Source organism: Nicotiana tabacum, chromosome 19, assembly GCF_000715075.1.
Source record: "Nicotiana tabacum cultivar K326 chromosome 19, ASM71507v2, whole genome shotgun sequence".
NCBI lineage: Eukaryota > Viridiplantae > Streptophyta > Magnoliopsida > Solanales > Solanaceae > Nicotiana > Nicotiana tabacum.
The window spans coordinates 16,031,486-16,103,574 of record NC_134098.1 but is presented as its reverse complement, the minus strand read 5'-3'; the positions used below and the strand labels follow the sequence as shown (position 1 = coordinate 16,103,574).

Sequence of the window (72,089 nt, the reverse complement as noted above, 5' to 3'; positions counted from 1 at the left end):
CTAGGCGTGTCCCCACTCCACTATCATTTGTCCGCCATACTTGTCCCCCTCACACTTTGCTCCCTACTCTATTCTACTCTCCATTGTCCCACATGCTTTGTCCCCCATGCTTGTCCCCCACACACAATCCCCCACATATCCCCATTTTCTTTCTTCACGTGAAGGGGGAAAAAGATGACAAGATATACCATCTTCTTCCCTCTATTAATTCCAGCAAGAGAGACATCTGTCGGAGGAACCAAAAAGCTCTAAGAGTAGGAGAAAAACCAGCTACCTTCCACTTCTTCTTCTTCCTCAGCACATATTCACCTTCTCCCTAAACATTACCTCCATTAAACCACCCTCAACACCCTCCAAAGAGTCCATATTTCAGCCATGAAAGTCAGTCCATAAAGCTCCTTTAATCAATTGAAAATCAGTTGCAACATGTGCAAAAACGCAGGAGCAGTTCGGCTGTAAAACCAGTTCAAATTCCAGCCCGAAATCACCCCCAAAACAGCTACGAAAATAACCCCAAAACAGCCCATTTTCACACAAAAAACCGCAACAAAAGCGCAACAGCAATAGTAGCGAGAAACCACCAAAATTGCTGCCCGTTTTGACCCTCGAAATCAGCACTAAACAGTTCTGAGACCTCCATTGGAATCACCTTGAACCACCGTTTAAAACCCGGCAGGTGTTGACCTCGTCCGTTCATTGTTGGCTGAGTTCGAAGAGGTTGGGTTCAATGTTTGTTGTGAGGTCGAGGTCTGCGCCTTGTCCGACGAAGTTTCTAGTTCGTCAAGGTCCTGTTTGGAGTTATTATTTACTTTTGGACTCCCCTGCTGTAAACCTCTCAAAGTCAGATTCTTCTTAAGGTTCATCTCTTAATTGCATCACTATTTTTAATATATACACCATAAATGATCTTTATATATTTTAAGTTTTGAGCATCCTATTTTAGTTGGCTTTGAATCGTTCCTTGAAGAATATTAGCATGTTGGCTTCGTTTTAGTGTGATTAATTATCCATTTGATATAATAAACTAATTGATGGCTAGCGTGATAATTGAAATTCAAGTGAGTAAGAAGTAAAAATGCGTAGTACTTTAAAATTTTGGCATCTTCAAATTTTAAGTCTTAAGTATTTGCTTATTTGTTCTTAAATAGGGTAAATGTTGGTGGCTTCAATTATTTTGTTGCTTGCATATCTTATACTTTATTGAGATGTGAAGAGATAAGATCACATTATTACAAAAAAAAATAATTTGGAAAATAGAGGTTATTTTAATAAGAAATAAGCCACTGTGCAAATTGAAGTGGGTCATTAGCTAAGATATATAAGTTGTGCCATGGGGAGTTTGGGCTTAGTCGTTGGGTCGTGAAGAATTAGAATAAGTTGGCATAGTTTCTTTTACATCGATTAATACTCGAATACTCATAAATACGTTAGTTTTCTCTAAGCGCGATCTTAATCAAACCATCGTGATTATGTATACGTTCGCGTGACATAGTTACGATTTTCAAAAATAAAGGCAAGGTATGCGTCTGTGCAACTTTGACGAAACAATCTCAATATAATAAAATGCTATTAATTATGTACACGTACGCGTGACATGATTTTGGCACAATAAACAAAACGCATTCACACACGTGATTTGTTTCAAGATAATTTTTATAAATCTAATCAAGAAATAAAAGTGTACATAGAAAATACATGGAAACCAATAAATCAAAGTTTATCCAAAATTAATTCAAGCCAAGTTGTAGTCAATAAAGCGACCGTGCTAGAACCATGGGACTCGGGGAATGCCTTACACCTTCTCCCCGGTCAACAGAATTTCTTGCCTGGACTTTGTTTTGCAGACAAATAATAAAAGTGTCAAATCTTCCTCTGACTAGGGATTCAAACAAAAGGTGACTTGGAACACCCAAAAAATCAATTTCAAGTGGCGACTCTGTAAATAAAATAATCTCTATTCAAGTTTATCACTTTAATTGGAGAAACTCTTTAACCCACCATCCACAATCCATAACACAAACATATATCCTTTTGGGGGGGGGGAGGGGTAGTAAAAGGGGTGTGACAATATGTGTATCAGTAAAGATATGTGTCACATAATTATTGAGTTTGAATAAATTTCAAGTGCAGATAAATTTTTAACTTAAATAAACACGAAGGCTAGTTTTAATTTTACTCAAGATTGAGGTAACTTAAAAGTGTGACTTCACTATCGGTACGGGAGTTTAGATTTAATCTCACCAAAACTCAAGCTCTCTCTCTTTTTCTAGGGGTATTTTCACATATATCTAGAAAATTTATAAAACGAAAAAGGGTCAGTACATTCCCTGATGTTTCGGTATTGGTACAAAAATGCCTTATGTCCACCAATTTGAATAAAAATGCTCATATCGTTATTTTTTGGCTCAACATTACCCTTATTACTAACAGAAAATTTTGAATTTTTTTTTTAATTAATATCCACGTGTCACCGTCCCATTGGCCTAACGTAAACTCTAAGCCAAATTATTATTAAACCCACCCGTAACTGTCTGGATATTGACCCACCCTTATTTTAAAACACATCTCTCTCTTTCTCATCGGCATCTTCGCCATCTCGTTTTAATAAGCATTTTTGTACGAGTGTATATTACGATTGTGAGAACCTAATTTCTGCCCCAAACTTAAATCACTCATAAAAAAACCAAAAAAAAAAAGAATTTAAATCTTTTTAGTTATTTTTTGATTTTTGAAGAATTTCTAAAGATTTTTTCCTCGTTTGTTTGTTTGCATTTTTAGATTAATTGCATTATTAGGGGCATATTAAGTCGTAGAAACTACCAAAAATACTTTTATTTCCTTCATGGCATTCTAATTACACTTTAGGATTCTATTACATGTTGGGTGCTTTTGTCAAATAAAAGTCCTAAAAATACATTAATTGCGTTTTAGCATTTTAGGTTTAAATTAGTTAGTTTGTTTTTGGTGATTTAGTTAGTTGATCAATTATGAAATTGGGTTTAGGCTAATATTGCAAAGCGTAATTCTAATTAGGGTGGTTACTTTAGAATTTAAAAAAGGAAGAAAATGGTTGCCTGATATTCAATGGAATTGGGCCAAAAAGGCGGCACAATTGCTTAAACCCGTCTGCCCCAAGCCCCATACCCAGTCCAAAGGCTTTGCCCACTAGACAACCCAAACGATGTTGTTTTAACCCCATTTAATCTCCACCCTCCATTCCATCTAATCTAATGGCCCAGAAATGATCAACTACTTTCCTTTTAACTGTCCAAAACCCCCTTCTTAACCCTAGAGACCCCCTCACTCTTCATCTCTCTCACTATCTGCCTCGTCGCCACTGGGAATCGCCCTACGACGATGGTAAACCTCCAAACTCCCCCAAATTATCACGCTATAGCCTTCATCAACCCCTTAATCCAAGTCTACCATCAATTCTCCCAAAAGCCCCACCAAACTCAATGAATTTTAGATCTGAAATCTCAGAAAAATCAATGGAAAGCTCTTGACAAGAGCTATCAATTGATGTAAGCTTTGGTCCGTTTATTGGTGGCCGAGATTTGGTCAACCGACTGTTGACCAGCCAGAGTCGTCCCGAAATCCTTTCTGTCGCTTACTTTGAGCTTAATTAGGTAATCCCCTCTCCTTGGCTTTTTGATTAATAATTCCTATTCTCTTATACTGATCTTTTTTAGTTGTTCTTTCATATGTTTATTATGTTAGGACTTAATCACCATTAATTATGTGTTTGCATGATTTAGAGTAGTGTTTAATTGCATTTTAAATTAGTTCATTAACATTTTTTTTATGTTCAACTCATTTTCGTTTGGAATTTTTTCTTTTGGTTATGTTACTGTTACTTCCATTTGAGTTGTGTCACGACCACAAATTTTCTCCGTAGAATGTCGTGACGGCACCCCGTCTCTAAGACTAGGTAAGCCTAACAATATGTAAAAACATTAAATAAAACTTAGAATCTCAAAACTCCAACAATTTCATAAATAGAATCTATAAACACAATGCGTACAACTCCCCAAACCTGGTAAAATATAAGCCACAAGCTCTAGATACAATGTTGGACAACTCTATACATCACTGTCTATAAAAGTATAAAGAAATAAGGAAGAACATGATAGAAGGGGACTCCAAGACCTGCAGACGCGAGTAGGTGTACCTTGAAGTCTCTAATAGCAAGCTCAGCGCGCTAGTGCTGGGACTGATAAGATGTACCTGGATCTGCACAAAAACATGTGCAAAAGCGTAGTATGAGTACACTACAACGGTACCCAATAAGTGCGGAGCCTAACCTCGGTAGAGTAGTGACGAGGTCAGGTCAAGGCCCTACTTGAGATAATAAGAAACAAGACAACAAATATAACGATATAACAAAGGAAGTGAAACAATAAAGAATTTATGGAAAATTAACAGCACAGTATCAACATCTAGCATAATACCAACCCCACCCTCTAGATCGCTGTGCAGGTGGAGTGGCAACTGGTGCGGTAACCATGGACTGAGGATCCGGTGGACCCGGTGGAATATGCGGAGCCTGAGTAGTCTGTGGAGGTGCACCCCTCCTGAGTCTAGGGCAATCCCCCACCATGTGATGAGTGTGACCACTCTCTAAACAAGCTCTCAGAGGACATAGGTTGTTGTGGTTGGCTCGGGCCTGATCGAATGGGCTGACCGCTGAAAGCACCCCGTACATGAGGTGCATTAGACAATCGTGGTATGTAATAGGGAGCCTGAGGCCAAGGAGTGACCAGAATACTGTTGGAGGTTGGAAGTACTGAATGAACAGGGCAACTCACATAGCCCTTACGATGACGAGCTACAATTGGGGCACGGGTACCACTATATGTGCCAGAATCTCAAGGCCTCTTGGCTTCCCTCTCATCTCTCTCCCTGGTCCACATACCCTCCAATATCCTAGCGATCCCCACTGCCTGCTGGTATGCGATGTCCATCTCCAACTCTTGGGCCATGCTAAATATGATACCGGGGTTGAGCCCATTGATAAATCGACGGACTCGCTCTCTAACAGTAGCAACCAAGGCTGGTACATGCCTAGCCAAATCACTTAACCGGACCGCATACTCCGACACGATCATAGAACCCTGACGCAATTGCTCAAACTCTAAGCGACATGCATATATGAGACTCTAGGGAAAAATCCCTCAAGAACATATCAGAGAACTGAGTCCAAGAGAGTGAAGCTGCCTCGGCCGGATTACCCAACTCATATGCTCTCCACCATTGATAAGCTGCTCCCTTAAGGCGGAACGTAGTGAAAGCAACTCGACTAGACTCCATAATACCCATAGTACAGAGGATACGGTGGCACTCCTCAAGAAAACCTTGGGCATTCTCTTAAGCCAAGCCGCTGAAAGTAGGGGGTGGTACTTCTTGTACCTCTCGAGCCTGAGCTGCTCCCCATCAGAAGCTATTGCCCTAGACTCGGGCTGCACTGGTATGACCTCTGAGACATGGTCAACCTAGACCCGCTGCTCTGGGGTACAGGTGACGAGAATCTGTACTCCTCTCCCAGCCTGAGATGTGGCAGGAGCAAGTGATATCAACCCTGCCTGAGCTAAGGTGCCGAACATGCTCAGAAACTGGGCGAGGGTCTCCTGAAGTACTGGGGTAGTAACAGGCGTCTCAGGTGCCTGCTCTCCAGCTGGAGCTACTGGTGGCTCCGCTGTAGTTGTTCATGCAGGTGCTCTGGCTGCACCACATGGACATCCTCTGCCTCTACCCCGACCTCTCACGGCTCAAGTAGGGACCGTGTGCTTATGGTCATCTGATCCGGCTGTACGTGTCCTCACTATCTGTGAGAGAATAGAAAGATAGAAATTTAGAATTCCGAAGTCAACAATTTTGCATGATAAGGAATCAAAGAAGTGAAGCTTTTCCTGACAGTTCCATAGCCTCCCGAAGATAAGTACAAACGTCTCTGTACCGATCCGCGAGACTCTACTAAACGTGCTTGTGACTCATAACACCTATGAACCTAGAGCTCTGATACCAACTTGTCACGACCCCAAATTACCTCCATAGAATGTCGTGACAGCACCTAGTCTCTAAGACTAGGTAAGTTTAACAATAAGCGGAAACATTAAATAAAACTTAGAATCTCAAAACTCTAACAATTTCATAAATAGAATCTATAAATATAATGCGTACAACTCCCCAAGACCTAGTGAAATATAAGTCACAAGATCTAGATATAGTGCTGGACAACCATATACATCACTGTCTATAATAGTATAAAGAAATAAGGAAGAACATGATAGAAGGGGACTCAGAGGCCTGCGGACGCGGGCAGGTGTACCTTGAAATCTCCGATAGCAAGCTAAATGCGCTAGTGCTGGGACTGATAAGATGTACCTGGATCTGCATAAAAACATATGCAGAAGCATAGTTTTGAGTACACCACAATGGTACCCAGTAAGTGCCAAGCCTAACCTCGGTAGAGTAGTGACGAGGTCAGGTCAAGGCCCTACTGGAGATAATAAGAAACAAGACAACAAATATAATGATAATGATAAAGGAAGTGAAACAATAAAGAATTTACGAAAAATTAACAACACGGAATCAAGGCAGTTAATATAACACGAAAGGAAAACAAGGATTTTACATGTTAAGGAAACAATAACCAAACAAAAACAGCAAATAGAGAAGATCAACAGGGGGCCCTACCGAGGTACCGCCTCGTAGTCCCAAATCAGAAAAGTAACTTACAGTTTTTCCTTATATCACCGCGGGAGCCTTTACATTTAATTTTGAAAATTAATTTTCTCGAAATAGCACCCCGCGTTTTAGCCCACCTTATCACACCGCATGGCTTCTAGTAGTTCCCCTACTAGCCATGCTTATCAAGCTCACCTTATCTCACCGCACGCGTTTCAACACTCAGAGCTTATACCACTGCATACATATCAATAGTAACAACAACACAACAGAAACCTCGTGCAAATAGTAACAACAGCATGACAGAAACCTCGTGAAAACAACCAAACAATCCTCTCAACAATAACACAAATGCTAGAATATAACAACTCAATAAAATGATATTTCACAACTTACACTTTTCTTCAATAGGAACCACAGCCTTTGCAACTCAACAATAAGATATTTCAAGGGTAGCAAATTTCAAGTAAAGAATCCCACAGTTAAATAATGACTACGAAATTAAGAAAGCAAGTAACTCAACTAAACATGTAGTACAAGTTGCTAATTAGAGATAAGACAAGTTGACATGTGAAATTAGACTAAACATGGTGACTATAACATGCTAAAGTAACTCAATTAAAGCATGAAAAGAAAACTACATAGATAAAACCAGAATCTCAACATTTAGCCCGTATACGCACTTGTCACCTCGCGTACACGGCCTCCACATATCACAATTATCACAACAATACCAAATCTTAAGGAGAATTTTTTTCACACAAGGTTAGACAAATCACTTACCTCAAACCACGCTAAATCAATCAACTAGAAGGCCTTTCCCTCGAATTTTCAACTCCGAACGGTTCGAATCTAGCCAAAATAATTTCATACTATAAATATAACTATAACAAACTAATTTAAATAATGAAATTATGATCTTAACAATGAATTGAAAAATCACCCCGAAAAGTCAACCGGGGCTCACACGTCGGAACCCGACCAAAATTACAAAAATCGAACACCTATTCGATATTGAGTCAAACCATACAAGAATTATTCAAATCCGATCTCATTTTTCCTTTCAAACCCCAAAACCTTAGTCTAAGAACTTCTACACATTTCCCCCAATTTTTTCCTCTCAAATCCTTAATTACATGCTCATAATAATGATAGATTAGTATAATCTCACCAAAATCGAGTCAAGAACTCTCACCTCAACAATTCCTCTGAAAGTCCCTCAAAATTTCACCTCAAACCGAGCTCTCAAAGTCTCAAAATGAATTATGAAATTAAACCCTCGAATTCCCTTTTTCTGCCTAGCGACATCCGCTTCTGCGGCTGACGGGTCGCTTCTGCGACGCTGCACCCGCAGAAAAAACTATCACAGGTGCAGAAAACACTTAAATCCTAAAATTCCGCTTCTGCAGACCACGGCGAGCACCTACGAGTCCGCTTCTGCGACCATAGCCCAAGCCAACCCTTGTCCGTATCTACTATCTCCTCTCCACACTTGCGGACTCGCAGATGCGGATAACTCCTCGCACTTGTGCTCCCAGCTGGGCTTAGCCAAAATCGCTCATGCGATCACAAGCTCGATTTTGTGAGTCCGCACCTACGGTCAGTCCCTCCGCAGGTGCGATAACACCAGAAGCTGGAAACGTTCAGCAACTCAACAAGTCCAAAATTCGATCCGAATTCAAATCGAATTACGCCCGGGGCCCCCGGGACCTCGTCCGAATATACCAACTAGTTCCAAAACATATAACGGACCTACTCGAGGCCACAAATCACATAAAACAACACAAATTCTACGAATTGCAACCCAAATTCCGAAACCAACACCGATTCCTACCAGAACAACTCTGACTAATATCAAATTTTGTACCCAAGTAATAATTGACATTACATACATATTCCAACTTCTCAGAATCGGGATCCGACCCCGATATCAATAATGTCCACTCCCGGTCAAACTTCCTGAATTTCTCAAATTTTCAACTTTCGCCAAATCACGCCGAAAAGGCCAACGCACCTCCAAATCAACATCCAGACACGCTCCTAAGACCTGAATAACCATACAGAGCTATCAGAACCATCAAAACTCCATTCCAGAGTCATCTTCATACAAGTCAAATTATGATCAACTCCTACGACTTAACCTTCCAACTTAGGGACTATATATCCCATTTCACTCTGAAACTCACCCAAAACCAAAAAACTACGCCTGGCAAGTCACGTAACGACAATATAACACAAAGGATACAATAAATAGGGGATCAGGGCAATACACTTGAAACAACCGACCGGCTCATTACAATTTGGTATTGCTTTTGTTTGGTTGGGGTCATGTCTTGTTTGATAGACAGACCCATTAGGTTGAAGTTCAGTAGATGAGTTTGGGTATGGGACTGGTGGTCAAATGGCCCAAGTCTTTAGGTACTTGTAAGGTAAAAGAAGAGATAATAGTAAAGTGATAAAAAATAGAAAATAAGAGGTTAATTTAGGGAATTAACATGGAGAATCTTTTCTGATTAACAACTTAAATGTTCTAGAAGAGAGTAGTAGGGAGTAAAATGCAATAAGACAAAGGAAATTAGGTCAAATTTGGGGTTACTGAGAAAATACAGAAAGATAAGGGATTAAAAAGAAAGAGAAGAATATCTGAATGACACAGTTGTATCAAAATCTATTATTAGAAAGATGCCTTTCCCCTATTTTTAGGGCTGACACATTTCCAGATTATTCTTTCATTTTTGCAGACACACACACATATATTCTATATAACAGACCCTTTGCATTTCTAAATCAAAAACTCACTCTCACTCTATATTTTCTCACACACACACACACACAACACAATACTGATTTCTATCTACATTCATCCTCAATAATTCTCTCACAGAATACACTCTGAAATTCAAAATTATATATAGAAAAACCAAAGGAAAAGAGATTTTGAATTCATTTGCATTGTTTCATTAGTTTCTAAGTTCTCGTTGGATTTTTGGGAGTGTATTTAAAGTTGTTTTTGATGTTTCTACTGTTGCATTTGCTGCTTGTTAGCTTGGCTTCATCTTTAGCTTCTTTGGTCTTCACTGGGAGTAATACTGTTATTTTTTCCTGCAATTAGCTGTTTCGTCCTTCCAACTTGAGAGATTTTTTTTTATTTTGTTTGGTTCTGCTATAATCAAGTACTACTTGTGGTTTGAATAATGTAAACACTATATTTGATTGAATGAGAATTATGTGACTCTGCCTTTGTTTCAATTTGTTTCAAATTCCGCAAGTTGTGTAGACATTCATCTTGTTTAAATGTTGTAATGTTGTCCTAGTATGTATTAAAATCATCAATCAGATATGTTGTTCTCTCTTTTCTTCCTTGTCTAAAAAATAGAATTGAATATACACTCACCTTCTTTATGTGACCTGAGTTCAAATGATAGAATTTAGTTGAGAAGCATGTACGAGAAATTGAGCTTCAGGAATGCTCACAGGATGTTGCTAAGCTATTACGTGCCGATTTAAAATCTAAGGGAGATTTTCTATTTATATAAAAAAAGTACTGATGCCATTTCCTATTCTGGTTCAAGTTGTGTAAATTTTATCAAAGATTTGATTATTGTAAGTTTTGAGTTTATGTATTTATTAAATTGGTGATATGACCTTAATTATTGGATAATATGATTTTATGCTTAGACTAGTGTGAATGTCTTCCTTTTCTTTCAATTGTGTGTGAAAATCGTTAGCTTGGAATTGCCGTATTGCTGTCTTCAGAGGTCATTTGGCCTGAATAATCGGCCCAGCAAGTCTGATAATTAGAATGGAGTCATGAAGGCTTTTGACCTCTAATTCAATCCAATTGTGGGCTCATTCAAACAGCCTATGGCATTGTTTTGATTCTCAGAAAGTTTAGAGACAGTTTGGGCGTTAACTGAGGCCCATTTTCACACTCACAAGTGACTTGTTAGAGGTCCGTTTTGAGTATATTTAGGATCCGTTTGGCCATAGATTTTGCCAAAATAAATTTGAATTTTATTTGACAATAAGGTAAGTGGCTATGAGCTGCCAGAGGGTACTGAGGCTTGGTTCACACATATGGGTTCACTAACTAAAAATCAAATTGAGTGGACTTTCAGTTGGCTTTTGGTTAAAGAAGTTATCTACATGTCTGCCGACGTGTGCTTTCTGCTATTGATGGGTCTTTAGAATATTCAGCCTTACGCTCCACATCGGGTTCTACGCTAGTTGGGAAGGTATCAAACGGTCCCTCATGATGAGGATCTGAGTACGCAGGTTATTGAGCTACGCCTAGGGGATGCTTTTCCGGAAGAAAAAGGTCCACCAGATTTGGCATCAATGTAGGTTTTTGGAGCCACAAACTCAAGTGTGGGATTTATCATCCAAGGATGTAGAGTGTAACTATACGACATGGTATGGTATGAGAGCTTGGGTCAATCAAGAGCCGGAACAGCCCGCTAAAAGGCCCCATGTCCAACAATTTACAGATGGGGCACAAGAACAATGGTTTGGTTAGCCAAAGAGAAAGAATACCAAACCACCATCAGCAAATTAGAGAATCAGGTCAGAACCACTAAATTTGAAAGTGGTGTGCAAGCCGCTGAAGATGAGGGAGAGAAGAAAAGGTTAGATCGAGAAAATGAATTCCTCCTAGCTCAACTCTAGGAAATGAGAATAGCCGCTGAGATGCATGTAAGAAGTGAAAGGGATCAAACGATCATGTGCAACTTGAGGAAAAAAGTGCTCGACTATGTGACCGATCTAACAAAGGATGAAAATGATTTAGCAAAAGCTCGGGAAAGGATGGTCTAGTTGGGAAAAGATGCAGAAGAACAGACAAAGTTAGCCCGTTGGGTAAAGCAAAGTTACGACGAAGAAGTTGTGATTTTAAGGAATGAGTTGGCCACTCTCGAAAACAAAATGGGTCAGTAGGTAAAAGACTTCAAGATGGAGAGAGAGAGAGAGAGCACTGTCATGCATTAATTAATAAATTGGAAGAGAGTGTGTTGATTTCACAAAACCGAAATAACAAGGCCATGCAAGTAGGGGAAGTCCAGGAACAACATATTGGACGATTGCTCCAGGAGAAGGATGCTATTAAGCTTAGAATCAAAGAAATAGTTGACTATACTGCGATAAAATGCAATGAGTGTGAGAATATGACTAGATCTATGTTCTTTGCTTCAGTGTTGTCTTTCGCTCGTCGGGTCATGGCCGACCTAGAGTTCCTTTTGGATGAGCTTGCAAGCGGGCCCACGCCGAGACCGCCTGATGTCCCTCGGCCCTCTGGAATAACGTTTGAGAGTCATCTGTGTTCTTAATTGTCCAGTATCGAGTCTATTGTTTACGTTTTTTTGTCCTTCATCCATTTCGAGTCTGTTGTTATTTTGCTTCGAATCTGTATGTTTTATAGTTAGTTGTAAATATTTTCGAGTCCTTGTATTGAAAAACCCAAAAAGATTTTATTAATGAAATATTACAAACTCCAAATAATTTATTTTCTTTATTTTATTTCCCAGAACGACATTGGTCTGATTCATGCGGCGTCATGATACGTAGGCAATCTCCATCGGATGCGATCATAGCCATAATTAATATGAGAGGGAAAAAAGAGAAAAATTGAGAGAAAATAAATAAAAAGAAAGAAAGAAAGAGTGACAAAAACAAAAGTGAAAAACCAGGAGTGACAAATCAAAAGAGAAAAAGAGAGCTGGAAATGAAAGAAAAGAGTTACAACGTGGAAAAGAGATAATGAAAGCTGGGATGAAACATGCTACCGTTGCAAACACATGGTAGAGGCGTTCAACTGTTCAGGTGAATTGCATCCTGTTGACCCAAGTGAAGTTTGTTTTGATGATTTGACAAAGGAACTCAAACATGAACCAGGTCCATACATAGTGTACACAGACATGTGCAAATTCGAGCATAAGAGATGCACGTGAAGGAGATAAGCTTAAATTATTATATATGATATCTCCTGATCGAAAAGGTTGCATAAATAATAAGGAGAAGGACTCCTTACTCGAAGAGAACTTTATCTAAGATAAGGGAGGAGTTAAAAGTTGAAAATAACTAGAACTCTTCCACCAAGGAAGAGTATAGCATTAGAACTCTAGTTATTCTTATTATACTAACTCTATATATTACAGGATATTCTTATTCTATAGGGATGCACAAACGCTGAAGTTAAACCTGAGTTGAGAGAAAAAGAGCAAGGCATTTTGCAAACGCATTTTGCAAACAATTCTTGTGCGATTCAAGTGTGCGAACCTGAAGCTACATGAACCAGATAGAAGAACCAGTTCCAAGTGTATGTCATTTATTCTAGTTCAATTGTAGTAGGGTTTTTCAAATTGTACCTTTTAGCTTTATCTAGAGGTAATTGTATTAGGTACTCTGAGTATTCAAGTTAAGAGTTAACTTGAAGTTATCGAAACAGTTAGAGGCTGGTTGCCACAACTGGATTAGAGATAATCCTTAGGTTTACAAAGAGTATTGTAAATGCTGTTTTGGCTTAGTGATTTAGTGAAGTGTTGGGAAAATCCTACTGAGTAGTAGGTCGTGGTTTTTTCACGTTTGAAGCAGGGTATTTTCCACATAAAAATACTTGTGTTCTTTAATTTTTGCATTTACTATTTCCGTAACAGTAGTATAAGGAACACTTAGAAGAAGCAGGTCTTTCTATAATCAGTGCACGCAAAAATTGGACGCCAAACAAATCATCCCCCCTCTTGTGTGGCATTGAAGTATGAAACATCAATTGGTATCAGAGCTGGTTATCCTTAAAGAGGCTAACACCTTAGGAGAAGATCAAGATGAGTGCACCGCCTGAAAATTGGGAAGGGCAATTTACTGCTACGCCACCACTCTTTAATGGCCAGTACTACTCTTGGAGGAAAACCAGGATGATAGATCACATTATAGGAGAGGACTATGAGCTATGGGACATTGTCACTGATGGCCCACTGGCTACCTTGAAGATAAATGCTGAAGGAGTAGAGGCGCCAAAGACAAGAGCGGATTATACTGCTGAGGACTTGAAGAAATGGGAGAAGAATGCTAAAGCCAAGAAATAGCTTATTTGTGGACTTGGTCCAGATGAGTACAACAGAATCCAAAGTTGTACTACTGCTAAACAAATTTGGGACACATTTCAAGTGGCTCATGAAGGAACACCTCAGGTGAAGAGATCCATAGGAACTCTACTGTACTCTCACTATGAGAACTTTGCTATGAAGGAAGGAGAAACCACTCAAGAGATATACACAAGGTTCACTACACTGACAAATGAACTAAAGTCTCTTGGAATGATTATGCCTGAAGAAGATAGAGTCGAGAAGATAATGACTAGGGTTTTGCCTATCACTTGGGAGAGCAAAATCACTGCCATTTAGGAATCAAAGAATATTGCCACTCTCCCACTGGATGAATTAATTGGAAATCTCACTGCCTATGAACTTAGGAGACAAACCATGAAAAGGATGTACCTAAGAAGGAAATGAGCTTGGCACTCAGAATCACTGAAGGTTCTGATCTAGAAGATGATGAAATGGCTATGATCACCAAGGACTTCAAGAAGTACACGAGGAGAGGAAAAGGATCTTCAATAAGTGGAAACTATAGCAAGTCAAAATCTCTTGAGAAGCAAACCAATGATGGCTGCTACAAGTGTGGAAAGACTGATCACCACATCATGAACTGTCCTTTATGGAAAATTGAATGGAAGAAGGAAAGAGCTGAACAAAGGAACAGGAAGAAGAAACAGGTTCAACCCAAGAAAAGCAACAACAAAAGATCAACCAAGGATATGGTCGCTGCTTGGGGAGAAAGCTCAGATGATGATGAGGAGGAATAAGCACTTATGGCCATTGGAGAATCTGATGACGAAACTGAGGTAAGTGATTCATCTCAAAGCCAAGATTAAATTGTTGTCTAAATAAAGGTTATCTAAGTTACTTCTAGAACTAATTGATGGATCTGAGGATGTAAACAATGAAAAGAAACAGTTGTCTAAAGAATGTGTGATTTTGAAGGCTAAGTGCAAAAACCTGAAACTTAGAGTTAGTGAAACTGTAACTGAAAATACTATGTTGAAGAACCAGGTTCATGCACTTGATTCAACTTCCCTAGAGCTTAGATCTGAAAATCTAAAACTAAAATTAGGAATAGGTAAAAAGACAGCTGATCACACACAACTCACTCTAAAAGAAAATGTAGGATAAACAAAAGTTGAGTTGTATAAAAGGGATGAGCAGGTAAGAATCCTAAAGTAGAATCTAAGAAAGGTCAAGCATGAGCTAGACAGAACTTGTAAATGGAACAGGTCCTCCGATGCACTTTCATGGCTACAAGAACACCATAGTAGCAATAGAAGAGGACTTGGCTTTGGGAACCTAACACCTAAGTGGGATCCCAAAAGAAAGTACCTCACACTTCTCGAGAAGAAGATTTTCACACACTGTGGTAAAACATGACACTATAAAAGTGAATGCACTGCAAAAGAAAAGGCAAGTCAAAAGAACAAAGAATTTGTTCAAGGGAAGAATAGGCTACCAAGTTGGGCTAAAAAGAATTTGATTCATCCTTTTGCCTATAGAAAGGGACCAAAACTAGTTAGGGTTCCTAAGACTAACCCCTGATTTCCTTTTGCAGGTCCAAGTGAAGGGGAGCAACCAAATATGGTATATAGATAGTGGATGTTCAAAGCACATGACAGGAAGCAAGAACCAAGTCCTTTCAATTGAGGACCTTAAAGGAGGTAATGCCTCCTTTGGAAAGGGGAAAAAATGTGAGATCATTAGGGTTGGAAAAGTAGGTAAGACTGATTCTCACTCTATTGAGAACGTCTACTTGATAGATGAACTAAAATACAGTCTAATAAGTATATCACAATTGTGTGATAGAGGTAACATAGTAGCCTTCACCTTTATAAAATGCTTTGTGATTAATCTTACCACTGACAAGATAGTTTTGCAGGGAAAAAAGTGAACAATATATATGTTGTAGATCTGTCCACACTTTTAGAAAATGAACTCACATGCTTAAGTGTGTTGGATAATGATCCCCTCCTCTAGCAAAAGAGACTTGGACATGTCAGTCTAAGTCAACTCAACAAACTAGTCTCCAAGGACTTGGTGATAGGGTTGCCTAACATTAAGTTCAAGGAAGATAAAGTTTGTGAGGCCTGTGCAAGGGGGAGGCAGGTAAGATCCTCTTTCAAAAGCAATAAAGTGGTAAGCACCACCAGGACGATAGAACTGGTCCATATGGATCTTTGTGGACCAATGAGAATATTGAGCAGAGGTGGTAAGAGATATATGATGGTGCTTGTTGATAATTACTCTAGGTTTACTTGGACATTATTTTTAACATCTAAAGATGAAGCATTTGACATGTTCACTTCTTTTGTTAGAAAAACTCAGAAACAACTAGGTAATCAACTTGCAACAATTAGGTCTGATCATGGTACTAAATTTGAAAATGCTAAATCTGTTGAATTTTGTGATGATCATGGCATAAATTATAATTTCTCTGCTCCTAGGACTCCACAACAAAATGGAGTAGTTGAAAGAAAGAATAGGACAATAGAAGAAATGGCTAGGACTATGCTTCTTTCTAGTAAACTGTCCCATAGTTTCTGGGCAGAAGCTGCGAATACTGCATGTTATATCATAAATAGGTTCATGACTAGACCTCTTGTTGAGAAGACTCCTTATGAGTTACTTAAAGGGAGAAAGCCAAATATATCCCATCTTAGGGCATTTAGATACAAGTGCTTTGTGCACAATAATGGTAAGGACTCCCTAGGTAAGTTTGATCCCAGAAGTGATGAGGGAGTATTCTTGTGATATTCTTCACGTAGTAAAGCTTATAAGATTTATAACAAAAGAACAATGTGTGTAGACGAAAGTGTACATGTGGTTTTTGATGAAACTAATATTTTTTCTGAGAGACAGGAACATGATGATGAAGCAATTGGGCTGGTAAGAAACTCAAATGAAACCACGGCCTAGACTGAAGCTGCACCAGAGGAAGGAATAGGGGATGGAACAGGTCCTTCCACCCAGGGTAACTTGACAGGGGGAACTGAACAAAGAGGAACTGATCCTCAAATCTCAAGGGAACTTGTCCCTCAGCAACAAAACATTGAAGGGACATCTAGGGGAAATCAACTGGTTATGAAACCTTACAAGTATCAAAGTTCTCATCCCATTGAGAACATAATTACTAATCTAACCTTTGGAATCAAAACTAGATCTTCTTTGAAGAATCTTTGTGCTTTTGATGTCTTTTTATCTCTTATTGAACCTAAATATGTTTCTGAGGCTTTGCAGGATACAGACTGGGGTGAATGCAATGCAAGATAAACTCAACCAATTTGAGAGAAGTCAGGTTTGACATATGGTACTATGACCCAAGGACAGATCAGTAATTGGCATAAAATGGGTCTTCAAAAACAAACTTGACGAAAACGGAACAATTACAAAGAACAAGGCAAGATTGGAGGTTCAAGGATATACTCAAGAGGAGGGCATAGACTATGATGAGACTTTTGCTCCAGTTGCAAGATTGGAGGCAATTAGACTCCTTATAGCCTTTACTGCTTATATGTAATTCACTCTCCATCAGATGGATGTCAAAAGTGCTTTCCTCAATGGCTATCTAAAGGAAGAAGTGTTTGTCAAGTAACCTCCGGGCTTTGAAAGCAAGGAATATCCTGATCATGTGTACAAGCTTGACAAGGCACTTTATGGGCTCAAGCAGGCTCCGAGAGCATGGTATGAAATATTATCAAAATTCTTGCTTGAGCATGTCTGCAAGAGAGGTAAAATTGATAATAATTTATTCTTGAAAGAAAAAGGTAAAGATCTCTTGGTAGTTTAGATATATGCCAATGATATAATTTTTGGAGCAATTACTGATAAGTTAAGTAAAGAATTTGCTTAATCTGATGGGTGAGCTTAATTTCTTTTTAGGCTTAAGAATTAAACAAAATTCAAATGGAACTATGATCCATCAACAGAAGTATGTAAAAGAGTTGCTTAAAAGGTTTAAAATGGAAGACTTCAAAGAAATTGACACTCCTATAGAAGTAGCCACAAAATTGGATGTAGATGAACCTGGTTCATCTGTTGATCAAAAGTTGTATAGGGGAATGATTGTCTCTTTGTTATATCTCACTGCTAGCACACCCGACATTGTTTTCAGTGTAGGCCTTTGTGCTAGATTTCAGGAAAATCCAAAGGAGTCTCACTTGACTGTTGTCAAGAGAATCTTGAGGTACCTAAAAGGCACCACTAACCTTTGTCTATGGTATCCAAAAGGTAGTAATTTCAACTTAGTAGGATATGCTGATGCTGATTATACAGGTTTTCTTGTGGATAGAAAGAGCACCTCAGGTATGGCACATTTTCTTGGCTCATGTCTTGTGTCTTGGGCCACCAAAAAGAAAACTTTTGTGGCCTTATCTACTCCTGAAGCTGAGTATATTGTTGCTGCCTCATGGTGTGCTCAATTGTTATGGATCAAACAACAATTAATGGACTTTGGAATTGATGTAGGTTGTATACCCATCTTGTGTGATAACACCAGCGTAATTAGTATGACCAAGAACCTGATTCATCACAAAATAACTAATCACATAGATGTTAGGCATCACTTTTTGAGGGACATCTATGAAAAGATTGATCACTGTGGAATTTTGTGCTACTGACAAGCAAATAGTTGATATTTTCACAAAATCTCTAAGTAGATATCACTTTGAAAGGAACAAATTAGAATTAGCGATGATTAAGATCACCTAAAAGGAACCAGTTCTAACTCAAAACAACAAATTGGTTAGAAATCTGTGAATTTTTGTACATAATTAGATTAGATTTTGTTTAGTCTCATACTTTCATCAATATACTCTTGTGCCATGTGCTAAAATATCTCATTAATATCTAATGAAATTATCTTTATTTCCTTGGAGAATTCAGACTTACACAAGAGATTTCTCAGTGATGAACTCGGTTCATCAAGATTACATGGTACGTACTCTCCACTCAGCATATTTTGAAATAATTATATTTGGATTATGATCAAATAGAGAATCCCATTTAATCCTAACCTGCTTGAGCTTATCCATTACGAAATGAACCAGTTTCATTCAAAAAAAGTCCCAAAATACAATAAGTGCCTAGATTCTAGGGAGAGTCGTAAACGTTTTTTCAAACTGACTCCCATTTTGATTAGACCTCTAAACCTATGAAAAAGTAGTTGTTACCCAATTAAACTCTTCCTCTTTATATTGATTAGGCCTTAGTTATTTCTTCACTTCAAAGTTCTAAGTCATCAAACAATTCTCTCTATCTTCTCTCATCTTCCAAACACACATATACTCATTTTCTCTCATACCCAAACATAACAATGGAAAACACTTTTGAGAATTCCTCATCACCACCCAAAGAATCCATACCCACTCCTTCCACCACACCCTCAACCACACCTTTCTCCAAGAAAGGAAGATTCAGGATGCTTGCTTGAAAAGTAGTTGCTAGAGGAGAACAAATCAAGAAAATCAATGAGCAACTGAAGGCAGGGCAGGCAGATAAACCCCAAAAATCTGATGAATCATTCAAGTCTTCTACTGAGGGGGAAGAAATTATTTCTTCTAAAATAGAGCAGGTAACTTCTGGTTCGAAAATTACTTCTGAAATCATTTCTGAGGTTGCCGCTAATCCGAAAAATAGGTTTTTTGTGGTAGGAACTGTGGCTGGGGTAGAGACCACTGAGTCAGGAAAAATTGGTAGTAAAAATAAAAGAAGAAAGGAAAAGAAGAGTGAGGGTGCTCGGGGCAATGTGAGGGGAATGGGAAAAGGAGTGCCTGAATATTCACCCACTTGGTTGGTTTGACTGAAGAAACTGGATCTATGGTAGTATGGAGTGAGAAATCTGCTGGAGAAGAAGAAAGTGTGAGAGAAAAATGGGGAAGTGAGTCTGGCGAAGCCGCTGAGGGGTTGGTTAGGTTGAGGAAGAGGTTCCAAGAACCTGTTCCATCTGTGCAGGAACCCCTCGATGACCTATTGAGAAGAGTGTCTAACAGCTATAATCCTAAAAAGAAAAGGAGTTCAGCAGTTAACATTCTTGGCACTGCGAGGGCAAATAAGAAAAGAAAGGTTGCCTCTTCTATCCTTGTAGTGACTCCTCCTATAAGAGGAAGAGCTACAAGGAGTCAGAAGAAGCAGAGTGAGGCTGAACTAGAAAAGTCCCTAGAAGAAAGTAAGAGAAAAGCTGCTGCAAAGGGACAGAAGAAGGTGGTTGAGCCTATTGAGGCAGTTGAAATTGAGGAGATGGACCTGGTTCTTCATGATGAAGAGAAGGCAGAAGAAATGGAGGTTGTGACTCCAAAGGCAAAAAATATCATGACTTCCACAAAGAAGTTTATTTCAAAGACAAAGTTTGCAGGGCCCTCTACCTTGGCTAAAAGAACCAGGTCTGCCTTGAAGTCCAAAAAAGTGAAAATAGTGGAAGAAGAAGAATGGATTGGAGAAGAAGAAGAAGAAGAATCTGATGTAGAGAAGGACTAGATGGTTAAATTTGGGAAAACAACCATCTTGAAAGGTAGACTCCTTAGGAACATGGAGGAGGAAGGTATGGTGATGCTGCTGGAAAAGTTACAATTGTAGGGTTGGAAGGACATGATCCTTCAGATGGATAAAACGCTTGCCAGAACTGAAATTGTGGAGTTCATAGCAAACTGAAAAAATGGCAGAGTCACCAGTGTGGTGAAGGGGGTAACCGTGAATTTTGATGACAAGGAATTGAGAGAAATCTTGAGTGTCCCTGCTGTAGGGTACAATGATTACAAGAAACTCAAATGGCGAAGTCTAGAGAATTTTCCTACTGCACTTGCCATTACAAGGAAGTTTGGTGACAATGAAGAAGAGATTGAGACCAAGGCTATATACAAAAGTGAGATGAAGCTACCCCACAAAGTGTTGTTCGAATTTGTTAACAAAGTTGTGCTGCCTAGGCAGGAAAGGAGGCACATTGCCACATTCATGGACTTGGTTCTTATGGAATGTCTGGATAGTGGAAGGCAAATCAATTGGCCTGGATCTATCATCCAGCTTCTCGATAGAGTTCTGACTGGCACCAAAACTCATGCCATACCCTATGGGTTCATTCTCACGGCTGTACTTGCACACTTTAAGGTACCCATCAAGAATGGGAAGTTAGTACAAGCAAGGATCAGTTTGGGGCGAACACTTTGACTGCTTGTGACTATGAAGTCCACACCACTCCCAAAGAACCTGATTCATCCAAGAAGGTACCTGTGAACAGCAAAGTGCTAGCCTTGGTGCAAGAAAGTGGGGCTAAGGATGATGAAATTGAAAGGTTGAAGAAGAGGTTGGCAGAAGTAGAAACTGAGAGAGATGCTCTCAGAGCTGAGCTTGCAAAGGAAAAAAAAAGAATGATGGCATTCTTCATGATATGCTGAAACTTCTTCAAGCCAAGAACCAAGAACCTGGTCCTTCCCAGCCTTAAAACTTTCCTAGCCTAGTTGGACAAACCAGTGACCCAGATGGGATTTATTTTTGATCTTTTTACTCATGATCCAGTGTTTTTATTTCTCTTTATGCTTTATGGATGACTAGTGTCAATGATAATCAACTATTTTTGTGCTCTAACTATAACACCCCAAAAGTATTTCGAAGTACTTAAGCGCTATTAAGAAAGTTGATGTGCGCTAATTATATTATTTTGTGTGCAGACAAGGACTATTATATGAATGATATCAATTGATCATGCTAATATATGTATGAGGTGCATTAAGAATGGTTTATGGTCTAATAAGAGCCTCAAGACTAAGTCAAGTTGAAAATTATATGATGGGATAAAGTTTCAAGTGAGTTCGCACAAGACATAACTTCAAATGAGCATAACTCTCATTATATGAAGAGTTATATGGTGTATTACCAATCAAAAGAAAGGTCTATGTGTCTAGTTTATAATTCTTCAAACCGTTTGTTATTTTGACACTCATACAAGAAGTTATGATCAAATTACAAAAAGATTGCAGAAGGTGATTCTGCAGCCAATTCTGCGATCGCAAAAGTGGTTATGCGACCGTAAAACTGGTCGCAGACTTGGCCAGCGCAGCCCAATTCTAGGTATCGATTTTGCGGTGCATTTTTGCGACATGCATACCCATTCTGCAGTCCATTATGCGACTGCAGACCTGATTTCGGAGGGTTAAGTTTTCTATTTTCATAACCCGACTCCATTTTGATAAATAGCCTTTGGGGCTTATTTTGGGGTGTTTTTCTGAGGGTTTTAGAGAGAGAGGTAAGAGCATTTTAGAGAGAATGAGGGAACCTAACATTCTAATCATCCAATCTTGCACCAATCTTCAAGAATCAAGGAAGCTAATCACAAGATCTTTATCTAAGAGGTAAGATTCAAACCCCTAGTCTTTAATTTCGAGTTTGGGGTAAAGGATTGATGATTGGGAGTATGATTATTGGGTGTAAGATTATTATGTATATATGCTTGTACCAATAAGGTTTTTGGAAAGATTGTTGAGCTCAAATAAGTAAAAATTGAATTGTGGAATGAAGAAAATCTTGTAGAAGAACCTTGTAGCCAAATTTGCACACCTAGTGTTTGATAAAATACTCAAATAAGCTCAAACCATGAATATCTTCCTAATTTGTGTTCAATTTTGGTATGTATCAAATAGATTGGGATTGCTAGAATTTTCGGAACGTTTTAATAATTAAAAAAAAGCTCAAAGCGAGGTATGTTGGCTAAAGTACTCTCTTAGAATTGAATTCAATGATGTTCCCGTAAGTTTCAAGTATGGTTTTCTCAAGTTCCTTATTCCATGTTCCGAGTTATTCCCAATAAATTCGATTGTCCCGAATAAGCAAAGTGTCGAGAATTATGTATTCAAAACGTGTTCCGAATGCTCCTACCACATTATGTTATCTTTTGTGAATGTGTTCAAGAATGATATGTGTGTTAAAATGCTATGTATTTGAGTTATGTTTCAAATGAAGGTTATGATGCCAATTTGTGTGAGAAAACTTATTATGCTTAAGACTCTTAATTTCTCATATGTGCATCTAAAGTCTTGATTGGAAATGTCTTATTGTTGATAATCTATAAAGATGGTTGGAAGTGAAATAAGTGAATTGGGGATATAAAGTGTGGCCAACGTGCCAAGAGTGAAAATCATACTTATGGCCAATGGTGCCAATGAAATGAGATGGTATGAGAAAGATTATGAAATGAGCTTTGATTTAACTATTCTAAAATTGATTTTGAAAAAAAAAAACTGCCTAAAAGCTTATAAACTCAAGTGATGCCCATATGTGGTTGTTTTGGCTAATGCTAAGCTTGGTGAGTATTTTCAATGCGTTTAGCGTTCTTACATATTCGTGAGTGAAAATTGTGTATTGTCCTTTTTGGGAAAAAATATTTCAAGAATAAATGATATATTACTTGTTTATGATTTTAACTTGTTCTTCGATTGACAATCATTTTACTCCATTTCTTGGAAAGAAATCCATTGTGTTTAAAGCCTTCATTACTAATGAACCTAAAGTTGTGATTTCCGGAATATTCTATTTGTTGATAAATATGATGAAGATCCATGAGAGGGAAGAAATGAAAGTGTGGAATATGAAATACGGCCATTATGCCATGAATGAAGAATCATATGTATCGCCAAGAGAGCCAATGAAATAATGATGTTGAAAGTTGTTGAAAGTGCCAATGAGGCTATATACGGTATGAAAGGTTATGAGGTAAATGCATTTGTATTGTTGTTTCCTTTGTAAGCAAATCAAAAATATTTTTAGGAGTATCGATAGTCATCGAGGATGGGTAGGTTGAAATAACCTAAGTGTAGGAGTGGATTGTAATTATTTCCCTTATTTAGGATGAGATTGATGTGATAAAATTATTCCCCTAAATTGGGATGAGATGATTGATAGAAAAGGATGATGTCGATCCACACGGCATTGTGGTGAGATGGCCTAGCTGATCGGGGTCGTTATCGGACACCATGCCGCACACATGGTGATGATTGTGCTGGAAATTAAAATTGAAATTGTGATTGTGGTTGATGTCTCGGATAAGACGGTCTAGCCGATCGGGCCGTGATCGGACTCCGTGCTAAAAATACGGTGGTATTGGTGTTGTGAACAGTGATATATCGGTACTAAAGATTTCCCAACCAAATATAATATTATCATCATATTTTGATTATCACTTCACAATTTTATCCTCATATTTTGGAAATTATTATGTTTTAACTTGGCATTTTAATATCATTGATTGTTAATTGTTGTTTCTATGGTTCCCTTTTCTTACATTGGTATTATATTTTGAAAGAGGACAATTAGCTTTACATACTAGTACTATTCCATATGTACTAACGTCCCTTTTACCGGGGGCGCTACATCTTTAATGGATGCAGATGGTTCATAATCAGGCAGCTTTGGTCCTCGTTAGCAGTCACTCTCTATTCAGCAGGTTTTGGTGAGCTCTACTCTATTCTGGGCTTGATGTCATTTGAGTTTTACATTGTGTTTTGAGGTATAACCGGGGCCTTGTTGCCGGCATTATTATAATACTCTTCTGTATCTACTAGAGGCTCCGTAGACATAGTGTGGCCGTGTGGATTGTGGTTGATGTTGGGAATTGAACTAGAAATGTTGATATTTGGAAAACATGTTTTCATTATATCTATAAACTTGTAATATTTTGGAAATTATGAATGAAGCTGCTAATGAAAATGAAATGGGAGTTGCTAATGAATTCTTTTCAATGTTTGATTATTGGAGTACATCTCCTCTTTATTCATGGATGAGTTTAGGTAGAAGGAAATCTAACAGGCTTGGTAGGCCGGGTTCTCTCGGTTGAGCGCCGGTCGCACTCCCCGAGTTTGGGGCGTGATAAACTTGGTATCAAAGCCTAAGGTTTTAAATTGTCATAGGATGTCTCAGAGCCGTGTCTAGTAGAGTCCTTCTTATCGGTGTGTTGTCGATCACATCTATAATGAGGAGGCTACTTGGACATTTAGGAATTTCTCACTTCTTTGATACTCCTGATCGTGTGTTAGAGCTCAAGATAGAAAGCTAATTTCCTCGTCATGTCTTATTTTACATATGAGTAACCCACGGGTTTGAGTCAGCGAGAAGGGAATGAAAGAACCAAGTGCTAAGGGAAGTGTCCTTGTCCCTATTAATGTTATCGTGCCACCGGATCATGTGGTAAGAACACCTAAGAAACGAAAGAGGGTTGTTTGTACCAATAAGTCGGAATGTTTGATTTGTAAGAAACTCCACTTGGGGACGTGTTGAATGACTCTTGAAATACGTTATGGTTTTGGAGTCGAGGGGCATCGAGTAAGGTACTGCCCTATCAATCTAAAGTTACCAAGTAAGTCACTCCTTGCTATATCGTTATGAACAACGCATGATTTTTCCTTGTTGTATATGTGCACCCATATTAAAGAGCTCTCATAAACATGGCCTTAACAAGATGTTGAATCACAAAACAATGCATGTACCTACTCTTTGAATGAGACGCATTATTCGTGAATCCACTCTATCACAAATTCTTTTTTTTACAACCTCCTGTGGAATTGAGCTCTATAATTATGTCCTTGACTTGAGTTATAACTCTATGATTAATACATCCCACTTGTTTTCCTAAATTCTCAACAAGAGACTATACCTAATGAATTTCTTACAGAACCTTTTGATTCAAATAGATAACATCTACTCACTTGTGCTTATGCATGCACAGTCATAAAGTTTACCTATGTGGTATCAAATCCAATGTATAATGGCCTAGTGTTGAGGTCCTTCTTGAGCCACTTTTTTTCTCTTCGGTGTATGTGGCTCCTATGGTTGAAACAGTAACTTTACTCCTTTATGAATAGTATCATGAATCCTTTTCATTGTCTAGTAACATGAGGGCATATCTCAGCACCTATTATCTGTGTATGTGTCAATTGAAATGGTCACTTGTCTGTATAAAGTTTCTCGGGAATTTGAGGTTTTCATGAATTTGTCACAAGAAGATCTTTCTATTTGCCCATCTCAGTATGACTTTCATGTTCACCTAGATCATGCCTCAGTGAGTAACTCACTTTGTTCCCAGTATTTGTAGTTGCTCGTGAAGTGGCCTGATATGGTAGCTTGAGAGTTATTATGGTAGAAATATGTCTAACTCATAGCAAAATGTACATTCTCTCTAACCAATACATGAATCCAAACATTAAGATGTCCTATCTACATGATTTCACTCGTGTGTGTGGTTAAAAGTTAAGCAGCCTTACAACGACTTTTCCTCCCCACTTCAGGTGGATGTTTCAGATTCTGGCAAATATGATGAGCATATTGATTTGAAAGACAAGTTTGTTGTATCTCTAGTCCTCTCATATACGATCAACTATTGTGAAGGGTTAAGCTATTAGAATGATAATAATCTCGCAAATGTTCAACTTCTTTTCTTTTTCAACCTCATGGGTTTGTGGCATAGATCCCTTGCGTCAAATACGGTTAAGAGCATAATGCAACTTCGTGTATATTGAAACCCATATCACATTCAAGGTGCTAGAATATTCTTATTTCGAGTTAAACTAATTTTACCTACATTCCAAGAGGCGATTGGTGTCATATAAGTGCTATCTCTCTTTGAGGCCTACTATTGCCAAATAAGGCACGTATGGAATGAAACAATTATTATTGTACTTTTCATGATTCATAGCCTTCCAAGAATAACTGACGTTAATGTCTTTATCCTTCTGATTATGCCTCCCATATGTCACATGTATAGAATGACTCACTTATGTTACACCTCAAGATCATGTACATGGTTCCCACATTATCAATGCCTACTAGGCAACTCTATGCCTCATGTGTCAAATCAATGATGTCATCACAATGATTAACCATGTCAATACTATTGGTAGTAACCTTCATGTCTCTTAGGATATAACCTCCTGAAATGCCGTGCTTTGCACATTAATGTATTCTTGAATAATTCTGGCCAATCTCAAACCTCGTTGTTCATATTTATAGTAACCTATGGGGGTTGAAGATTCAAATATGTCAAAGAATAAGCGTCATCCGGTGAACAAACATACTGGAGAGGAAATTTTATGGTAATATTAAAGCTAGCACATCTTAGGGTAATTGTTGGAGGTCGCAAAAGGTTTAGTTTGGGTGTTCGGCGTAGTGATTTAGAGTTAAAGAAAGTGAACGGGTTATTCTCAAGATTTTCTCTATGAATATATTGGGTGAATTGTTAAGGAAGATAAAGTATGTGCAGTCACATTAGGCCTTATGATATCTCGAAAGAAATAGGCCAAACTATGAGTATGATGTTTCCCTATTATTGTCCTCCGTGTACCCGTTGTTTCATGTGTCTATGTCTAAGGAGGTAATTGGAAAATCCTTTGTATATCGTTCCAGTGGAGGTTATTGAAGGCGAAGTTAATAGATAGTTAGCTTATGAAACGTACCTAATTGCTATCCTTGTTAGATAAGTCTAGAAGTTGGGATTACCTACGTTAATGTGTTATGGCGAAGTTTGTAAGTCGAGAAGTTCACACTGAAGGCCGAAAGTGTTGTGGAAAGAAAATATTTTTGCTTGGTTGTATAGCAAGTGGTTGTTATTTTAAAGGTACTTTCTATGTGTTATGATTTAAAAATGTGTAGTTCATGTCCAGATATCACTCTTGATAATGTAATGACGGTAGTGTTGAAATTTATATCATTGGTATGTTGTGAGGCTTTGTTGAGTTGTGGATGTATTGTTAGGAGTGGTTTTGGCGATTCTCTGACAGGTGGATAAGCCCAATTACAGGGGAAACTCTGTCGAAAATTTTAAGAATTTGTAAAGATAGCCAAATTTTAAGGGCCATAAATAAGTTGAGATTTTGGAAAGGAAGTATAAGACCCATGTAGTCATAAGTGCCTATGCATAATGATTGTAGGTAAAAGGATGGTAACTCTATTATTAAAAGTGACTTGTAAAACATTCGAGGACGATTGTTCTTAAGTGAGGGAGAATGTAACACCCCGGAAAATTTTTGAAGTACTTAATCGCTATTAAGAAAGTTGATGTGCGCTAATTATATTATTTTGTATGCTGATGAGGACTATTAATATACTGGATATCAATTGTATATGATAATAAGTGTATGAGGCATATTATAAGTGATGTAGGGTCTAAGAAGAGCCCCAAGGCTAAGTCAAGTTGAAAATTATATGATGGGATAAAGTTTCAAGTGAGTTCGCACAAGACCTAAATTCAAACGAGCATATATCTCATTATATGAAGTGTTATATGGTGTATTACCTATCTAACAAAAGTTCTATATGTCTATGTTCTAATGCTTCAAACAGTTTGTCATTTGGACACTCCTACAAGACGTTATGACCAAATTACCAAAGGCTAGCAGAAGGTGATTCTGCGGCCAATTCTGCGATCGCAAAAGTGGTTATGCGACCGCAAAACTGGTTGCAGACCTGGCCAGCGCAGCCCAGTTCTGGGCATCGATTTTGCGGTGCATTTTGCGACCCGCATACCTATTTTGCGGTCCATTATGCGACCGCAGACCTAATTTCGGAGGGTTAATTTTTCTATTTTTATAATCTGACCCCATTTTGATAAATAGCCTTTGGGGCATATTTTGGAGTATTTTTCTGAGGGTTTTAGAGAGAGGTAAGAGCATTGTAGAGAGATAATAAGGGAACATAACATTCTAATCATCCAATCTTCTAGAATCAAGGAAGCTAAACACAAAATCTTCATCTAAGAGGTAAGATTTAAATCCCTAGTCTTCAATTTCGAGTTTGAGGTAAAAGATTGGTGATTGGGAGTATGATTCTTGGGTGTAAGAGTATTATGTATATATGATTGGACCAATAAGGTTTTTGGGAAGAATGTTGAGCTCAAATAAATAAAGATTGAGTTGTAAAATGAAGGAAATCTTATAGAAGAAACTTGTAGACAAATTTGCATACCTAGTGTTTGATAAAATACTCAAATGAGCTCAAACCATGAATATCTTCCTAATTTGTGTTCAATTTTGGTATGTATCAAATAGATTGGGATTGCTAGAATTTTCGGAACGTTGTAGTAATTAAAGAAAAGCTCAAAGCGAGGTATGTTGGCTAAAGTACTCTCTTAGAATTGAATTCAATGATGTTCCCGTAAGTTTCAAGTATGATTGTCTCAAGTTCCTTATTCTATGTTCCGAGTTGTTCCCAATAAATTCGATTGTCCTGAATAAGCAAAGTGGCGAGAATTATTTATTCAAAACGTGTTCCGAATGTTCCTATCACATTACGTTATCTTTTGGGAATGTGTTCAAGAATGATATGTGTATATTAAAATGCTATGTCTTTGAGTTGTGTTTCAAATGAAGGTTATGATGCCAAATTATGTGAGAAAACTCAATATGCTTAAGATTCTTAATTGCTCATATGTGTACCTAAAGTCTTGATTGAAAATATCTTATTGTTGATAATCTATAAAGATGGTTGGAAGTGAAATAAGTGAATTGGGGATATAAAGTGTGGCCTACGTGCCAAGAGTGAAAATCATACTTATGGCCAATGGTGCCAATGAAATGAGATGATGTGAGAAAATTATGAAATGAGCATTAATTCAACTGTTCTAAAATTGATTTTGAAAATAAAACTGCCTAAAAGCTTATAAACTCAAGTGATGCCCATATGTGGTTGTTTTAGCTAATGCTAAGCTTTGTGAGTATTTTCAATGCGTTTAGCGTTCTTACATATTCGTGAGTGAAAATTGTGGATTGTCCTTTTTGGGGAAAAATATTTCAAGAATAAATGATGTATTACTTGTTTATGATTTTAACTTGTTCTTCGATTGCCAATCATTTTACTCCATTTCTTGGAAAGAAATCCATTGTGTTTAAAGCCTTCATTACTAATGAACCTAAAGTTGTGATTTCTGGAATATTCTATTTGTTGATAATTATGATGATGATCCATGAAAGGGAAGAAATGAAAGTGTGGAATATGAAATATGACCATTGTGCCATGAATGAAGAATCATATGTATCGCCAAGAGAGCCAATGAAATAATGATGTTGAAAGTTGTTGAAAGTGCTAATGAGGCTATATACGGTATGAAAGGTTATGAGGTAAATGCATTTGTATTGTTGTTTCCTTTGTAAGCAAATCAAAAATATTTTTAGGAGTATCGATAGTCATCGAGGATGGGTAGGTTGAAATAACCTAACCCCGAAACTATATGTGCCGGTGTAGGAGTGGATTGTAATTATTCCCTTTATTTGGGATGAGATTTATGTGATAAAATTATTCCCCTTAATTCGGATGAGATGATTGATAGAAAAGGATGATGTCGATCCATACGACATTGTGGTGAGATGGCCTAGCCGATCGGGTCGTGATCGGACACCATGCCACACATATGGTGGTGATTGTGCTGGAAATTGAAATTGAAATTGTGATTGTGGTTGATGTCTCGAATGAGACGGCCTAGCCGATCGGGTCGTGATCAGACTCCGTGCTAAAAATACGGTGGTATTGGTATTATAAACATTGGTATTGTGAACATTGGTATTCCGAACAGTGGTATATCGGTGCTAAAGATCTCCCAACCAAAAATAATATTATCATCATATTTTGATTATCACTTCACAGTGTTATCCTCATATTTTGGAAATTATTATGTTTTAACTTGGCATTTGAATATCACTGATTGTTGATTGTTGTTTCTATGGTTTCCCTTTCTTACACTGGTATTCTATTTTGAAACAGGACAGTTAGCTTTACATACTAGTACTATTCCATATGTACTAACGTCCCTTTTGCCGGGGGCGCATATTCAATGGATGCAGATGGTTCATCATCAGGCAGCTTTGGTCCTCGTTAGCAGTCACTCTCTATGGAAATGAAATGGGAGTTGCTAATGAAATCTTTTCAACGTTTGATTAATGGAGTACATATCCCTTTATTCATGGATGAGTTTGGGTAGAAGAAAATCTAACAGGCTTGCTCGGCCGGGTTCTCTCGGTTGAGTGCCGGTCGCGCTCCCCGAGTTTGGGGCGTCACACTAACTGTTTGTTGATGCTTCTTAGTTGACTATAATTATTAGATTGATAAATGATGCTTGACTCCATAATTTCATTTGAAGTAGCCCTAGAAGCCATGAGTAATTTCTATTAAAATTTGGTTATCTACCATAATTATGCAACGTTTTTATGATGCCAAAAGGGGGAAGACAGGTTGTGCTTTTTACTTTGGACTGTGATGTTTATAACTTAATGAACCTGGTCCTTGATGATTTGTGACTTTAAAATGAAAAGTGTTCTAACATTTTGTTGATGTTAAGATAAGTTGACACAGGGCCTATGCTTATGAAAAGCACATAGTTTCTCATCATAAAAAATGGGGAGTTTGTTAGCCCAAGTGAAGTTTGTTTTGATGATTGACAAAGGAACTCAAGCATAAACCAGGTACATGCATAGTGTACACAGACACAGGCAGATTCGAGCATAAGGGATGCACGTGAAGAAGATAAGCTTAAATTATTATATCTGATATCTCCTGATCGAAAAGGTTTTATAAATGATAAGGATAAGGACTCTTTACTAGAAAAGAACTTTATCCAAGATAAGAGAGGAGTTAGAAGTTGAAGATAACTAGAACTCTTCCGCCAAGGAAGAGTATAGCATTAGAACTCTAGTTATTCTTATTATACTAACTTTATATATTGCAGGATGTTTTCATTCTACAAGGATGCACAAACGCTGAAGTTAAACCTGAGTTGAGAGCAAAATTGCAAGGCATTTTGCAAACAATTCTTGTGTGATTCAAGTGTGGGAACCTGAAGCTATATGAACCAGATAGAAGAATCAGTTCCAAGTATCTGTCTTTTATTCTAGTTCAATTATAGTAGGGCTTTTCAAATTCTACCTTTCAGCTTTATCTAATGGCAATTGTATTAGGTACTCTAAGTATTCAAATTAGAGTTAACTTGAAGTTGTCACAACAGTTAGAGGTTGGTTGCCACAACGGGAATAAAGGTAAGCCTTAGGTTTACAAAGAGTTTTGTAAATGCTATTTTGGCTCAGTGATTTAGTGAAGTGTTGGGGAGACCTCTACTGAGTAATAGGTCGTGATTTTTTCACCTTTTGAGCGAGATGTTTTTCACGTAAAAATACTTGTGTTCTTTACTTTTTGCTTTTACTATTTTAGCAATAGTAGTATAAGGAACACTTGGAAGAACCAGTTCCTTCTATAATCAGTGCATGCAAAAATCGGATGCCACACAAATCACCTCCCCTCTTGTGTGGTATTGAAGTATAAAACATCATATCCCAACGTGCGATTTTCTACATGTTAAAATGTTTCAAAACTAACAAGGTTGTTGTGCGTGCAATCAAGACATGTTCGTTTTCAGGTGATTGGTTTTGTTGGTAAACTGGCTTCTCATCCCTATTTCACAAGATCCAAAGGAAAGGTTCTGATAGCCTCTGAAAGTAATCTACACATTATTAACCTTGAGGATAGCCCGGCGCCGGCTGTTTCACAACCTGAATCAACAACTATTGAAGATAATAAGATATTGCATCTCCGTATGTTGGAAATGTGTGACGCCTGGTCTAATGGTAGGGAACTGCCAAGTGCAATTCCTGAATTCCCTGAGTTGATCCCAAGGTCGGGTGGGGCCACCAACGTCCTTATGACTAACCCGTTTATCCCATGCAGGTACCCTACAATGTCATCCAACTTTCCCGGCATGCCTTATGTGGTTCACCCCTAGGCACTGATTTTCGGGGCACCTCCAGCATTGTTCTCCGCAGCGCCTGCCTTCACCGCGGCGTAACCAATTGTGCCTAGGCCATGTTTTGAACCCCCCAACATTAACCTTCCAAGGTCCCCAATTTTAGCATGATATGACTTACATCAACCAGGACTTGTACATCCAACATCCATAGTATGAGCTTCTAGTTGAACCAGAAAGAATAGTTAAAACTCCCGAGCAGGAAGAAATGGCTTGGAAAATAAAAAGCTTGGAGCAGAGTTTGAAGAACATGTATGGCCTGACTGGCCAAAAGAGTGTCTTCTACTCTTATTTGTGCATATATCCAAATGTTCATTTTCCAGCTGGTTTCAAAATGACAAAATTTGAAAACTACGACGGGCACGGAGACCTGATCGCCCATTTGGAAAGGTACTCCAATCAGCTAAGAAGGGCTGGTGGAAAAGAGGAACTTCTTATGGCATACTTCGGAGAAAGCCTGGTGGTAATCGCTTCTAAGTGGTACATGGACTAGGAAATCGCTCCCTGGCACGTGTGGTATAAACTTGCTAGATATTTTGTCCACCAATTTCAATACAACGTGGATATTGATCCAGAAAGAAATTCTCTATTAATTGGAAGAAGAAATCCATGGAAACTTTCTGTGAGTATGCTGTGAAGTGGCGCGAGTAAGGCGCCCATGTGAAGCCACCGATGGATGAGACAAAAATGGTCACGGTTTTCTTGCAAGCCCAAGAGGCTGTTATTTCTAGAACATGATGTCCGTCATGGAAAAACCATTTACTAAAGCCATAAATATTGGGAAAATGGTTGATAACGGGTTGAAAACAGGATGTATATTGAGTCAAGCCGCCCTTAAAACTACTTCACAAGGTATCCAAAATTGCTCGGGGGATCTGGCCAATCGCAAAAAGAGAGAAGAGGGAGCCATGATGGCTTCAAGCTCAAGGGGGTCTCGCCGATCATTTAACCATTCTTATATGGCACCACGAACCCCACAACATTACTACCCTCACCGTGGCGCCTCTTCCATATGCGGTGATGAATGAACAACCCTATACACACCACCAACAAAACTACAATCAAAATCGAGCTCCACCTCCTAGAAATAATCGTCCTTACCAAGCTCTATATAATCCTCGCCCACCACAAAATACACCCTAATATAATCCACACCCCCGAGATCCTCCCCGGAGAAACAATTTCACCCCTATTGGTGAATCTTACTCGAGTTTTCTCCAGAATTTAATCCAATTGGGTTTATTGTAACCTGTGGCTCCAAATCGGCCAAATCCCGAGTCTCTAACATATAGGGACGATGCTAGATGTTCATACCATTCAGGGGCAGGTAAGTCATGATACAGAAGATTTTTGGACCCTCAAGAGGGCAGTCGAAGATTCGATTAAAGTAAAAATAATTATGCTGAGGGACGAGAAGGTCCCCAATGTTACCAATTATCCATTGCCTGCTTACAGTAATGGGTCAGTTAGCGGTATGATCTGTGATGACAAAGAATTTGACCCGGCACTGAAGTTCATTATCGTCATTGCTAGTGCAGAGGCAAGACCTAAAGTAGCGGCAAAACTGGCCAAAACCGAAAAGAAAATAACTCTGGTTCCTCAGGCCGTTGAAACAAAAGCTGAGCCGGCACCTGCCAAGAATTTGGTTCTTTACGTTCTAAAAGCCCTAAGAAAACAACAACTTGTCCTCAACACTCCGAAGAAGTTTTATGAAATGAAAGTCACGTTGAATGTGCCAAGGTTGTATGTACCGAAGGGAAATCATATGGCGCGGGGGCCATTAATTTCACCAAGGCTGACTGAGTCTGTGGTTATTAGTCCCGCACCAGAGAGTCGCATGAAATATCCTACTACGGTCCCTTGTAATTATAGCAAGACAGTTGTCACTTACAGGGTGAAAGAAATAATGGGGGAAGTGAAAGAAATGACTCGGTCTGGGAGGTACTATACCCTGGACGAGCTAAGGAAATCCAAACAGAACAGGGACAAACAGATGCCACCCAAGAAACCCGTGAGCAATGAAAACTTCAGAGTACTTGATAGTTGACCAACTCCGGAAGACTCCCTCCCATATCTCACTCCTATATCTATTGTTGAGTTCATATGAACACCAAAATGTGCTCCTCAAAACTTCGAATGAAGTGTATTTCCTAGTTTAAACTACTATCGAACAATTGGAAATGATGGCCGAAAGATATTTTGAGGTCAATAACATCTGATTCAGCCGTGATGATTAGCCTACAAAGGAAGCTGCCCACAACAAAGCCCTCTACCTGACTGCTAAATTTGAGGGCTACTATATGAAAAAGGGTGATGCTAGATGGCAGGTCTGGAGTAGATATTTGTCCTCTCTCAATGTTCCAGAAAATGAAAATCGGTACAGAAAGAATTCGGGCCAACAATTTCTGTGTACGAGCTTTTGATAGGGTCAAGAGAGACAGAATCGGAGAAATTTATCTAATCTTAACTATTGGTCGGGTGGACTTTGAGGTCACTTTCCAAGTCTTGGACACGGAAACCTCGTACAATTTCCTTCTTGGTAGACCATGGATTCATGCTGCCGGAGCTATTCCTTCCACTCTCCACCAGATGGTCAAGTTTGAGTATGATAATCAAGAGGTCGTTATCCATAGAGAAGACGGGCAATCTATTTACCGGGACCCCTCAATCCCATGTCTTGAAGCCAGGGAAGGAAGTGAGCACATTATGTATCAAGCTTTTGAAATTGTGGTCGCTGATCAATTTGAAGAAGGGGCCCCACTACCACAACCTTGTTTGTCTAATGCTTCCATCATAGCTTTCACCCAAATGATAAGAAATGGGTACAAGCCAGGAAATGGGCTCAGAGCGTCTCTGCAGGGCACTACTGAGCCCATTTCTCCGGTTGTCAATGAGAAGTTTTTTGGGTTAGGTTTTCTGGGCTACAGAGGCTGACAGAACATGGGCTAACAACCGCAAAGAAAATGGGTGGGTCCTAATCTATTCCACATCTCGCCCGATCATTTTTCAAACAAAACTATGTGGAGGAAGAAGAAGAGGCCTTCACGACTGAACCAATTAATGATATTTGAGGAGTTTTGAAACAAATGCTAATGAGTCCCACATGATCCAGCCAGGGGAAGGCACGAGCTGTGATGAGGTGTAGTATATGGGACCAAATTTGAAGCTCCAAAACTGGGAGGCTACCATGTTCCTCGTCAGGCAGGAATCCCGGTAGTTCAGTCTTGCCATCTTTTCTACATTACGAGTTATTTCAGGGTGTAACTTGAATGCTTTACTTTAATGTCTTTTAATTCTGATGTAAACCCTCATATATTTCAATTCAATTAAAGGGAATCAACATTTCATCGTTCATAGATGTCTCTTTTCCTTTGTTCTGATCTTGCCATTTTCTTATGTTTTTCTTTTCAGTTCTAATAATGCGGATTTAAATAACATGACATGCTTGCGGACTTCATGCTCAGATCCTAAAATGTTGTCTAACTTTGAAATAATGAATCAAGAACCAGAATATGATAAAGATGAGGCTTTTAGGGAAATAAATTGAGAATTGGAACAATTTGAGAATAAGCCTAAGTCATACTTAAATAAAATCGAGCTAGTTAATTTGATCTATTCAGAAGAGATCCGAGAAACCAAGATAAGCATTCACGCTGATGAGAAAACTAGAGATGACTTGATCTAATTTTTGTTAGAATTTAAAGACGTGTTTGCATAGTCTTATGATGATATGCCAGGGTTGAGTCTTGATTCGGTGGTACACAAACTGCCTACCTATCCCCGGCTATCCCTATGTCAGCAAGAAACAAAGAAAGTTCAAAACTGACATCAGTGACAAGATTAAGGAAGAAGTCACGAAACAATTGAAAGATGGTGTGATCCGAGTGGTCCGATACACCACGTGGTTGGCCAATGTGGTTCCAGTCCTAAAGAAAGACGGGAAGACCTGGGTTTGTGTTGATTATCGAGATTTTAACAAGACAAGTCCCAAGGACAACTTTCCATTGCCAAATATCCATATTTTTGTTGATAATTGTGCTAAACACGAGATACAGTATTACGTGGATTGTTATGCTGGTTATCACCAAGTTCTGATGGATGAAGAAGATGCAGAAAAGACCTCTTTCACTACACCTTGGGGAACTTACTATTACAGGGTCATGCCATTTGGTCTGAAAAACGTCGGGGCAACCTATATGAGAGTTATGTCTGCCATCTTCCATGACATGATGCATCAGGAGATTGAGGTATATGTGGATGATGTGATCATTAAATCCAGAATGCAAGAAGACCATATGCGAGATCTGAGGAAGTTCTTTGAGCGTCTGTGCAGGTACGACTTAAAATTAAACCCACCTAAATATGCATTTGGGGTTCTATTTGGGAAACTCCTGGGGTTTATAGTCAGTCGGAGGGGTGTCGAATTAGATTCGACAAAGATAAAGTCTATTCGGGATTTGCCACCTTTGAAAAGCAAGAAGGAGGTCATGAGTCTGCTAGGGAGACTGAATTACATCAGCAGATTCATCGCTCAACTTACCACCACTTGTGAGCCTATATTCAAAATGGTGAAGAAAGACGCGGCAATCAAATGGACAGATGAGTGTCAAGAAATGTTTGATAAAATCAAAGAGTATCTATCAAATCCACCGGTGTTGGTTCCACCCGAGCCTGGAAGACCTTTGTTCTTGTATTTGTTACTCATGGAAAATTCTTTTGGCTGTGTCATGGAGTAATACGATGTAATGGGGAAGAGAGAACAAGCCAAATGTTATCTGAGCAAGAAGTTCACCAGTTATGAAGCCAAGTACACTTTATCGGAAAGAACTTGTTGAGCCCTAACTTGGGTCACCCAAAAGCTCAGACATTACTTGTTGGCTTAAACAACATATCTCATAACCAGGATGGATACTTTGAAGTATATATATTCCAGAAGCCAATGCCCACTGGACAGTTAGCAAAATGTCAGATCCTGCTCACCAAGTTTGACATTGTCTATGTCACTCGCATGGCGATGAAAGCTCAAGCCTTGGCAGATCATCTAGCTGAGAACCTGATCGATGACAAATACCAACCATTGAGCACTTATTTTCCATACGAGGAAGTAAACTCGATTGAAGTGATTCGAGAGAACATCAATGCCTGGAAAATGTTCTTTGATAGAGCTGTAAATACCAAAGGCATAGGGATTGGGGAAATTCTAATTTTGCCCACAGGTCAGCACTATCCGGCCACAGCCCGACTTCGGTTTTTTTGTACAAAAAATACTACCGAATACAAAGCTACATCATGGGCATGAATATGGCGGTTGATCTAGATTTACATGAGTTATTAATCATTGGGGGTTCAGATTTAATCATTCGGCAAGCCCAAGGTGAATGGGAAACTCGAGACATCAAACTCATCACGTACATGCAATATATTCAAGATCTCAGTAAACAGTTTATGTCTGTCGATTTCAAGTATATTCCCTGATTCCATAGTGAGCTAGCAGATGCACTAGATACTTTGGCCTCAATGTTGTCGTGTACGGGTAATGTTCATATTGACCTGCTGGAAATTCAAGTTTGAGAAAGGCACGACTATTGTAGCGTAATTGAAATGGAGCCATATGGTGAGACATAGTGTCATGATATCAAAAGATTCTTGAAAATAAAAGAATATCCCGACCAGGCTAGTGGAGATCAAAAGAGAACTATCAGAAGGCTTGCAAGCAATATCTTTTTGAGTGGAGAGATCTTGTACAAAAGAACTCCAGATCTGAATATGTTGAGGTGCGTAGATTCTCGAGAAGCTGAAAGGATCATGAACGAAGTGCATTCGGGGGTATGTGGGACTCACATGAGCGGGTATGTCCTTGCAAAGAAAATCCTTCGAGCAGATTATTATTGGATGACCAAGGAAAAAGACTGTTTTAGTTTTGCACAGAAATACCACCAGTGTCAGATACACAGTGACCTGATTCATGCACTGCCTTCAGAGTTACATCCTATGTCAGCGCCTTAGCCGTTTGTTGCCTGGGGCATGAATGTTATTATGCCAATCGATCCAAAAGCTTCAAATGGGCACAGATTCATCTTGGTTGCCATTGATTATTTCATAAAGTAGGTCGAAGCAATCACTTTCAAAGTCGTCACTAAGAAGGCAGTGGTGGACTTCGTGCATTCCAACATTATTTGTCATTTTGATATTCCTAAAACTATCATTACGGACAATGCTGCAAATTTGAACAGCCACTTGATGAGGGAGGTATGTGAATAATTTAAAATTATGCATCATAATTCTACCCTTATCGGCCCAAAGCTAATGCCGTCGTTGAAGCGGAAAATAAGAACATCAAGAAGATCCTCAGGAAAATGGTTCAAGGTTCCAGACAATGGCATGAAAAGTTGCCTTTTGCACTATTGGGATATCACACAACCGTGCGCACATCAGTTGGGGCCATTGGGGCCACTCCCTACTTATTGGTTTATGGCACTGAAGCCATGATACCCCCAGAAGTTGAGATTCCCTCTCTTCGGATTATTCTTGAAGCTGATCGAGGATGATGAATGGGTCAAAACTAGGTTGGAAAAATTAACTATGATTCATGAAAAGCGAATGGCCACAATTTTCCATAGGCAGTTGTATCAACAAAGAATGTCCCGTGCCTATAATAAGAAAGTGCGCCCCAAGAAATGTGAAGTGGGAAAACTCGTTCTGAGACGTATTCTCACGCATCATGAAGAAGCTAAAGGAAATTTTGCTGCGAATTGGAAAGGTCCATACATCGTAACAAGAGTGCTACCCAATGGAGCGTTGTATTTGGGATACATCGAAGGAAATGTCCCTGAGATAGCTATCAATGCAGATGCGGTTAAAAGGTATTATGTTTAACACTTTACCAGCTTTAACATTCTCTGTTTTGGATGACGAAGGATTTCTTTCTCGCTACCCAAATACTATTAACCCTTTGCAAACCCTTTGATCCGGTTCCCTTTCTTTGATTACCCTCTTTGGAACCTAAAAGTTATTATTGAAAAACAAACAAAAAGAAAATCAAAAACAAAGTTCACGTAATTGAACTACGTTCGAGTTGATTCCGAAAGGATACGTAGGCAGCCTCTCTCTGCGGTTTATCCATACCAAAACAAAAATTCACATTCCCCAAAAAGTGAAAATCGGGGCCGTTGTTACAATGGTTCGGCGATGGTTTCGCCTGAAATGTTTCAAAAGTTGTAATTTAACACAAATTGTTTTTACCCAAATACTTTTCAAGTCCTTCCGATCAATCGACAAAGATGTTCAAAATTGGAGGATACAGTTACTTGGATCTGATGCAACTAAAATAAGAGAAATAAAATGAGAGAGTCTTATTGGTAAAAACCCTTACAGGCACCGTAAGGCGATGGTGAGTAATGAAACTAAAATGAGAGTGTCTTGTTAGTGAAAACTCGAAAATAGCACTATAAGGCGATGGTGAGAAGAGAAATGAGAGAGGTCAACTGGTGAAAACCCACAAAGAGCGCCACTGATAGAAAAGAGGATCCTCACTGCCATTGGCATCGACACAGTCATGTGCAAGGTTTCTCAGTTTTGAGGCAAAAGTTGTGATGAATTTATGAGAGTCGGACGGTGTACATAGATCATGCATCCAATCCAAAAAGCATGTCATGTTCATTGAAGTTCGCATGTACTCCAGATAAGTCCTTCTTTCCTTTCCGCGAAAGGGATACCTCTTGGTTAAACTCATTCTCCATTCCATTGTTTGTTTTCCTTTGAATCCATTTCGTACTAACTTTGTTCCAAAAACTAAGACAAAGATGAGATGGCAAGACTGATTTACAGGGCTTTCATTGACACAATCTGATATTCAAAAGGCACCCAGCCTCGGCAGGGGCATCAAATCGACCTCGTGTGGCCATGGTGGCTGATGCTTCGAAATTGAAAACTCTTGAAAGAAGAACATCAAATTGAAGGCTACAAGAGCAAAATGAAGTTGAAAAGGTTGAGTCCCACGTGGCTAATCGTCTTGTCAAGGTTTGAAAAGCCAAGGGTTCCCCAATTCTCTTAAATTAAAATTAGAAGAAAGAAGTCAGAAGTGAAAGGCCTATAAAGGCAAAATAAAGTTAAAAAAGGTTAAGTCCCACGCGACCAACCGTCATGGAAAAGTTTGGAAAAGCCAAAGGTTCTCCGGAGCCAGAAGTGCAATCGGTATTCAGGAAACAACCAGTTGTAGTTAAAATTATAATCAAAGAAGCCGGGCTGAGATCAAGTGACTGAAATACTCAAGGCCACAATACCAACCACCATTTCAAACAAACAATTGTTCTTTGTTTGAAAAACAGGAAACAAGTGCAATCTAAAAGAAACCTTGCAAGAAGCAGGTGCAACCAAAAAGAAACTACGGAGGGGCTAGAAACAGCTCCGCATCAGTAACATGTCCGAAAAGGGAAGTCTTCTCCAATTCTTTCCTGCATTTTACTCATTCTCTAAATAAAAGAAGAAAGAAAAAAAAATATTTTTTTTTCAAATCATGGTAGTACAGGGTACACCAACCCCTAGCTGCATTTTCCAACTTAGCGTACACCAATCCTTAGTTGATGATATCTTTCTTAGACATAGGGTACATCTCTCCCTAGTCTCATTACGAGCATAGGGTACACAAATCTCTAGTTGTGTTTTCCAACATAGGGTACACCACTCCCTAGTTGAGTTGATCTAAATACAGGGTACACCACTCTCTCATATCCTTCTTAGACATAGGGTACACCACTCCCTAGTCTCATTTTCAGTATATGGCACACCAATCCCTAGCTGTGTTTTACAACATAGGGTACACCACTCCCTAGTTTAGTTGATCTTGAATGCAAGGTACACCATTCCCTGATATCTTTATTGATAGAACTGAACCGCGGGGTACACCACTCCCTAATATCATTCCAGACATAGAGTACACCACTCCCTAGTATCCTTACCAATATAGGGTACACCAATCCCTAGCTGTGTTTTCCAATGTAGGGTACACCACTCTCTAGTTTATGATATCTCAGACATAGGGTACATCACTCCCTAGTCTCCTTACCAGTATATGGTACACCAACCCGTAGCTGTGTTTTTCCAACATAGGGTACACCACTCTCTAGTTGATGATATTTTAGACTTATGGTACACCACTCCCTAGTCTCATTACCAGTATAGGGTACACCAATCCCTAGTTGTATTTTCCAATATAGGACACACCACTCCCTAGTTGATTGAGCTTAAATGCAGGGTACACCACTCCCTGATATCATTACCAATTGATCTTAAACGCAGGGCGCCATCCCCTGATTACATTTTCTTACCAGTATAGGGTACACCAATCCCTAGCTGTGTTCTCCAACAAAGGGTACACCACTCCCTAGTTGATTTGATCTTAAATGCAGGGTACACCACTCCCTGAAATCATTGTTAATATAGGGTACGTCATTCCCTAGCCGCATTCTCCCAACATAAGGTACACCAATCCTAAGTTGAGACACCGCTTAGATCATCAGAGTACACCATGCCAAAGAATCATGTTTTCTCAAGGTACACTATTACTGACATTTTATTGCTTTCAATAATTGAGTAGTTTATAATTTTTGCTACAAATAACTCACGAAAGTTTCCTAGTGAAAATTGGGGCAGAAATATTTTTGTTTATTTGTTTGTTTTTTGTGTCTGAGCAAGTTTTACCTCGAGGCACAGGTCCTAGAGGACCAAAACGAGAAGTATAAATCCTGAAATAAAGAAAAGAAAAGGAGAAGGAAGTGAATCCAAAATGCAAAAGCGTTGAAAAGTTGTGGACTGCTCAAGACATGACTGAAGTCACGAGCATTGCATTTTCCATTTTTTATCAGAAGAAGCCATAGAAGAATGAACCAGCACCTATAGCTAGCAAGCATCAAGGTTCAGATCAGAGTTTGCGTGAAGACCAGTCAACACTCAAGATCAAGCTTCAAAAGACTTATAGATAGGAATCATGTAACTTATAGCTAATAAACTTGTTTAGTTTCTTTAATTTTGATTTTTGGTGTAATAAGGAGTTCAACAAGCAGCAATAGTAGTGAAATCACAGCTTTTTGATAGTCCCAGCTACCAAACTTTCTAGAACTACACTGACCTGATTCCTTTATAGCCAAGGATATGTAGGCAACCTCCAAAGCAAGGTTCGGTAAAAAAATTTCAAAAAAAAAAAAAAGAAGCTTCCTATGGAGTTTGAATGGGCAAAAATTGTTCATAATTGCTCACTTTATTTTTGTCAGAAAACTCTTCATGTTCTCGAGCAAAGAGGGGCAGTTGTGAGAACCTAATTTTTGCCTCAAACTTAAATCACTCCTAAAAAAACCAAAACGAAAAATAGAATTTAAATTTTTTTAGTTATTTTTTGAATTCTATAGAATTTCTAAAGATTTATTTCTCGTTTGTTTGTTTGCATTTTTAGATTAATTGCATTATTAGGAGCATATTAAGTCATAGAAACTACCAAAAATACTTTTATTTCATTCATGTCATTCTAGTTACACTTTAGGATTTAATTACATGTTGGGTGCATTTGTCAAATAAAAGTCCTAAAAAAACATGAATTGCATTTTTGCATTTTAGGTTTAAATTAGTTAGCTTTTTTTTTAGTGGTGATTTAGTTAGTTGAACAATTAGAAAATTGGGTTTAGGCTAATTTTTCAAAGAGTAGTTCTAACTAGGGTGGTTACTTATATAATTTAAAACAAGGAACAAAATGGATGCCTGATATTCAATGGAATTGGGCCAAAAAAGGTGACCCAATTGCTTAAACTCGTCTGCCCCAAGCCCCATACCTAGCCCAAAGGCTTTTCCCACCAGACATCCCAATCGACGCCATTTTGACCCCATTTGATCTCCACCCTCCATTCCATATGATCCAACGGCCCGGAACTGATCATCTACTTTTCTTTTAACTGTCCGAAACCCCCTCCCTAACCCTAGAAACCCCCTCACTCTTTATCTCTCTCACTCTCTGCCTCGCCGCCCCCAGAATCGTGCAACAACGGCGGTCAACCTCCAAACTCCCCCAAATTATCACCTTATAGCCTCCAACATCGCTTTAATCCAAATCCACCATCAATTCTCCCAAAAGCGCCACCAAATTCAATAAATTTTTTATCTGAAGTCTCAGGAATCCTTTCTTCCGTTGCTTGATCGATTCGTCTAGTTCACACTCAAAACTTACATCAATGGAATGCTTTTAACAAGAGCTATCAATTGATGTAAGGTTTAGTCCGATTATTGATGGCCGAGTTTTGGTCAACTGGTTGTTGACCGGCCAGAGTCTTCCGGAAATCTTTTATATCGCTTCCTTTGAGCTTAATTAGGTAATCCCCACTCCTTGACTTTTTGATTAATAATTCCTCTTCTTTTACACTGAACTTTTTAGTTGTTCTTTCATATGTTTATCATGTTAGGACTTAATCACCATTAACTCTGTATTTGCATGATTTAGAGTAGTGTTTAATTGTAAGTTTAAATTAGTTCATTAGTATTTTTTTTAAGTTCAACTGATTTTTGTTTGGAATGTTTTCGTTTGGTTATGTTACTGCTACTTCCGTTTGAGTTGGTATTGCTTTTGTTTGGTTGGGGTCTGTCTTGTTTGACAGGCAGACCCATTAGGTTGAAGTTCAGTAGATGAGTTTAGGTATGGGCCCGGTGGTCAAATGGCCCAAGTCTTTAAGTATTGGTAAGGTAAAAGAAGAGATAATATTAAAGTGGTAAAATACAAAAAATAAGAGGTTAGTTTAGGAAATTAACATGTAGAATCTTTTCTGATTAACAACATAAATATTCTAGAAGAGAGTAGTAGGGACTAAAATGCAATAAGACAAAGAAAATTAGGTCAAATTTGGGGCTTCTGAGAAAATACAGAAAGATAAGGGATTAAAAAGAAAAAATATATATATGAATGAAACAATTGTACCAAAATCTGTTATTAGAAAGTTGCCTTTCCCCTATTTTTAGGGCTGACACAATTTTGGATTCTCTCAAAAACTCACTCTCACTCTGCATTTTCACACACACACATACACCACAATACTAATTTTCATCTACATTCATCCTCACTAATTCTCTCACAGAAAACACTTTGAAATTCGAAATTAGATCTAGAAAAATCAAAGGAAAAAAGATTTTGAATTTATTTGCACTGTTTCATTAGTTTCTGAGTTCTCGTTGGATTTTTGGGAGTGGATTTAAAGTTGTTTTTGCTGTTTATGCTGCTGCGTCTGCTGTTTTTTAGCTTGGCTTCATCTTTAGCCTTTTGCTCTTCACTGGGACTGATTCTTTTATTTCTTCCTGCGATTAGCTGTTACTTCCTTCCAACTTCAGAGATTTATTTTCTATTTTGTTTGGTTCTGCTATAATCAGGTACTACTTCTGGTTTGAATAATGTAAACACTACATTTGATTGAATGAGGATTATGTGAATCTCTCTTTGTTTCAAATTCTGCAAGTTATGTAGACATTCATCTTATTTAAATGTTGTAATGTTATTCTAGTATGTTTTAAAATTATCAATCGGACATGATGTTCCTCTTTTCTTCCTTGTCTAGAAAATGGAATTGAATATTCACTCACCTTATTTACGTGGCATGAGTTCAAATGATAGAATTTTGTTGAGAAGCATATACGAGAAATGGAGCTTCAAGAATGCTCACAGGATATTGCTAATCTATTACGTGCCGATTTAAAACTAAGGGAGATTTTCTATAAGTACTTATTCCATTTCCTATTCTCGTTCAAGTTGTGTAAATTTTATCAAAAGTTGATTATTATAAGTTTGGAGTTTATGTATTTATTAAATTGGTGATATAAATTTAAATATTGAATAATATGAATTCATGCTTAGACTAGTGTGAATGTCTTCCTTTCCTTTCAATTGTATGTGAAAATCGTTAGCTTGAAACTATTGTATTGCTGTTTTTAGAGGTTATTGGGCCTGAATAGTCAGCACAGCAAGTCTGATAATTAAAATGGAGTCACGAAGGCTCTTGACCTCTAATTCAGTACAATTGTGGGCTCTTTCAAATAGCCTATGGCATTGTTTTGATTCTTAAAAAGTTTAGAGACAGTTTGGGCCTTTACCTGAGGCCCATTTTCACACTCACATGTGACGTGTTAGAGGTCCATTTTGAGGGGCATTTGCATCTATACCTAGTTTTTGGGTCAACTTTTAACTTATACCCGCTTTGCAAAAATAATTGCAAGCGTAACCACATTTTGGGTAACTTCAGACATACGGGCCTGAAGTAGCAAAAATTTATGTCTGAAATTTGAACTTCAGAATGTTTTGCCTGAAGTGTAGAAAAAATTCAGATATTTTTGCCTGAAGTTTGGCCTAACTTGCAAAGGTAATCATGCAAATTTCAGTTCATAGTGCAATGGCAAATTTCAGCTCAATAAAACTACAGCATATTTTGGCTGAAGTTGTTGTTTTGTAATTGCTGAACTTCAGTATTCTAGGATCTGAAGTTTATTTTGTAATTGCTGAACTTCAGCATTTTAGGAGCTGAAGTTTGTTTTGTAATTGCTGAACTTCAGCATTCTAGGGTTGAAGTTTGTTTTGTATTTGCTGAATTTCAGCATTCTAGGAGCTGAAATTTTTGTTTATATTTGCTGAATTTTAGCTTTCTTAGAGTTGAAGTTCTAAGTCTTCACACGGAAATGAGGAAGATAATCTTTCAAAAAAAGAATTCAACAAAAGAACATATTGTACATAAACGAAATAGTACTAAACAATAATGAATTTAATAGATCATGATTAGCAGCGATTGATACTGTTCATTTCAAAAATTAAAGAAAGAAAAATATTTTCGACATGAAAACAAATTACTACAGATAAATTAGAACCAAAAATCAATGTGCATCTAAAGCTAAAATATCTAAGAGGTTAAATTATTGTGAATAAGACCAAACTAAACATAATGGGACAAGCAGATATATATGAATCATCAGGTTAGAACGCATAACAATATTTCAAGTTTCAGCATTCAGAAAACGAAGGAGGAAGAGACAGAGGCCTGAAGTTATTTAAAAAGTGGGTACAAGTTAAAATATTTTTTTAAAAGTGGATATAGATTAAATGAAAACGACCAAATAGGGCGCCTCGTGCAATTGTTACCCATTTTGAGTATATTAAATGAATGCAACCCAACAATTTCAAGGTCCGTAACAGACTTGTTGCTCACTTTAACGTAGGATAATAATAATAAATAGGCTAATAACCCTAATATTTACTTGTTGAAACCCATAATTGGAATATTTAATTGCTTTATGTTTCTTCATCTCATGGTAATCCAAATATGTGGACTTCAATGAAATTCCCATTAGTGAACCAGTAGACTAACATCATCACCAAGCACTTGAATTAATTTAAACATACTAAGTTTCTCTGTCCGTATGAATGAATCAACTTTTGACTCCAACAATTCCTTTACCATAACTCATGACATTCAAAAAATCTTAAACGTAGGAAATGAACACTTATAAACATCCGTAGCTTGTTTTAGGTGCGTTTATTAATAAATCATTGTAAATATGGGTACGGTTCTCGTGGAATAGTCATAATACCTAATTCCAAAGTCAAGTGCGCGTTCACGCGACTTGACCCCAACTTCAAATAATTAAAATAAACATGTTGTGAATCACGAGTATGTTTCATGTGGCATGATTTAGGATGTGTACAAAATAACCAGTGCGCGACACCACGACTTGTTTAAATAAATTTCATAATTATTTAAAATAATTAAAGGCGGTACAGAAGCGCAACACATAAAAGGTTTATAAATATGTAATAATTCAGATTATTAAGCCAAGTGTAATTGTAAAACGACCGTACTAAAATCACGGAACTCGGGAGTGTCTCACACCCTCTTCCGGGTTAACATAATTCCTTACCCGATCTTCTGTGTTCGCGGACCATAAATAGAGTAAATTTCCTCGATTTGGGGTTTTAAAATAAATCGATAACTTGGGACACCATAATAATTATTCCAAGTGGCGACTCTAATTAAATAAGTAATCTCATTTCGAATAATGTCACTTTAATTGAAAAAACTCCTTATCTTCAGAAAAAGGAGGTGTGACAATGATTATTCATGAGACAACCCCAAAATTAAGTACTCTGTTAGAATAAGTTTTTATGGAAGATAGGAGGAAGTATCATATTCTTCTTTATGCAAATATTTTAGATTCTTTTCGTTTATGTAATGGGTATTCTTCATTGTAGTTTATTTTTAGTTTTAAATTTCTGATGTTTTCTTCATTAATTTTTGTCTTCCTTTGTAAAAATCTGAGGATTTATTTTAATTTTTCTACTGTTTATGTAATGAGTATTTTTATTTTTAATTTATTTCGCTATTTGATATATTAATATGTAAATTGTTCTACTCTTTGTAATGAGTATTTGTGCAATTATCACATTTCATACACATTGGGTTCATATGATGTACTAATAATAGTTGGCAATCTTTTAGATAATTTCTTCACTAGTATTTGTTTTCTTCTTTTGAAATCATTTTTGTTATCATGGATTCAATTGTTTCGATTAGATTACTATGCTAAATCTAGTAAAAAGGGATTTTCTATCCATAATTTGCAAGTGAGATGGGTTGTTGTATTCATTGCTATTTCCGACAGATCTACTGGTGGATTCCGCCCAAGTACCAACGAGGAGAGAGAGAGAGAGAGAGAGAGAGAGAGAGAGAGAGAGAGAGAGAGAGAGAGAGAGAGAGGAGGCAGAGAGAGAGTTGTGTTTTAAAATTAGAGTGGGTCTATATTCGGACGGGTTACTGGTGAGTTTAATTATATTTTGGTTGAAGTTCAAGTTAGGCCAATAGAACGATCACACGTAGATATTAATTAAATTTTCTTTTTTTACTAGAATTTTATATTAGTAATAAAGGTAATGTTGAGTCAAAAAATTACGGTAGGAGTATTTTTATTCAAATAAGTGGACGAAGAGCTATATTTTTACCAATTCCGATACTTCAGGGGCAGTTTTGGCCCTTTTCTGTTTGTAAAATTTACCTACCGGTATCTGGAATTCATCTATCTCTTCAATACAATTTCAGAATCGAATCTAAATCTTTTTTATATTTCCATTGCAACTTCAGAAAATCAAATTGTAAGTAGTTGTATCTTTTCAATGCAATTCAGAATTGGATATGAAGTTATTCTATTTTTTCAATGCAACTTCAAAAAAATTGGGTCTTAAGTAGTTCTATCTGCTCAATGCAACTTCCAAAACCAAATCTTAAGTTCTTTTATCTTTGCAACGCAACTTCAAAAAATTTGGATATTAAGTAGTTCCATCTCTTCAATGCAACTTCAGAAATTGGATATTAAGTTCTAAAACATAAACTTGTTCCTCAAAAATCAACAATCCAACACACGATTCAGTACCAGAATCTACTTCAAATGAGCTTAAATTAAATCATAAAATATCATAAAGAACAACCATCAATCATCAAATTATCAAAATAATAATAAATCTAACAAACCAATTTTGCAACTAAGAAGAAGAAGAACCCTCAGCATAACCTATAATGGCATTTTGCAACTAAGAAGAAGAAGAAGAAGAAACCAAATGGCTCCTTGATACGAGGGACATGAATACAGAGAGAAAACGAGCAACATTGAAGCTCCTGAATAAATGGGACATGACTATCTATATTAATAAAAATTGGATTTGACACGTGGATTCACTTGTGCCCACTAAGCCAAATTTGCCTCCCATGATTGACGAGTATCTCAGCGGTTGCGAATCACTTGAATCAACGTGCGAGAGTGAGGATGATCACGAAAACATTAGACTTAAGCTATAAATACCCCACCCAATTTATTTGTATTCATTCACAACCTACTAATATTACTCTTTACCTAAAGTTGTAGTATTACCGCGAGGTAATCTTTCTTGATCTAGCAAAGTATTGTAGCTCACAACGATCATCAATAAGATCTTTCTTATCTTATATTTTCCTAGTTCTATCAATTTACTCACAGTATTACTTGATTGATTCTACGTTTTATTTCACAGAACTTTGATTTTAACCTATTGCTAGTGACCTCATTAAAAATAAATTTAATTATTTTCTGAAACTATTTTTCGGTTAAACAATTACAGAGAAGAAGAAAGCAACAGCAAAGAAGAAGAGAAAAGTGTATATGAAGTTACTCAAAAATTGAGTATCACTTAAACTTTTTTTTTAAAAGTGAGTATAGGTTAAATGAGGATGACCAAATCGAGCGCCCCGTGACATTTTTACTTTTTTTTCTACTGATTTTTTTATGTTAACTCTGTATGTGTGAGCTTGCTCACAATGCCGGTCCCGAGATAGAATAAAGGAGGGTTACAGTAGGTTGCAATCAATATAAAATTTTTTAATTCATGATGAATCATCTTAATACATATATAGTCGGGACGTGCCCGCCTAGCTAGGCACATTTTATGTCGGTATTCAAACATGATAAAACAAATGAGCAAGGGTTCCACCGAAATACCGCATTGGTGTGAGGGAGTATGAGTAAGAGTTTCCATATTACTTACAATAATTAAGCTATCTTAACAATGATATTTTTATATAACAGAGTTTAATATAAAAACTGAAATAAAGGTGAACAAACCTACGCAACAATAATCACAATAACCTCCCAAGACTAGGTAATACAGAGTTACGAACTCTAGCTGAATACATAGAAAGATATCAAAATCCAAATACAATATTGTTCGGATAACAAGCTCACAATAAAAAGGGAAAGCACTCCAAGAGACCGTGACAACCAAGCAGCTCTACCTTGAATACTCGTGATCAAGAAGCTAACTCTGTCTGAGTTTGATATCTCCAATATCTGGATCTGCACAAAAAATATACAAAAGTGTAGTATGAGTACACCACAATCGGTACCCAATAAGTATCAAGACTAACCTCGGTGGAGTAGTGATGAGGTATAAGTCAAGACACCTACTAGTCAAAATAACATGTGCAATATAGAAGTATAAAGCTAATAATGAAAGCAGGAATCACTAAATGGCAACAAGAATCAACATGTGATATAAGTAGAAAAGTAATAAGAATACCATTAAAGTACTAGTGAAACCAAATAAAAAAATAAATGACAACCAATACTCAAACCATTCTAACACATGTTTCACAAAAGAATTACTCTAACATACCTCATCTCATAAACACAAGTCACGAGTCTCAAACCACTAAACATATGATCACGGCACCTTGTGCCCACATTATTAATCACAACTGCACGGACGACTCATGTGCGAATATCTTAATCCGGCCGTCATGATCACAGGCTCAATATCACAATGAAATCATATAGTACAAGAATACATGGGCATGATCAATAAATGTCAAGTTTAATACTCACGAACTTGTATAAGTGACATGGTACAGTGTATGCTTGTGCGAGTCTACTATCACAGTCCAAGTCAACAAGTAATATCAAAGACATCGAGTAGCTCATTGAAAGCAACACAACAAGTCATGTAAGGTGTATGAAATACACTAGGAAAATCACACCATCACACAAATATCACCAATATAATTCTCCCATGCCATCACATATCATCCCTGACATAGCCACCCTTTTCTCTCTGTATTGATAACATCATAATAGCCACCCTTATCGCTACACCCAGACATTTAACATAATATTCACCCGTATCACTCTGATAGCCACCCGTGTCACTCCACCCAGACAATATTATTAGCAACCCGTATCACTTCGATAGCCACCCATATCACTCCGCACAGATGATAACAGTGAGATTCGACCCTTATACTCCGCATAACCATAACAGTGAGATGTCACCCTTATGCTCCGCATAATAACAATCAATTCACACAACAACACGATATTTCAACTCGTACCACAAGTGTCCATAGGCCACAACCTTTCAAAAATAACAATACCAATATTATCACAACACATAGCCCATAACTCAAACAGGATGTGTACACGAATATCAATAGTAACAAAATAAAATAGGAAAAATAATTCAACAATGGACAATACTCCATTAAAAAAACGTCAACTAAAACAGGTTAATAACTTTAAATAAATTCAACTTCATTTATTTTCTTGAGAATAACTCGATAATGAAGGTATTTTCATGAAATGACAAACTTCGAATTCTAGTATATGACATAAGCTAACAATGAAAGAGATGGCATGAACTAGCAACTATGTCTAAATGCATGAGAATAACCCGACAACGAGAGGATATCATGTAAAAACGATTTCAATTAAGAATAACTCAACAATAAAGGAATTCACATAATAACAAAAGAATTAACAACTTCAAATAAAACATAGGGTAAACTTGACAAGTAAAAGATATGGCATGTGCTAACAACTTCAAATAAAGCATGTGAGAGTAAACAAATAAAAGATATAACATGTGCTAACAGTTTCAAATAAATACATGAAAGAAGCCTAAGAGTCTAAACAGGTGAACTTCCATATATAAGCCTAAGTACGCACTCGTCACCTCGCGTACTTGTCTTTCACATAATTCAAATAATACAATAAATACCAAATCTTAAGGGGTAGTTCCTCCACATAAAGTTAGGTAAGATACTTACCTCAAATAAGCTAAATCAAAATTCTAAAATGACCTTCTCGTGTGAAACAACCTCCGGACAACTCGAATCTATCCAAATAACTTAATATCATAAATAAAAGCCATAGAAAATAATTCAGGATAATAAAGCTTCAATCTATAATGAAAACCAACAAGTCAACCCCGGGCTCGTACCTTGGAACCCGACAAAACTCACAAAATCAGACACCCATTCCGATACAAGTCCAACCATACCCAAATTATCCAATTCCGGCATCAAATCGGCCTTCAAATCATCATTTTACATTTTAGAAAGTTTTTACAAAAATCCTCAATTTTTTCAATTCAAATCACTAATTTAATGATAAAAAACTATAGAAACATGAAATATAACCAAATCCGATACCCCAATCCAAAACATGAAAATCCCATCCAAAATCACCCAAATCCGAGCTCTCTAATTCAAAAAGTTATAAAAATATCATAACCCTCGAAATAGAGTACTTTATATTTCTGCCCGGGTAACATGCATCGCGATCGCGGAAATTGCCACGCGATCGCAAAAATTGCCACGCGATCGCGAAGAAGAATATATTAGCTACCATGAATGTGCTACGCGAATGCAAAACAAGAGTTGCGAATGCAATTCACCAAAACTCCAAAACTATGCGGACGCGAGGGTCTTCCACGAACACGAAGGCTAACGCTCATGGCCTTCCCCAGCATGACCACCCACTACGCGATCGCGACCCTATCCCGCAAATCCGATGAGTTAGCTCCCCAAAGGCACACGATCGTGATCTCTGCACTGCGAATGCGAAGAAGAGAGTCTGTCGTCCATAAGAATATGCTACGCGAACGCGACCTACACCTCTCGATCGCATATAAGGACATTAGACACCAGCCATCAGCAGTCCAAAACATAGAGAAATGACCCATAGCCCATCCGAAATACACCCGAGGCCCTAGGGATCCCGCCCGAACATACCAACAAATTTCATAACACAACTGGACTTGCTCGCGGCCTCATATCACATCAAACAATATCAAAACCACGAATTGCACATCGATTCAAGCCTAATGAACTAATGTACTTTTAACTTCTACAACTCACGTCGAATCATATCAAATCAACCCGGAATTACTTCAAATTTTACATGCAGTCCCAAATGACACGACGTAGCTATGCCAACTCCAGAAATTGCAATCTGAACCTGATATCAACAAGGTCAACTCCTGGTCAAACCTCTCAACCTTCTAAACTTTTAACTTTCCAACATTTGCCAAAATACATCAAATCGACCTACAAACCTCCAAATCCAAATCCGGACATACGCCTAAGTCGCAAATCACCATACAAACCTATTAAAATCATAAAAATATTATTTCGGAATCGTCTACATAAAAGTCAAACTCCGGTAAACTCTTGTAACTTAAGCGTCTAAAACAAGAATCATTCTTTCAATTCAATCACGTGTCATCCGAAAACCGAATTCGGCCATACACGCAAGTAATAATACACTATACAAAGCTACTCAAGACTTTAATCCACTGAACGAGATGCTAATTCTCAAAATGACCAGTCAGGTCGTTATATTCTCCCCCTCTTAAACAAATGTTCGTCCTCGAATGTGCCAAGAACTGTACCGAAGTCATGAAATCATTGAAATAACTCACCATATATATAATCGCGGGTGATCCCACGTCACCCCAATCGACATAAGACTAACAACATCATCTCAACTAAAGATTATTCCTTCCACCCACAACGATAAGCCTTAGAACCTAATTTTCCACCATCCGATAATTTTCCAGTCTCGATTCCCACAAAAACACATTGTATCAACCTCAACCAGCTGCCATAACTCATGCATACACCCACAATGTATGACCACCCGACATAATACATCACCCATATGCCCATAACAACGTCTTTGACCACAATATCTGCCCATAATCAAATCCAGCACCGGTAAATAACCTTATAACAGCTCCTTCACAACACTAGCAACTGTCATGACCAAATCCCTCATTAGGAGTCATTGTGGCACCTAGTCCCTAAAAGTAGATAAACCTAACACTTACTGAATTAATAACAGATTTGAACCAATCGAATATTAAGCATGAAACAGAAATTTTTATATAAAGACAACAATCCAAAGTAGATACTTAACATCCCAAAATCGGTAGTAGAAGTTATAAGCTCTACTGAATTTGCTAGAAAAACTTTAAGTATACAAATAAGCAGTACGAAGTAAAAACTTCAGAAAGTGACTCTGAGGCCTGCGAACGCGATGACAGGTATACCCTGAAGTCTCTGCCGCAACTCACATCAACTAACTAATGACCCGCGCGCTCCAAAGTAGTTGTATCTGCACAAAATGTGCAAAAAGGGTAGCATGAGTACACCATAGCGGTACATAGTAAGTATCAAGACTAACCTCGGTGGAGTAGTGACGAGGAACAGTATAAAGCTAAACATGGTAAGAATGATGCTACAATACTTGCAATGAGAACTAGAATCAACAATTAACAGCAAGCAAGCAGAATACCGTTAAAGTCGATGAAACCAAGTAAGGGAAAAATAGGTAATAACCCAAAAAAATAACCGTTTTCACACAAGGTTTATACAATAACGTTTCCAAGGTACCACACCTCATAATCACAAATCACGGGTCCCAAAACACGAACCCTAGTCACTTGGAATCTTGTGCCCACATTACAAATCACAACCACACGGACAACTCACGTGCCAATGCCATTAACACCACATATCTGCACGGATAACTCACGTCCTAAGAGAGTGATAATATATCATATCCGCACGGATATCTCATATGCTAGAAATGACAATATCGCATAAACACACAGACAACTTACGTGCCAATAGTACAACTCACGCACAGAAGGCAGGTATACAAGAATATATGTAAATGTTCAATAAACATCACGGTTCATCTTCTTGGACTGGTATGAGTAACTAACTACGGTGTATTCTTGTGCAAGTGTTCTATCACAACTTGAGTCAATAAGTACGATCAAAGAAAACGAATGGTACATAGGAAACAACACAATAAAGCATAAAATGCATCACTTACACAAAGTAGGCACACCACTACATAAATATTATCAACAACAATGCCCCCAGGCCATCACAAATCATCAGAATTAATCCCCGAGATAGCCCCTTGTCTCGCCGCATACGCAACAATAAAGTAAATGCCCGCCTTGTCTCGCCACACACATATAATAATATTTCTGCCTTGTCTCGCCACATGCGCAAACCCACATATATATAGCCCTCCTTGTTATGCCGCATGTGCAAATATCAACAATACAATAGCATGGAAACTCATGTGCGAACACCCTGACAATTCTCTCAACAATATCGCGTGTGCCAAAAACATAACACAATATAATGACTCGCACCACATGTGCCCATACGACATACCATTTCTTTCACATAATTTCAATACCACAACTACACATAACCCTCTGCTCAACAACACTGACTATAACAACAACAACAACAACAACAATAACACGAGAGTACGACAAGTAAATCAGCACAAAAATTACAAAGCACAAAGAAACAAAAGAACGAGCTCACAATAAAGGGCATAGCAAGTAATGATGGTTTCAGATAAGTATACTCAACAATGAGAGAGGTAATGTGTGACAACGATAACAAATAAAAGTAAATCAAAAATAGGAGAGATAACGTGTAGCAGTGATTCTGAATAAGAACAACTCAACAATAAGAGAGGTAGCATGTAACAATAATTCCAAATAATAACAACTCAACAATAAGAGAGATAGCATATAACAATGATTCCTAATAAGAATAAGTCAAAGATGGAAGGGATAACAATAACTTCAATTAAAGATAATCAACTATGGAAGAGATAACATGGCAATAAAAGAGGTAACAACTTCAACTAAGGCATATAAGAGTATATTTTTGCAATAAAGGGTAGAACATGAATCAATCAACTTCAAATAAAACACGTAAGTGTAAATTTAGAAATGGAGGATTTAACATGATAAGACAACTTCATTTTAAAAAATTAAGAACCTAAAAGTCTAAATCGGTCAAATTTCCACATATAAGTTGTGTACCCACTCATGACCTCGTGTACACGTCTTTCACGTAGTTCAAATAGTACAACAAACCAATCCCTATGGGGTAGTTCCCCCTCTCCCATAACGTTAGGCAAGATACTTACCTCAAAGGCCCTCAATCAATACTCTAAAACAACTTTCCCTTTACAATTCACCTCCGCTCATCAATTCTAACCAGAATAGACTCAATAACATAATATAATGTAAGAGAAATTAATTCTAATAATTAAAGTTATGATCTTTATATAATTCCTCAAAAGCAACAAAAGTCAACTCCGGGCCTCGCCCGGTCAAAACCCGGGTCTAATGGTAGATTTCGACTACCCATAACCCCACGAGTTCATATATGTGATTAGTTTCAAAATTCGAGTCCAAATCAACTCTCAAAACTCAAATTCTTATTTTTCAAAAACTTCACAAAGTTTCACTTTGATTCACACGATTTTGATGTTAAAATCTAAGATATATTTATGGAATATAGTTGGAAATAGATTAGAATCACTTACCCAAAGTTTGTATATGAAAATCCTTCTTCAAAATCGCCTTATACCGATTCTAGGGTTCCAAAATATGAAAATGAGACTAAAACTCACGTCCCTCAACTTTTTGTCCAGGAGCAGGTGTCGCAAATGTGACCTGGGGTTCGCAAATGCGAGGAAATAATCGCAAAAGCGAAAAACCTCACATACATGTTGTCATCGCAAATGCGATGATTTGTTCGCAAATGTGAACTTTGGACATGTCGCAAAAATGACCCTTGATCACAAATGCGGAACTGTCACAGCGCAGCTCCTTCACAATTGTGAACTATGGGTTCCCAAATCTGAACCTAGCAGACTACAACCTAAGAATCGCAAATGCGATCCATATCTCGCAAATGTGAGACCTCAGGCATCTGTGCAAAACCACATAAGACAGACAACATCATCTCAACCAAAGATTATTCCTTCTACTCATGTCGATAAGCATTAGAATCAAATTTCCACATCTACCAAGTGCCCCATTATCGCATAAACATACTGTAAAATCCTCAACTAGCTATAACAGCTCATGCATACACCCACAAGGTATAACCACATGACATAGCACATCATTCATATGCCCATAGCAATAACTCTGACCACAATAGCTGCCCATTACTAGGACCGGTACCGACAAACACACTCAACTCGACTAGAACCTTGTTCCAAATCTTCACAACCCTGAAAATAATGCAAGAAACATGCGAGACTCATCAATACTCATCCGATCAACAAGCCGCATCTTACGCTACCCGGGCACATATATCGCAATCCAAACCAAACAAGCACAACTCGAATATGACTGAATATGGAAAGAGGAACACGTGAGAGAACTGTCAAACAAGCCAAACATGCACAACTCCCCACCGATACCATACTACGGATCCAATCTACAAGGAAGAAGCAAGACGCACACAACAAACACAACAATCTTACCTTGATATGACCTCACCGCGGCACAAAGCCCAGCATAAACACACATATCCACCAAGAACACCAGGCCCCCATCCTTCACTCGGAATCACAAGTAAAATAAACATATCATCAACTAAAACACTCTACTAACTAAATCCTGTAGAACCAAAACCACAACACGAAGCAAACTTCTCATACATATAGAGCACCCAAACCATAAGTCGGGCCAAACCATTCAGAGATCACATCAAATACTATCGTATTTAACTAATAGAAAGTCAACCCAAGCTTCATGACTCTCAATAGCAACCAACCCGGGACGATAAACATGGGCTATCACAATAGAATTCCCCAACTAGTATGAACACATGAACATAGTACAAAAACACAACCATATTTGAAGCAAGGTATGATGAATCTTACCAATAAATGGGACCGGTTCGAAGTAACACAAATGCATCTCTATAATCAACCAAAATCATAGCTATATGGACACCATCTGGTACATCAACTTTTGCCCAACCAGGAAGAGAATAACAATGGGCACGGCCTCCCCCTCTAGGGTGACCTCCACCTGTCTGACCTCAAACCTTAGTTGGCGGTGCAGGTATAACGACAACTAGATCAGAACTCATAGACTGAACACCCTTTTATGATACATTTGTCCGGAGTTTAGGAAAATCTCTCACCATGTGGCTGGTATCTCCACACTCAAAGCAACCTCTCCGCTAACGTGGTTGTGTAAGTTGTCCGGTACGGGTACTTTGGGACCCATGGATATCTGAAACACTGCGTGAAGCCTGAAGTGCAAACTGAATTAGTTGACCCACAAAACCTCTACCATGACGTACCCTGCCTCCAAAATAGGGATCAGTAGACCTTCCCAGTCCACGAGGCCTCTTAGTCTCCATGTCCTCTCTCTCCTGACCCCACATACCCTCTAATCTACGAGCGATCAATACTATCTACTAAAGCGGAACATCCATCTCCAATTCTCGAGCCATGCTGAATCAGATACTATAATTGATCCCCTCAATGAACCTGCAGACTCACTCTCTAACTGAGAAACCAAAGTAGGTGTATGCCTGGACAAATCACTGAATCTAACAGCATACTATGACACTAACATAGTACCCTGGCGCAGCTACTCGAACTTTGCATGCCATATATCCCGGAGAGTCTGGGGAACAAACTCTCAGGAACATCTCTGAAAATTGAGTCCATGAAAGTGAGGCTGCACCGGCTGGGATACCCTCATTGTAATCCTGACATCATTGATAGGCTTCTCCCGACAGCTGGAATGTAGTAAAAGCAACCCGCTCGTCTCCACAATACCTATGGTGCGGAGAATACAATGACACTTCTCTAAAAAACGTGTGCGTCTTCTGAAGCTAAGCCACTGAAAGTAGGAGGACGATACTTTTTGAATCTTTCATGTCTCAGCTGCTCCTCCTTAGATGCCCCTGGCCTAACCTTAGGCTGAACCGGAATAACAAGATGTGCTGGCATGACACCCAAAACCTGACCAATGTGGACTCGCAGCTCTGTAGTACGGGTGGTAGGAGTCTGAGCTCTTCCCCCGGTCTGTGAAGTATTTGGTGCAACCGTAATCAATCTTGCCTGAGTCAATGTACCAAACATGCTCAGGAACTGCGCTAAAGTCTCCTGCTGTCTCTGGGTAGCAACAGGCTCCTCCGGGGCCTGTCCCCTAATCGGAGGTACTAGTGGCTCCTCAATTGATGCTCTAGTAGGTGCTCTAGCTGTAGCACGTTCACCTCCTCGGACTCTGCCTCTGTCTCGGCCCCTAGCAACACCGGCTCTGGAGGCAGCATCATCAGTAACACTAGCTCGTGTTCTCACTATCTATAAGAGAATAGAATGTCAAAGGCTAAAACTCCGAAATCAATAAACTCACACGATAGGATTGAAAAGAGTGAAGTTTCCTAATAGTCCTGTAGCCTCCCGAAGATAAGTAGAGACGCCTATGTACTGATCCGTAAGACTCTACTAAACTTGCTTATGAATCGTAGCACCTATGAACCTAGAGCTCCGATACCAACTTGTCACTACCCAAAATCCCTCCTTAGGAGTAGTGGTAGCACCTAGTCCCTAAAATAAGGTAAACCTAACACTTACTGAATTAATAATAGATTTTAACCAATCAACTATTAAGAATAAAATAGAAATTTCTATATAAAGCAAACAATTCAAAGTAGATACTTAACATCCCAAAATCGGTAGTGTGTGTGTGTGTGTGTATATATATATATATATATATATGTGTGTGTATGTGTGTGTGTGTGTGTGTGTGTGTGTGTGTGTGTCACAACCCAAAAAACAGCAGTCGTGATGGCACCTATCGTAGTACGAGGTAAGCCACTACTCAACTATCTTAAGATAGTAAAAGCTTTGAAATTATAGACTGAAGCAATTAATATTTAATAAAACCTTTTTGGAACAGAAATAAACCCGCTACACAATACAATCTATCCGAAAATTGAGGTGTCATCGAGTACTTAAGCATCTATACCAGGAACAGTCTAATACAATATCTAAGGAATAAGAACTGAAATGCGATAAAGATAATGAAGGAGAGACAAGTCTTGCGAACACCATGCAGCTACATCGATACTCTCCGGGATCAGCTTCTCAAATATCAACATCCGCTATGACCGGGAACAGCTAGATCTGCACACGAAGTACAGGGTGTAGCGTGAGTATAACTAACTTAGTAAGTAACAATAATAAATAAGAAACTGAAAGATAGTGACGAGTTACACAGTTATAATTCATTTTTAGTAATCTCAACAAGAAAGTAGACCTGCTTTCAAATTCGGTAATTTAAGTCAAACCAATTTATAAATGCCAAGTTCAAGTAAAATCCTGATATAATATCCCTCAAAAGTTTCAAAACAATGACATATAACAACTATGTGCAACAACAATTGAAGCAAATACCGCCTCTCAGGGCAACAGTCACTCAGCCTTTCTCAATAGCTCCTCCCTGGGCTCTCAGCCCTCAACAATCACTCTCAATATGTACCTGCGCTCGCTGGGGTGTTTAGATTTCGGAGGGGATCCTTCAGCCCAAGTGCTATATCGTTGTGCCGTGCAGTCCGATCCCACATAAATAGCCATAAGGCTTGTTGCGGCGTGCAACCCGATCTATAAACATATATGCAGCCCTAAGGCTCATTGCTGCGTGCAACCCGATCCATAAACATACAGCCCTCAGGCCTGTTGCGGCATGCAACCCGATCCATATACATACATATAGCTCACAGCTCGGCACTCAGGACCTAACTCAGTCACCAACCTCTCCAATCTCTCGGGCTCTCAGAAATCGTAAAAACAAAATCAGCCCAAACAAAGATAATATAATCTATCAACAATAAACAAGAAGAGACTAAGATATGATACGCAAGTAAACCGTGCCTGAGTACAAAATAGTAATTACCAAATAATTCAATAATTACATGACCTTTGCGTGTCCCAACAGTGTAATCACATAGCTTAAGCATGGCTCCTAACATGATTTGCAGTAAAAAATTTATAACACACGGAGAGCATATAGCTAACAACAAGTTATTCAACTTACAGTTCCACGGAATGGACCATGTCACAATTCCTACGATGCACGCCCACACGCCCGTCACCTAGCATGTACATCACCAACAAAACAATCATATAACAACAAATTCCGGGGTTTCATACCCTCAGGACCAGATTTAAAACTGTTACTTAGCTCAATCAGAGCAAAATTCTACTCCAAAATGCCCTTGCCTCGCGAATCGGCATCCAAACATCCCGAATCTAGTCACAAGCAAAATAATACAATCAATACGGCTAAAGGAATTAATTCCATAAGAAAGTATGAATTATAAACCAAAATCCGAATTTGGCTCAAACCCGGTCCCTGGGCCCACGTCCCGAAATTTGGCAAAAGTCACAAAACCCGAAAGCCCATTCACTCACGAGTCTAACCATAACAAATTATCAAAATCCGACATCAAATGTCCATTCAATTTCCCAAAATTAACTCTCCAAATCCCTAGCCTCAAACCCCCAAATTGCACCTCAAAAACTCACCAACTAGGTGTAAAATTAGTGGGGAAAACATAATCATTAAAGAAAATGGACACAAGTATCTTACCTCAAGAATTTTCCTTGAAAATCCCTCTCTAAATCTCCAAAATACAAGCTCAAAATGTTGAACTGAAGACAAAATCGCGAAACCTTCGTTTTAAACATTTTGCCCAGACCCCTATCGCACCTGCGACCATTTCTTTACATCCGCGGTCCCGCTTCTGTGGAAGTCACTTAGCCCAGCTGCCTCTGTTACACCCCATGTTTTCGTATGTGAGAATACATCATAGGTAAATTGATGGAAGCTCGAAAAATGTGATGTTACCTCCCGCATTTTCGTACGTTAAAGTTTCATCGTAAGTTAATCGACATAAGTTCGGGAATGAGATTATCTTGAGATTATAAACATTATGCTATTTCAAACAAGTGATGAGTAAATTTGTGAAGGTGAGAGGGTAAGCAAATCGAAAAAAATGAATTTTGTCAAAGTGTGACATTTTGAGATAAAATACGGTTCGAGCTATAATACCCGGTATTTATGGACTAGTGCCATACAAGGTACTACATGGCCATGATAGTAAGGTGTATAAGATGTGTTAAAAATAAGTAGTATTGTAAGTAATTTGAGATAATTCTTAATTATGTGGGTAATTGATTAATTGTTGGATTAATGGGGAATTACCAAGTTAATTGGTAATTAATTAGAATTGGATAAGGTTGATGGATCTTACCACCAACGTGGCAGCCCAGGAAGTGGTTAAAAAGCCACTAAGTGACTCATATAATACATGAAAAGGTGTCACATTATAAGAGTACACAACAAGGTTTATATTCGCCTTAGCCTTTTGAACGTAAATAGCATATATGTATTCGCTTTAGCATTCTTTAAGCCTTCTAAAAGTGATTTACACAAATATATGCACTTTAGAATTCTTTAAGCCTTTTGAACGTGATTTACACAAATATATGCACTTTAACAATACAAGCTAATCTTTGCTTATTCCTTAGTAACCAAGGATTAAAGATCAAGAATGGAATTCAATCTCTTAAGGAGTGGGCTGGCCGTGAGTTTCCATCTTCCTACAACTAGTTTGATTCATGTTTCATCAATATGAATTCATATGTTGCCTTAAAAATCCAAACCGAATCTCTTATAGAAGAGTGGCTGATCGTGAGCTATTTAAAGAGCAAAACAAATCTGTACCAAGAATTGATAACGTTGGTTGATTGATTTTGTAAAGCGTAAATTGCAAATTCTACGAGAATCGGTTCAGGTATGTTAAGGATATCCCTTCTTTTCTTTTGGCATGATCTATACGACACGAACGAAATGAGCAAATGCACAATTTCCATAAATGACTCTATTCATAGAAATATTAGGGGTGTCTATATTCTTGATTCCCCATGTGAATTATTATTATATCTTTTGTTCATGGGTCTCAGAAAAATACATATTTGATAAAATTTATCCGACAATCATATTATTTTTATGACATTCCGAGAAAATCTTATTAACGTATTTCTTATGCATTTCATGAATTTATACATGTACATTGACCCATGACCATATGGCATTATATACGCATATATTATATGTATATGGGATATGGGAAAAGGTTATGGCATTATATACGCACCACCACCTTATCAGCTGGTATACGTTGATGATTTGCCCACAGTGGCCGAAATGATATGATCGGATGCCCCAGAGGCTTGATGATGTTATGAACGCATATACCAATGCATGGTATGACATTTATACACATATGCATGACATTATAAAAATGAAATGATTCACAGAGCTATGCAAACGTACATGTCGAATCTTTTACTCCATGTTTCTCTCATGTCTATTATTTACTGATTTTCATTCCTTACATACTCGGTACATTATTTGTACTGACGTCCTTTTTGCCTGGGGACGTTGTGTTTCATGCCCACAGGTCCTGATAAACAGGTTGAGAGTCCTCCAAGTAGGCTATCAGCTCAGCGGAAGGTGTTGATGCGCTCCATTTGCTCCGGAGTTGCTTATGTGGTCAGTATGAGTAGGACATGTACTGATTAGTATGGAGGGGCCCTGTCCCAACCTTTATGACATTTTTGTATCCTTAGAGGCTTGTAGACATATGTCGTATACGTGAAAGATTGTATGTCCTTGACGGCCTATGTTTTGAATTTATAAATGATCATGTTGACCTATTAGGCCCGTATGTCACGTGTATATGATGATGTAATAAGAAAGATACGTTACGTTGGTACTCGGTTGAGTAAGGTATCAGGTGCCCGTCGTGGCCCATCGGTTTGGGTCGTGACATCCTCCACTTCTGTGAGCCTTGGACAGCATTTGTGCCTTCGTAGGTGCGGAAAATTCCATTGCACTCGTGCGCATGCCCGCGCCTGCGCGCGTTCTCCCGCTTCTGCTCAAGCGCTTCTGGGCCCAAATGCCCGCATCTGCCCAAATCCTTCCTTGCCGCTTCTGCAGTCTCTTTTCTCGCTTCTACGAGCTCGCATATGCGGTTCCCAATCTGCAGGTGCGATTACACCAGCAGTTGCAAACCTTCAGCAATTCTTCAATTTCAAACCTTAGTCCGTTAACCACCAGAAATCAACCCGAGGCACCCGTAACCTCAACCAAACATACCAACACGTCTTAAAATATCATGCGAACTTAGTAGAATAAAACAATCACCTCAAACAACATCAAACGCATGAATTTCATACGAATTCAAGCCTAATGAACTTTGAAATTTACAAATTCTACTAACTACATCGAAACCTGTCAAACCATGTCTAATTGACCTCACATTTTGCACACAACTCACAAATGACACCACAAACCTATTCCAACTTCCGAAATCGGAATCCGACCCCGATATCAAAAAGTCCACTCCCGGTCAAACTTTTCAAAATTCCAACTTTCGCCATTTCAAGCCTAATTCTACTCACCACCTCCAAATCACAATCCGAACACGCTCCTAAGTCCAGAATCACCCAACGGAGCTAACGGAACCATCAAAATTCTAATCCGAGGTCGTTTACACATAAGTCGAGATCCGATCGACTTTTCCTACTTAAGCTTTCAATTAAGAGACTAAGTGTCTCAGTTCACTCTGAATTCTCTCCGGACCCGAACCAACTAACTCGGTAAATCATATAACAGCTTTAGAATACAAAAGGAGCAGAAAAATGGGGGGAACAGGGCTACAACTCTCGAAACGACCGGCCGAGTCGTTACATCCTACCCCTCTTAAACAAACGTTCGTCCTCGAACGGGTCTAGAAACATACCTGGAGTCTCAAATAGGCGTGGATATTTGTTTTGCATCTCCCGCTCGGTCTCCCAAGTAGCCTTCTTGACTGGCTGACCTCTCCACTGTACCTTCACTGAAGCTATATACTTTGACCTCAACATCCGAACCTGCCGACCCAGAATAGCCACCGGCTCCACGTCATAAGTCAAATCACCACCAAACTGAACCGTGCTGAAATCCAAAACATGAGACGGGTCGCCAACATACTTTTGGAGCATAGAAACATGAAATGCTGGATACACACTCGACAATCTAGGTGGCAAGTCAAGCTTGTAGCCACCTCCCCAATCCTCTGAAGTACCTCAAACGGCCCAATGAACCGAGGGCTCAACTTGACTTTCTTCCCGAACCTCATAACACCCTTCATGGGTGAAACCTTCAGAAGAACCTTATCCCCAACCATGTAAGACACATCAGGGACCTTCCTGTCGGCATAGCTCTTATGTCAAGACTGTGCCGTGCGAAGCCGCTCCTGAATCAATTTGACCTTGTCCAATGCATCCTGAACCAAGTCTGTACCCAAACATCTAGCCTCACCAGGCTCAAACTAACCCACCGAAGATCTATAGTGCCTCCCATACAAAGCCTCATACGGGGCTATCTAGATGCTCGACTGAAAATTGTTGTTGTAAGAAAACTCCGCGATTGGCAGAAACTGGTCCCACGAACTCCCAAAATCAATGACACACGCACATGGCATATCCTCCAATATCTGAATAGTGCTCTCGCATTGACCGTCCGTCTGAGGGTGAAATATTGTACTCAACTCTACCTGAGTACCCAACTCTCGTTGCACGGCTCTCCAAAACGGTGATGTAAATTGCCTGGCTCTATCTAAAATGATGGAAACTGGCACACCGTGAAGGCGAATAATCTCTTGGATGTAAATCTCAGCCAACTGCTCTGAAGAGTAAGTGGTACCCACTGGAATGAAGTACTTGGACTTGGTCAACCGATCCATAATCACCCAAATAGAATCGAATTTCCTCAAAGTCCGTGGGAGCCTAACTACGAAATCCATGGTGATCCGCTCCCACTTCCACTCTGGAATTTCTATCCTCTGAAGCAAGCCACATGGTCTCTGATTCTCATATTTTACCTGCTGACAGTTAAGGCACCAATCTACAAACCCCACTATGTCCTTCTTCATCCTCCTCCACCAATAGTGTTGCCTCAAGTCCTGATATAGTTTCGTGGCACCCGGAAGAATGAAATATCGCAAACTGTGGGCCTCCTCAAGAATCAACTCGCGTAGCCCATCCACATTGGGCACACAAATTTGACTTTGCATCCTCAATACCCCCATCATCCCCAATAGTCACATCTCTAGAATCACCATGATGAACCTTATCCTTGAGGATAAGAAAATTAGGATCATCATATTTGTGCTCTCTGATGCGATAAGGAAGACTGAGAAACCACACAAGCGAGAACCCGACTGGGCTCCGAAATCTCCAATCTCACGAACCGGTTGGCAAAACTCCTGAACATCAACTGCAAGGGGTACTCTCCAACGGGAAGAAAAGCAAGACTACCCATACTCACTGCCTTCCTTCTCAAGGCATCGGCCACCACATTGGCCTTCCCTGGATGATACAGAATAGTGATGGCATAGTCCTTTAGTAGCTCCAACCATCTCCACTGCCTCAAATTGAGATTCTTCTATTTGAACAAGTGCTGGAAGCTCTGATGAACCATAAAAACCTCACAAGACACATCGTAGAGATAATGCCTCCATATCTTTACTGCATGAAATATGGAAGCTAGCTCCAAATCATGAACAAGGTAGTTCTTCTCATGAGGCTTCAACTGACGTGAAGCATAAGCAATCACTCTACCCACCTGCATCAAAACACACCCAATGCCGATCCGAGAAGCACCATAATACACTGTATAGCAGCCTGAAGCTGACGGCAAAACTAGAACTGGAGTTGTGATCAAGGCAGTCTTGAGCTTCTAAAATCTCTCCTCACACTCATCCGACTACCGGAAAGGAGCACCCTTTTGGGTCAATTTGGTCAAGGGCGATGCAATAGACGAGAAACCATCCACAAAGAGACGATAATAACCGTCCAAGCCAAGAAAGCTCTGAATATTTGTAGCTGAGGATGGTCCGGGCCAACTCTCAACCACCTCTATCTTCTTCGGATCCACCTGAATACCCTCATTGGACACCACGTGCCCCAAGAATTCCACTGAGCTGAGCCAAAACTCACACTTGGAGAATTTGGCATAAAGCTTCTCCTCCCTCAACCACTGCAACTCAACCCTCAAATGTTGGGCGTGCTCCTCCTAACTACGAGGGTACAAAAGGATATCGTCAATGAACACAATAACAAACGAGTCGAGATAAGGCTAAAATACATTGTTCATCATATGCATGAACGTTGGTGGGGCATTGGTCAGCCCAAAAGACATCACAAGGAACTCATAATGACCATAACGGGTCCTAAAGCTATCTTAAGAATATCCGAGTCCTGAATCTTTAACTGGTGATACCCAAACCTCAAATCAATCTTGGAGAACACCCCCGCTCCCTGAAGCTGGTCAAATAGGTCATCAATCCACGGTAAATGATACTTGTTCTTGTTGTGACCTTGTTCAACTGTATATAATCAATGCACATTCTCAAAGTACCATCCTTCTTCTTCACAAACTGAACAGGTGCACCCCAAGGTGACACACTAGGCCTAATAAATCTCTTATCAAGGAGTTCCTGAAGTTGCTCCTTCAACTCCTTCAACTCAGCCAGTGCCATACGATATGGAGGAATAGAAATGGGCTGAGTGCCCGGCACCAATTCAATACCAAAATCAATATTCCTGTCAGGCGGCATGCCTAGAAAATCTGCAGGAAACACATATAGAAACTCCCGTACCACCGGAACATAATCAATAGTGGGAGTATCAGCACTAACATCCCTCACAAAGGTAAAATAAGATAAACAAGCCTTCCCAACCATCCGTTGGGCCTTCAAATATAAAATCACTCTACTGGGAACATAGTCTAAAGAACCTCTCCACTCAATCCTTGTCAGCCCCTACATCGCCAACGTCACGATCTTAGCGTGACAATCTAGAACAACATGATATGGAGACAACCAATCCATACCCAAAATCACATCAAAGTCCACCATACTAAACAGCAAAAGTTCAACTCGGGAATCCCTTCATAGTCATCACACCCGACCGATATACACGGTCCACAATGATAGTATCGCCCACCGGCGTAGATACATGAACAGATGAAACTAGAGACTCATGGGGCATATCTAGATAATGAGAAAAATACGATGACACATATGAATAAGTGGAACCAGAGTCAAAAAATACAAAGGCATCCCTGTGGCAAACTGAGACAATACATGTGATCACTGCATCAAAAGCAATGGCATATGGTCTGGCGGGAAGAGCATAGAATCAGTCCTGACCACCACCTGATCGGCCTCCCCCTCTAGGGGGACCTCTAGCTCAATAGGCCCTACCCCGAGCTGGCTGAGCGGGTGGTAAAGTAACTGGTGCTGAAGTCGTAGTCTGACTACTCCGTTGAGCCAGACCTCGCGTAAGACGGCGACAATATCTTCTGATATGGCTAAACTCTCCACACTCATAGCAACTCCCTGGTGTTGGTGGTGGAAACTGTAGGGAGCCCCAAGCACCAGGATAACTGGTAGAAAGACTTGGCATAGACAAGCCCTGACCCGGTGGAGCATAGGATGAACTCTGAGCCAGAAAGACATTGAGAGATGAGTGACCCTGCTGATAAATGTATGAACCATGGCTAGACGATGTACCACGGTGAACTGGGCAAGCCGTTTGAGCATGGCTGTAAGGACGATCCCTGCCGTGGTAGAACTGACCCCCAGAAGGAACACCGCCGAATCCACCTTGTCCATGAGGCATCTTGGCCTCCCTCTCAACCCACTCCTGACTGCGGATCATCTTTATCTGACGGGCAATGTCGACAACCTCATCAAAAGTAGCACCAGACACTCTCTCCCTAGTCATAAGCAACCGCAGCTGAAATGTGAGACCATTAATGAACCTCTTGATCCTCTCCCTATCAGTGGGAACCAAGCAAACTGCATGACGGGCCAATTCAGAAAACCTCATCTCATACTGTGTCACAAACATATCACCCTGACGAAGCTGCTCAAACTGCCTGCGCAGCTCCTATCTTCGAGACTGAGGAACGAACTTCTCCAGGAAAAGAACGGAGAACTCCTGCCATATAAGGGGTGTTGCGCCGACCGGCCTACACCTCTCATAAGCCTCCCACCAACTAAAGGAAGTCCCATAGAACTGAAAAGTATTGAACGAGACCCCACTGGTCTCCAGAATACCTGTTGTACAGAGAATCTTCTGACACTTGTCCAATAAACCATATGCATCCTCCACCTCTATACAACTAAAAGATGGAGGGTGGAGTCTCCCAAACCTCTCCAATCTCCGTTGATCATCATCAGACATAACAGGAACCACATGGGCCTGAGCAACTGCAACAGGCTGGGCTGGTAGTGCCCCCGGTATCTGAAGTCCCTGCACTACCTGATCTGGAGTATGGGCAACAGAGGTATGGGTACCTCTCCCAGCCTGAGAAGTGGCAGGTGCGGCCTGAGCCGGAACCACATGAGCAAGGCCGGTGCAAACTGATAGAATCTAAGCTAAGGCCTCCTGAAGGCCTGGAATCACTATGGGCACAGGCAGTGCCTAAGCTGGTCCCACAGGCTCATCCAAAACTGGAACCTTCTCCTAAACTGGGGCAACTGGTGTATCTGCAGGTGCTGCCCTAGCTGTTGTGCGAGCTGCACCACTGCCCCTACCGCGGCCTCTACCGCGACCTCGGCCTCTCAAGGCCCTGACTGGTGGTACTGGTGGTTGTCCATCCTGCCCAGTAGTACGTGTCCTCACTATCTGTTAGAGAATAGAACAACAGAAGTTTAGTTACCAGAATCAACAGATTCGAATGACAAGAATTCAAGAATGTGAAGTTTCCTAAGGGTTCGGCAGCCTCTCGAAGATAAGTACAGACGTCTTCGTACCTATCCGCAAGACTCTACTAAACATGCTCATGACTCATGAGACCTATGTAATCTAGGCTCTGATACCATCTTGTCACGACCCAAAAACTAACCATTGTGATGGTGCCTCTCGTGGTACTAGTCAAGCTACTACTCAACTATCTTAACACAGTAAAAGCTTTGAAATTATAGATAGAAGCAATTAATATTTAAGAAAACCATTTTGGAATAGAAATAAACCCGCTACATAATACATTCTATCCCAAAATTGGGGTGTCATCGAGTACATGAGCATCTATACCATGAACAGTCTAATACAATGTCTAAGGAATAAGAACTGAAATGCGATAAAGATAATAAAGGAGAGTCAAGGCCTGCAAACGCCATGCAGCTACCTCAATAGTCTACAGGATCAGCTGCTCAAATATCAACATCCGCTATGACCGGGAACACTTGGATCTGCACACGAAGTGCAGGGTGTAGCTTGAGTACAACCAACTCAGTAAGTAACAATAATAAATAAGGAACTGAAAGATAGTGATGGGCTACACAGTTATAATTCATTTTCAGTAATCTCAACAAGAAAGTAGACATGCTTTCAAATTCGGTAATTTAAGTCAAACAAATTTATAAATGCCAAGTTCAAGTAAAATCCTGATATAATATCCCTCAGAAGTTTCAAAACAATGACATATAACAACTATGTGCAACAACAATGGAAGAAAATACCACCTCTCAGGGCACCAGTCACTCAGTCTTTCTCAATAGCTCCTCACTCGGCTCTTAGCCCTCACGCTCACTCTCAATATGTACCTGCACTCACCGGGGGTGTTTAGACTCCGGAGGGGCTCCTTCAGCCTAAGTGCTATATCGTTGCGCCGTGCAGTCCGATCCCATATAAATAACCATAAGGCTCGTTGCGGCGTGCAACCCGATCCATAAATATATATGCAGCCCTAAGGCTCGTTGCTGCGTGCAACCCGATCCATAAACATTTAAACCCCAGGCCCGTTGTGGCGTGCAATATATATATATGTATATATATATATATATATATATATATATATATATATATATATATATATATATATATATATATATATAGAGAGAGAGAGAGAGTCAGTCCCTAACTCAGTCACCAACCTCTCCAGCCTTTTGGGCTCTCAAAAATCATAAAAAACCTCAGCCCAAACAAAGATAATATAATGTATCAACAAGAAACAAGAAGAGACTAAGATATGATATGCAAGTAAATCCAAACTGAGTACAAAACAGTAATTACCAAATAATTCAACAAGTACACGACCTCTGCGGGTCCCAACAGTGTAACCAAATAGCTTAAGCATGGCTCCTAACATGATTTACAGTAAAATTTCTGTAACACAGGGAGAGCATATAGCTAACAACAAGTTATTCAACTTTATAGTTCCACGGAATGGACCAAGTCACAAATCTTACAGTGCACGCCCACACGCCCGTCACCTAGCATGTGCATCACCACCAAAACAATCATATAACAATAAAGTCCGAGGTTTCATACCCTCAGGACCATATTTAAAACTGTTACTTACCTTAATCCAAGAAAAATTCTACTCCAAAATTCCCTTGCCTCACGAATTGGCCTCCAAACGTCCTGAATCTAGTCACAAGAAATACAATACAATCAATACGGCTAAAGGAATTAATTCCATAAAAAAGTACGAATTATAAGCCAAAATCTGAATTTGGCTCAAACATGGCCCTCAGGCCCACGTCTCGAAATCTAACAAAACTCACAAAACCCGAAAGCCCATTCACTCACGAGTCTAACCATACCAAATTTATCAAAATCCGATATCAAATGGCCATTCAATTTCCCAAAATTAACTCGCCAAATCCCTAGCCTCAAACCCCCATATTTCAGCTCAAAAACTCACCAACTAGGTGTAATATTAGTGGGGAAAATGTAATCATTGAAGAAAATGGACA

General features: G+C 38.9%; 1 long non-coding RNA gene across 1 annotated transcript; it reads left to right on the top strand.

Moving 5' to 3' along the window:
• The first annotated feature begins 43,449 nt into the window (after positions 1-43,449).
• LOC107770199 (uncharacterized) lies at positions 43,450-45,422 on the top strand. The gene is made up of 2 exons (XR_001644555.2): positions 43,450-43,892; positions 45,123-45,422. It is a non-coding gene; the product is annotated as an uncharacterized LOC107770199 (long non-coding RNA).
• Positions 45,423-72,089: the final 26,667 nt, after the last annotated feature.